A 72,089-nucleotide genomic window follows, 5' to 3' on the forward strand; every position below is an offset into this window, starting at 1 on the left:
AATAAAGCTAAAAGATAATTCTGATGAACAATGATCGAAAAAGTAAGATAGTATATTCTTTGTCGATGCTTGGATAATGTTTACAAATGAATGAGATTCTCTTTATATAGGAGGGGAACCCTAAATAAGGTACGTTTCCATTTACAGTAAAGAAACTTATTGGGATAGCAGTATAACCGCCTAGTATAGATTTGTACTAATTCGTACAAATCAATTTCGGAATTTACGCCATGATCTTGGGACGTGGCAAGAATCTTATCCTTCTATAACAAACTCATAACGACACTATCTCGGAGTTGGTCATACTTGGCTCCGATGCTCCTTGAACACTTAGGTTTTCGTGCCTCTTATTCTGCCTTCGAGCCCGAGCTTGGTCTTTATCGAACTTCTGCCCTCGGTGCGACGTCTCGAGCCTACTAAATCGGGGACACCTAATTTCACTGTACACACGCGAGCGCGCACACACATACACACACACACACACACACACACACACATATATATATATATATATATATATATATATATATATATATATTTGTGTGGGTGTGTGTGTGGGTGTGTGAGATTATGTTACTTTTGTTTTTGTAAATGTGGAAGAACATAATTAATATTCGATGCTTTCTTTTATGTTTTTTTTGGTTTTCCACCTAGTGTACGGTACCCACATTGTGGCTCGACTAGATCCATATTCACACCGAAAAGTCTCACATTGGGGAGTAAAGCGCTCCCTAACAAAGACGACTCCATACCCAGGGGCTCGAACACGAAATCTCTAGTTAAAGATGAAGGAGTACTTATCACTCCACCACAACCGTTGTTGATATGCTTTCTCTTATGTTATTGTACACACAACTAACTTACTATCTTGCATTCTCGCTTTTTTGTCTTTCTACATTGGCTAATTTCTTTTTTTTTTCGATTAATTTATTTGAGGCGAAAATTATTTGCACCCCGAACTTCACTTTAAAAATTAAATGTTTCCCCTTCTCCCTCCTCAACTTTGAACAATAGACATTCTCCTATTTTTTTTTCCAATGCAATGCCTATTTTTCTCTTGGTATTTTTAATCCTCCATCAATGTAATAATATCTTTTATATTATATATCGTATTTTATTTTTAATAGGAGTATTTTACCTATATAAGTAGATAATCTTTAAGGAATTTGTTAATAAAATTTACCTTCAGTTTTGTTAATTGTCTTTTATATTACCTGCATAAAATATGTTTATAAAGTTCTCACTATGTTTATTTAATTACTACTTCTTACTTTTCTTTTATTTTTCGTCTCAAAAATGATATTTATTTATTTTTAAAAAGGAAAACAAGTTATGGTTTTAAAGAAGTGAAAAAGAAAAGACAAAGTTGATAATGTAAGGGTATAATATGTACTTTGAAAAGTCAAATAATGTATGAGGGGGAGAATATTTATTATTCAAAGTTGAAAGGGGAGTTTGATTTTAGAGCAAAGTTGGGAGATATAAGTGATTTTTGCTGAGGTTTTTCATTTTTCATCACTAATCATGTATTTTTCCTCCTCTCTTTTATTGTCTGATATTTTATTTTGCTTAAATCTGTTTAAATTAAAGGTAATTACATTTGACTTAGTTAATTATATAAAAAATGAATTATTAAGTATATTTATTTCACATAATTCTCTTAACCTTTATAATTATAATAGTTTGAAAAAGCAATCTCTTACATCTTTTGAATGGGAATGATAACTTTTTTGAAATATTCACGGTAAGCTTAGAATTATGATCCAAACAATGGCGGATTTGATCTGTCTCTTTTCCCCTTTTCCTACCGTTTCTTTTGCTTTATTCTCTCTTTTATTATTCAAAGTTCACATATATTAAATAACTTGTCTAATATTTAAGATATATGTTTGCTACATATTAACAAAAATGGAGAATCAATTATTTAATATAGACCGATTTTCTTCTATAGTACTATAAATTATGACATGAATATTCAATTATATATTAATTGTTTTTAATAACCGCGCGAACTAATAAACTAGTCCTATTTAATAATTGTTCCCTCCACCGATTGGATAACTACAGAACCCAATAAAAATAATAGAACCAAACCAAACTTATTTTGGCCGAAGTGAATCACACATTTAAAAAGGACCAAAACTAAAAGGATCAAATCGAACCAATAAAAAATAGAATAAATAATTGAATGCGCGTCTTTAATTTTGTGCCAAATTTTATATTTGCAGAACGTATAAATAGTCACGTAAATTTAAGGGCGAATATGCTTAGGATGATAACTTTTCATCTCCATTCACTAATGATAAAAAAGTAATAACTACAACACACAAAGCATAAAAAAATTTGAGATTGAACTTTTTATATCCGATGTTCCAAAGGGACAAATTGAGATTGAATACAATACTACTGAGTTTTTGCAGTCAAAAACCGAAGAGGTGAAAAAGATAAACCTTGTAATAGTAGATAATTTTCTGTGCAAGTTGCATTACAGTATTTAGTATTTAATTAGATGAGAAGACAAGGAGAAGAGCCGTCAGAATCCACACGCCCTTTGTCCTGCTCTTACCTTCCACCTCATTTCTCTTCACCGGAATCACAAAATCTTCACTCGACGCCTCTTTCTCCGGCCAAATCTACTTGTAAGTTTCTCTTTCACCCAGTGAATTACATTCGTTTAGAATACGAATTTTCAATATTTAGTTAGTCAATTTCTGAATATTATGTATTCTGAAGAAGATGAAATGTTTATCAAGGTCATTTAGCAATCTTTTGTAGTGATCCAATCGTACTCATTTCAATTTTGGAATTAATATTGGATTTTGAATTTCTATTTTTTCAAAATTTTATGATCTCAATTTACTTTCTTTCTTTTCAAGTGTGTTTGAATTGAATCTGAAAGTAGAGCTGAAATGAAAGTGATTTAAGTTTGTATATTTGTTCAAGTACGGAGGAATATAGCCTATTTATTTCATTTAGCATGTCAATTGCATCAGCATCTGCTTTTTCTCTCTATTACTAAAAGTTCTTGAATATCTTTAATCAAGTTTTCAGTTCTTGCCGTATTAAGTTTGCTGGATCATAGAGTTTAGTTGCTACCAGATGCTGTATGTGTTATGCTGGTGCACCACTATCTTTAACATAGGCATGCCAATTACTAAGTTTGGCCTTAAACTCTTTGAAAACTTAATGATTATGATAACTTATCAACTTATCAGCAAAGTATAAACATCGATATTATCCAAAATCATTAATTTTGTATCGATATAACAAAAAGCAAAGGCGGAGTCACGATTTGAAGTTTATGGGTTCTGAACTTGTCATCAAACTCATAGCTCGTCTTAGTTGCTGAATTCGCAATTAAATATTTATACATATTTAATGAATTCTCTAATGCCAATACAAAGTCTAAGCAAAAGTTACTGGGTACCTAATGTTCTAGCTCTGCCTCCGAACAAAGTACGTCATTCATACATACATGAATTCAACGTTCTTTCGTATTATGAAAACGGTCAATAATAGCATCATTGGTTACATTTGCAAGTACTTCCTTCTCAAAGTAATAAACTAAACAATTATTTTAAAATGCATCACTAATACTATTATGCAATTCATCTTTGATGTGCTTCATGAACGAGAATACACTTTCTAGCGTTGCAGTCGCGACTGGTAAAGGAAGGGTTTGTATTTTTCTAGTCGTGGAGAGCGAAGACGGGTTAGGGCTTTTGACTTTTGAAGGGGGGATTTGTAAAAGAAAAAAATAAACTAAGTTGACTACTATGAAAAATTATTAAACTAAAGTTGAATCCAGAATAGGTAAAGAATATTAAATGTAGTAGACTATTACTACTAATCTATTGTTGAAAAGAAAAAAAAAATAGTGAAAGAGCAAAGCTCCTGAAGTTGGGCCTCGAACCCAGGTCACAATAAGCAAGGAAAGAACTTGTGCAGACTGCTCAACTGGTGCACCAATCCAGCTTCCTTGATTGAGGGGGCACAAGTAAATTGTACATGGGTTTCTCAATATATATGCAGATATATATACAGGGTTTTTGCCGAGGTTTATGGGGGTTGATGCACCCCTACCCTTAAGGGTAAGTTCGCCTCTGGAATAAGTTGAATCTCATGCTCCATTCTGATTTCGCTCAAGATATTTGGAAGACATTCCTTCTTAAGTCGGCATTCACTGGGTAATGACATTTTCTCTTAAAAAAGTTACCTGCTGCCTGTTATGGACAGTATGGTACTTGGATCTCAAGGAAGCAATGACAACACTAGAAAGTTCTCTACATTGGATTTTCTGGTCTATGTGGAAAGAGAGGAATAAGTTAACAGCTGTTCTGAAGATGATAGGCTTCTGTGCACTTGGTAAATTAGATGTTTGTATACTGCAATCATGGTATAAAAAGGCCTGCATGTGGGGTGGGGGCCAGATAACTTATGGGAGTTTACTAGTACCTAGCATTCTTAGCGCAGTTTTCTTTACAGGTTGAGTTCCTTTCATTTTTCATCTTTTGCTTTCTTGATTCTTCAGTTGTATCTTTTCTCTACATTGTTTCTTGTTTGTGTACGTCATCATTAAGATATGCCTCCTTTAATCAGATACATGGCCAGAAGATTCTGATTTACCCCTTCTAAGTGGTTTTGGCGATAAAAGTTCACTGCTTCCCACTTGTCCGTGGTTGTTTAAATGATATGTTAGTGGTTCTCTTTTTGTGTTTCAGCTAAAAGTAATGGGTATATACCTCAGTTCCCCCAAAACAGAGAAATTCTCAGAAGATGGTGAGAATGCTAGGGTAAGATATGGTTTATCATCAATGCAAGGATGGCGTGCAACAATGGAAGATGCTGTGAGTATCCCCTGTATCCCTGCTACTTACTTTAGTCAGTATGTTTTGTGATATAATTTGTGGAATGGAAATAAGTTGTTTGTTTTTATTCCATACATTTGGGATATTTATGATGCAAGATACAAGACAATAAATGTCAAAGAGGAAAAACACGGGTCTATAATTTCACAGCTTTCCACCTGGTAATTGGTAAAACTGAGGATTTTGGGCTGTCTCAAGCGGTTCCTAGAGGATGAGGTTATGTTTATAGTTGATTGTTCGCTTTCTTACTCAGGAGCAAAGTAACTTGTTTAAACTTTGTTTGATTTTGGTTTCTCTAGCTATTTTATCATTCTGAGGGTCTCGTCACATGTGTGGCATGAAGTTAAACTGGTATTTTTTACCATGGCCGTCTTAAGAGTCTTGACCAACTTCCTTTGCTTTGCCTACAGATTCATTGTAAGACTAATAACATTTCCAAAGTGGTAAGCTTTGGTAGTGGGACTACACAATGTTCTTTATGCTCGTCCTTCCTCTTAATGATCTATCTGCAGCCCATCTCACTTATCGGTTTAGACTCCTTCTGCAAAATAAAAGAAAAGTATTAAGTAAGTCAAAGGAAGCTGACGGAATCTTTCAGTGAAAGGAAATAAGCTAAAGTTATTTAATTAATTCTACTCAAGGTAAAATTGTCTTTAGTATCCTAAAATCACAAAATAATTAAGAATTGGAACTGTTATCAACTGAGATTACAATGTTTGCTTTTTTATCAGTTTAAATGCATCATAAAGGTTCATGTTATTATGGCCTTAAGTATTTAATAAATGCTTTTATTGTCATAGTTACTCTGAAACATGTTCTCAGTGTTTGTCTTATCATAGTGTTTTATTTATGGATAATCCAAAAGTATGTAGGAGTTAACTTCATCTTGAGCTGACCTTTCGTTCTGCTCCTTTGTTTAGCATGCAGCAATACCTGACTTAGATGCTTCAACATCCTTTTTTGGTGTCTATGATGGTCACGGAGGTATATATCTTGTCGTTGCATGGGTTAATATTGAGATGCTATACATTGTTTTTTCCCCGGACAAAGTAATAAATTTCATTAAAAGAAATGAAACATATGCCTGTATAAAGAAGTACACCGGAAAGTAGAAAGACCTACAAAAAATTATGGTTTCTACGTAAGACACCCAATCTCCTATACATTTAGGAATCTCGTGGGTGCACCAAAAGAAAATAAGGGATAAGAGGCTATTCCTCAAGTGTAAGTCCTTCTCTACTCCATCAAAATCTCTCCTTTTACTCTCTCCCTACAGTCATCATAAGTGCTAGAGGAGCAGCATCCCATGCCCTGCATCTTCTCTTCCGTTTTATAACAGAGGCATATAATAAGTTAAAACATGGTCTGGTCAGTTAAGGAATTTTTACCTGGAACACAGGCTTGTATTTCACATTGCGTTCATTGTATTTAACCTCTCCCTTACTCTAAAGGGGGGACCTGTTCTCTCTTTTCGTTTTCTTTTTTGAGAAGGAACTGAGGCATATAGAACTTAACAGTAGCTATGAAATCATGGTTCTGTTGCATCAAACATCAAGTGTGATGCAGTGCCATTTTGTAAAAGAAATCTTTTATGTTCATTCAGGTAGTAAGGCCATGGTCTGAACTTGGTATAAATGCATTATCAATTTTAGCAAACTTGCATTATGTAAGATTGTCACGACCCGGATTTCCCACCCTCGGGAGTCGTGATGGCGCCTACTCATAGAAGCTAGGCAAGCCACGAAATGCGGAAAATTCAACCTCTTTCATTTTAGCCTTTTTAACCAATTAAATTAGCAGGTAATCAACATTTAAATAATGACGAAAGATGAAATTTAAGCGGAAGACTTAGATAAATATTATACCAAAACTGATACGAATAAAAATCCAACATATATCTCTACCCAGAAACTGGTGTCACAACATTCACGGACTGTCTAGGAATGCTACATACAAGTGTCTGAAAAAGGAAATATAGTCTGTCTTGGATACAAAAGAAAACAGAACATCTAAATGGATAGAAGAGACGCCGGGCCTGCGGACGCCTGCAGGGCTACCTCGGTGTCTCGGTGGACTGAAGGCTGGCTCCCCTACCGCTGCTGACCAAGCGCTGCTCCTGTATCTGCACATAAGTGTAGAGTGTAGCATCAGCACAACCAACCCCATGTGCTGGTAAGTGTCTGGCCTAACCCCGGCGAGGTAGTGACGAGGCTAGGACCAGACTCCAAATAAACCTGTGTAGTTATGTATATATATATAGCGGAAAGATAAACGGAAACAAACAATTAAAACTGGGGAGGGGAAACATGCTTCGGGGAATAATAGATAAGGCAGAATCTCAATAAAATTATAAGGAAACCAAAATTTAACTTCTAACAAGGATAAGAAAAATAAAGGCAAATTTCACTTTCATTTTACATCTTGTTGCAGGCGTGCAACCCGATCCCATTTCTCATATCTTGTGGTAGGCGTACCACCCGCTCCCATTTCATCATATCTTGTGATATTCGTACCACGCGCTCCCATTTCATCATATCTTGTGGTAGGCGTACCACCCGCTCCCATTTAATCATATCTTGTGGTAGGCGTACCACCCGCTCCCATTTCATCATATCTTGTGGTAGGCGTACCATCCGCTCCCATTTCATCATATCTTGTGGTAGACGTACCACCCGCTCCCATTTCATTAAATCTCGTGGTAGGCGTACCACCCGCTCCCATTTACAAGCCAACACAAAATCACAAGGAATCCCGACAAGGGAACAAAAGCAATATAATGACTTTCCGGCAAGGGAGCAACAATATCGAAACAATCATCCCGGCAAGGAAGAATCAGCTATAACCAATCCTAACTCAACTTCTACTCAGCTCAATTAATATCAATACTCAATCATAAATAAAATCCACGAGAATAAACTAAATCTTTGCTCAATATCGAGAATCATCAATTAAAGCATCCGTAGTAATATTTAAGAACACAACAACTATCAATTTAAGACTTACGGTCATGCTCGACTCCAATGTATAGATACCCGTCACTATGCCTATTCGTCATACTCAACAAGAAGCAATTAACAAATAGGACTCAACTCCTAATCCCTCAAGCTAAGGTTAGACCGAACACTTATCTTGATGCCTCGAACACAACTCAAGTTTCAATTATAGCTTTACCCCTTGATTCCTCCGTCAATTCGCTCGTATCTAGCCACAAGTTACTTAATTACATCAATAAATGCTAAATGAATCAATTTGAATGCATGAAAATGAGTTTTCCAAAGTTTTACCCAAAAAGTCAAAATCGCCCCCGGGCCCACATGGTCAAAACCCGAGGTTCGAACCAAAACCCGATTACCCATTCCCCCACGAGCTCAAATATGTAATTTGTTTTGAAATCGGACCTCAAATCGAGGTCCAAATCCCCAATTTTTGAAAAACCTAGGTTCTACCCAAAACACCCAATTTCCCCCATGAAAATCATTGATTTGAAGTTGAAATGATGTTAAAAGATGTTAATGATTGAAGAAAACTAGTTAAAAACTACTTACAATTGATTTGGAGAGAAAGGTTGTTTAAAAAACCGCCTCTTATGTTTTTGGGGTCATAAGAAAATGAAAAATAACTGAAAATCCCGTCTAAATATACTGCCCCCTCAGATGCCCTGTGCGGACCGCACAAAATCAACTGCGGCCGCACAGGTTTCCTGTGTTCTGCAGTGACAAGTCTTAGTATTTTGGCCATAACTTTCTCTACAGATGTCCAAATTGTGATTTCTTTACCTTTCTGGAAACTAGACACGAAAGGCTACAACTTTCGTTTTTGAATCATCTCAAAATTCCTTATAGATCAAAAGATATAGGCTTCCGAAGTCGGACCAGTGAATTGTTCTTCACCGCGGACCGCACCAAAACTAGTGCGGCCGCACAGGCCTCTCCGCGGCAGCAGTCCATATCGTGCAGACCGCATTGGCCTGTTCAGAGGTACTCCACCTCTCTGAGCCTGCAACAGCTCAGTTTTTAAGCCTAAGACACCCCGGAACCTACCCGAAACTCACCCGAGCCCTCGGAACTCCAAACCAAGCGCACACAAAACCTCAGAAACATTGTACGGACTTATTCGTGTAATCAAATCATCAAAATAACATCATGAACATCAAATTAAATCTCGAGATTAATGAAATTTTCTCAAAACTTCTTTACACATCAATTTTGCTATTTAAGTCCGAATGACGTCATATGACATCCGTTTTTCACCAAATTCCACAGAAATGTCTTAAATCATATATAAGACCTGTACCGGGCGCCGGAACCAAAATACGGGCCCGATACCACCATGTTCTAAGCAAATTTCATTTCAAATTTCTTTAAACAATTTCAGAAAACAATTTTCTTTAAAAAATTCGTTTCTCGGGTTTGGGACCTCGGAATTCGAATCCAGGCATACGCCCAAGTCCCATATTTTCCTACGGACCTTCCAGGACCGTCAAATCACGGGTCCGGGTCCGTTTACCTAAAACGTTGACCGAAATCAAATTTATTTATTTTACAGTCAAAACTTATCATTTTTCACATATTTTCACATTTAAGCTTTCCGGCTATGCTCCCGGACTGCGCACACAAATCGAGGTGGTGCTAAGGGAGGTTTGTAAGGCCTCGGAACGTAGAATTTCATTGCAACACAAGTGATGACCTTTTGGGTCATCACATTCTCCACCTGTAAAACAACCGTTCGTCCTCGAACGGACAGAAGAAGGAAGTACCTGAGTCAGGGAAAAGATGGGGATAACGGCTCTGCATATCGGACTCGGACTCCCAGATCGATGCCTCAGGAGGCTGACCTCTCCACCGAACACGAACAGAAGGAAAACTCTTCGATCTCAACTGACGAACTTGCCGGTCTAGAATAGCCACCGGCTCCTCCCCATAAGATAAGTCCTTGTCCAACTGGTCAGTGCTGAAATCTAACACGTGAGATGGATCGCCGTGATACTTCCGAAGCATGGACACATGAAACACTGGATGCACGACTGATAAGCTCGGCGGCAAAGCAAGTCTATAAGCCACCTATCCCACTCGATCAAGAATCTCAAACGGGCCAATGAACCTAGGGCTAAGCTTGCCCTTCTTCCCAAATCTCATCACGCCCTTCGTAGGCGACACTTGGAGCAATACCCGCTCACCGACCATAAAAGCCACATCTCGAACCTTGCGGTCTGCATAACTCTTTTGCCTGGACTGAGATGTACGAAGCCTATCCTGAATAATCCTGACCTTGTCCAAGGCCTCCTGAACCAGATCCGTACCCAACAACCGAGCCTCTCCCGGCTCAAACCATCCAACCGGAGATCGACACCGCCTACCATATAATGCCTCATAAGGAGCCATCTGGATACTCGACTGGTAGCTGTTGTTGTAGGCAAACTCTGCTAAAGGCAAGAACCGATCCCATGAACCCCCAAAGTCAATGACACAAGCTCGGAGCATATCCTCCAAAATCTGAATAGTCCGCTCGGACTGCCCGTCCGTCTGAGGATGAAATGCTGTACTCAACTCAACCTGATTGCCAAACTCTCGCTGAACTGCTCTCTAGAAACGCAAGGTAAACTGCGTACCTTGGTCCGAAATGATATGACACCGACACACCATGAAGACGAACAATCTCCCGGATATAGATCTCAGCTAACCTCTCGGATGAATAGGAGACTGCCATAAGAATGAAATGCGCTGACTTGGTCAGCCTATCAACAATGGCCCATACTGCATCGAACTTCCTCCGAGTCTGCGGGAGTCCAACGACAAAGTCCATAGTGATCCGCTCCCACTTCCACTCGGGAAGCTCAATCCTCTGAAATAAACCACCAGGCCTCTGATGCTCATACTTAACCTGCTGACAATTTAAACACCGAGCCACATATGCAACAATATCCTTCTTCATTTTGTTCCACCAATAATGCTGCCGCAAATCCTGATACATCTTCGCGGCGCCCGGATGAATAGAGTACCGGGAGCTATGGGCCTCCTCTAAAATCAACTCCCGAAGCCCATCCACATTTGGCACACACACTCGACCCTGCAATCTCAAAACTCCATCATCATCTAAGGTAACTTGCTTGGCACCTCCGCGCTGCACCGTGTCTCTAAGGACACACAAATGGGGATCATCATATTGCCGATCACGGATACGCTCCAATAAAGAAGAACGAGCGACCGTGCAAGCTAATACCCGACTAGGCTCAGAAATATCCAACCTCACGAACCAATTGGCCAAGGCCTGAACATCCAAAGCAAGCTGCCTCTCACCGACCGGAATATAAGCAAGACTGCCCATACTGGCTAACTTCCTACTCAAGGCATCGGCCACCACATTGGCCTTTCCCGGGTGATATAAGATAGTGATATCATAATCCTTCAACAACTCCAACCACCTCCTCTGCCTCAAATTCAACTCCTTTTGCTTGAACAAATACTGAAGACTCTTGTGATTCGTGAACACCTCACATGCCACGCCATACAGATAATGCCTCCAAATCTTCAATACGTGAACAATGGCTGCCAACTCCAAATCATGAACCGGATAGTTCTTCTCATGAATCTTCAACTGCTGTGAAGCATAGGCAATGACCCTGCCCTCCTGCTTCAACACTACCCCAAGTTCAATACGTGATGCATCACAATAAATTGTATAAGGTCCTGAACCTGTGGGCAAAACCAACACCAGTGCCGTAGTCAGAGCTGTCTTGAGCTTCTGAAAGCTCGCCTCACACTCGTCCGACCATCTGAACTGGGCACCCTTCTGGGTCAAACTGGTCATCGGGGCTGCAATGGATGAAAACCCCTCCACGAACCGACGGTAGTAGCCTGCCAATCCCAAGAAACTCTGAATCTCTGTAGCTGATGCTGGTCTAGGCCAGTTCTTGACCGCCTCAATCTTCTTCGGATCCACCTGAATACCCTCTGCTGATACAACATGACCCAGGAATGCAACTGAACTCAGCCAGAACTCACACTTCGAGAACTTAGCATATAGCTGACTATCCCTCAGAGTCTGAAGAACCACTCTGAGATGCTGCTCGTGCTCCTCCCGGCTGCGGGAATATATCAAAATATCATCAATGAAGACTATCACGAACGAATCCAAATAAGGCTTGAACACTCGGTTCATCAAATCCATAAAAGTTGCCGGGGCATTTGTCAACCCGAATGACATAACCAAGAATTCATAATGCCCGTACCGAGTGCGGAAAGCTGTCTTAGGGACATCGGATGCCCTAATCCTCAACTGTTGGTAGCCAGATCTCAAGTCAATCTTTGAAAATACCTTGGCACCCTGAAGCTGATCAAACAAATCATCAATCCTCGGCAATGGATACTTATTCTTGATTGTAACTTTGTTCAACTGTCGGTAATCAATACACATTCTCATCGACCCATCCTTCTTCTTAACAAACAACACCGACGCACTCCAAGGCGAAACACTGGGTCTAATGAAACCCTTCTCAAGCAAGTCTTGCAACTGTTCCTTCAACTCTTTCAACTCAGGTGGGGCCCTACGATATGGCGGATAGAAATGGGCTGAGTGCCCGGATCCAAATCAATGCAAAAGTCAATATCCCTGTTGGGTGGCATACCCGGCAGGTCTGAAGGGAATACCTCAGGGAACTCACGAACAACGGGCACAGAATCAATTGATGAAACCTCTAACACTGGAATCGCGAACATATGCCAAATAGGCCAAACACCCCTTCTCGATCATACGCCGAGCCTTCACATACGAGATAATACTGCGGGTAGAATGACCAGGAGTCCCTCTCCACTCTAAATGCGGCATACCCGGTAAAGCTAAGGTCATAGTCTTGGCATGGCAATCCAAGATAGCGTGGTAAGGTGATAACCAGTCCATCCCCAATATAACATCGAAATCGACCATATCTAAAAGCAACAAATCTACACGAGTCTCAAGACCCCCAATCACCACAACACAAGAACGATGGACTCGATCGACCACAATAGAATCACCCACCGGTGTAGACACATAAACAGGAACGCTCAATGAATCACTAGGCATAATCAAATACGGTGCAAAATAAGATGACACATACGAGTATGTAGACCCCGGATCAAACAACACTGAAGCATCTCTATCACAAACCAGAACCATACCTGTAATAACTGCATCTAAAGCCTCAGCCTCGGGCTTGGCTGGGAGAGCATAACATCGGGGCTGGGCCCCACCACCCTGAACTACATCTCTGGGACGGCCTGCAGCTGGCTAGCCTCCACCTCTAGCGGCCTGAGCTTCACCTCTAGCATCTCTACCTCCACCTCTAGCACCTCTACCCCCACCTCTAGCTGGCTGGGTGGCCTGTGGGACACCTGGTGCCTGAACCATAGCGCGGGAACCCTGATGCGGAGAACTGCTCGAAGCTCGAGGGCAATACCTAGCAATGTGCCTCGTGTCGCCACAAGTAAAACAAGCCCTCGGCTGCTGGGGCTGACGACCTTGGAAACTTTGAAGCGGTAGTGCACTGATAGGTGTTGGTGGCGCACTGTAGGACTGCTGATCAGAATACTGTATCTGAGGACCACGGCTACCTGACGCACCGTGAGAAACCCGGAGTGCTGACTAGAAAGACCTAGGGGATGGTCTCTACCTCCAGACGAGTTACCACTGAATCTGCCTGTATGACGGGGCCTCTTATCCGACCCATGACCACCTCCCTATGGCAGGACCATCTCCACTCTCCTGGTCACATTGGCCGCCTCCTGGAAAGATATCTCACTCCCAGTCTCCCTAGCCATCTGAAGACGAATCGGCTGAATAAGACCATCAATAAACCTCCTCACCCTCTCTCTCTCAGTTGGTAGTATGACAAGAGCATGGCGAGCTAAGTCGATGAACCTGGTCTCATACTGGGTAACAGTCATGGAACCCTGCTGGGGGCGCTCAAACTGCCTCCGATAGGCCTCTCTCTGAGTAATGGGGAGAAACTTCTCCAGAAATAGCTGTGTGAACTGCTCCCAAGTCAAGGCTGACGATCCGGCTGGTCTAGCTAAACAATAATCCCTCCACCAAGTCTTGGTGGATCCAGACAAGCGAAACGTAGCAAAATCGACCCCATTGGTCTCAACAATACCCATGTTCCTGAGAACCTCGTGGCAGTTGTCTAGGTAATCCTGGGGATCCTCAGTAGATGCACCGCTGAAAGTAGAAGTGAAGAGCTTGGTGAACCCATCCAGCCTCCACAAAGCATCGGTAGACATAGCCGCTCCATCGCCGGTCTGAGCTACCACACCCGGCTAAATTGCTCCAACTGGCTGAACCGCTGGAGTCTGAATCTGGGGAGCTACCTGCCCCGGAGTGCGAGTAGCAGGAGTCTGGGCCCCTTCTCCAGCCTGAGAGACGGCTGGTGCTATAGGAAGCAAGCCTGCCCGGGTGACACTCTCCATGAGGCCCACTAATCGGACCAGAGCATCCTGAAGAACTGGGGTAGCAATAAACCCCTCTGGGACCTGAGCTGGGCCCACCGGAACTGCTGGGGCCGAAACCTCCTCATCAAAATCAACCTGAGGTTTCGTCACTGGTGCTGCTGCTCGGGGCTGAGCTCCGCCCCTACCTCAGCCTCTAGCACGGCCTCGCCCTGTGACCCTCGTGGAAGCTGCTGCTGGGGGCTCGGACTGCTGAGTGGTGGATGAGGAAGCGCGTGTTTTCGCCATCTGCGAAAGAACAGAGTAGAAATTCAATTAGCATTGAGAAACAAACCGCACGACAAAAAAGAACGAATGTGAAGTTTTTCCTAACCCAGTAGCCTCTGGGGGATAAATACAGATGTCTCCGTACCGATCCCTCAGACTCTACTGAGCTTGTCTGTGAATTGTGAGACCTATGTAACCTAGAGCTCTAATACCAACTTGGCACGTCCCGGATTTCCCACCCTTGGGAGTCGTGATGACGCCTACTCATAGAAGCTAGGCAAGCCACGAAATGCGGAAAATTCAACCTCTTTCATTTTAGCCTTTTTAACCAATTAAATTAGCAAGTAATCAGCATTTAAATAATGACGAAAGATGAAATTTAAGCGGAAGACTTAGATAAATATTATACCAAAACCGATACGAATAAAAATCCAACATATATCTCTACCCAGAAACTGGTGTCACAACATTCACGGACTGTCTAGGAATGCTACATACAAGTGTCTGAAAAAGGAAATATAGTCTGTCTTGGATACAAAAGAAAACAGAACATCTAAATGGATAGAAGAGACGCCGGTCCTGCGGACGCCTGCAGGGCTACCTCGGTGTCTCGGTGGACTGAAGGCTGGCTCCCCTACCGCTGCTGACCAAGCGCTGCTCCTATCGCTTCACATAAGTGAAGAGTGTAGCATCAGCACAACCGACCTCATGTGCTGGTAAGTGTCTGGCCTAACCCCGACGAGGTAGTGACGAGGCTAGGACCAGACTCCAAATAAACCTGTGCAGTTATATATATATATACAGCGGAAAGATAAACGGAAACAAACAATTAAAACTGGGGAGGGGAAACATGCTTCGGGGAATAACAGATAAGGCAGAATCTCAATAAAATTATAAGGAAACCAAAATTTAACTTCTAACAAGGATAAGGAAAATAAAGGCAAATTTCACTTTTAGTTTACATCTTGTTGCAGGCGTGCAACCCGATCCCATTTCATCATATCTTGTGGTATGCTTACCACGCGCTCTCATTTCATTATATCTTGTGGTAGGCGTACCACCCGCTCCCATTTCATCATATTTTGTGGTAGGCGTACCACCCGCTCCCATTTCATCATATCTTGTGGGAGGCGTACCATCCGCTCCCATTTCATCATATCTTGTGGTAGGCGTACCACCCGCTCCCATTTCATTAAATCTCGTGGTAGGCGTACCACCCGCTCCCATTTACAAGCCAACACAAAATCACAAGGAATCCCGGCAAGGGAACAAAAGCAATATAATAACTTCCCGGCAAGGGAGCAACAATATCGAAACAAGCATCCCAGCAAGGGAGAATCAGCTATAACCAATCCTAACTCAACTTCTACCCAGCTCAATTAATACCAATACTCAATCATAAATAAAATCCACGAGAATAAACTAAATCTTTGCTCAATATCGAGAATCATCAATTAAAGCATCCGTAGTAACATTTAAGAACACAACAACTATCAATTTAAGACTCACGGTCATGCTCGACTCCAACGTATAGATACCCGTCACCATGCCTATTCGTCGTACTCAACAAGAAGCAATTAACAAATAGGACTCAACTCCTAATCCCTCAAGCTAAGGTTAGACCGAACACTTACCTCGATGCCTCGAACACAACTCAAGTTTCAATTATAGCTTTACCCCTTGATTCCTCCGCCAATTCGCTCGTATCTAGCTACAAGTTACTTAAGTACATCAATAAACGCTAAATGAATCAATTTGAATGCATGAAAATGAGTTTTCCAAAGTTTTACCCAAAAAGTCAAAATCGCCCCCGGGCCCACATGGTCAAAACCCGAGGTTCGAACCAAAACCCGATTACCCATTCCCTCACGAGCTATCATGTTTTAGGACATCACTGTTCTGCGTTTAGGCAAGCCTACAAGGCGATTTTAAATTCTGCAACTCTGAAACTGTTTCTGCAGCTTAAAGTTATTCAGATTTAATAGGTTTAATTAATAGGCAAGTTAAATAGGATCCTCACAAATTGGCTTAATTCGGTACTTTATAACCTCTGGTCACTTAGATATCATGTTCTAGGATTTGTTTGAATGTTGTTTGAAGACATGCACTTATGTGATATGCTTGAGGAGGCAACAGTGAGCCTCTAACTTGCTTTTATATGCAGTCCTAAATTGTTCTTACATGTCGCCTAGAATTTTCTCCTTTTAAGCACCTTAGGGGTTGTCTAGAACTGCCCAACTTTAGAGGTCCTAAAATACCTCCAGGACCACAATGGAGGGGATGGGTAGTGCACGCGTAGGACATTGTCGAGGTTATTAGAACACTTTAGGCTATGACCACGAGGAGGGACTTGGGTAGAACGGGATATGATGACTACGCGCTAATGTCATGTGTAGCCCCTCATTGAGGAGTATTTACTGGGCATTGAGTGGGGTGATCCTGTAGGCTAACTAACCTAGGACCCTTCTTCCCAAATCCCCTTTGCTTAAAACTTTATTTTTATGCACACAACTTGTTCAAATTCTTTTCTCATTACTTGAGTCATACAATACCCAACATGCTTTATTTATTTGTTTTAACTTCTTATCTGTTAAAGGACTAATTCATAAATATAAGTTCGGCCGGGACCCACAATTGTGGACCAAGAGGGGTGCCTAACACCTTCCCCTCGAGGTTATTTCGAGCCCTTACCCTAAATCTTTGGTAATGCAAACCAATCCAAGAGTTAATCACTCCAGGTGCCCTAACGCACCACAATCCCTTAGGTGGCGACTCTTTAAAATACACAATTCCCAAAAAGGAAATGAGTTATTACCCCCATAAATGTCAAAACCCGGACCTTTTCTTCCCTGTAAAAAGGGGAGGGAGAAAAAGGGGAGGGGGCGACATTTCCTGCAAATAAGTTAAATGGTCCTCTGCGCACATGGACTTAACTAACAAATTGTCAATGTAAACTTCCATCGTTTTACCTATCTGTTCCTCGAACATCTTGTTAACTAGGAGTTGATATGTGGCTCCAGCATTTTTTAGACCGAAGGGCATTACATTGTAACAGTACGTTCCAAACTTAGTGATAAACGAGGTCTTCTCTTGGTCCTCCGGGTTCATCTGAATTTGATTATACCTGGAGTAGGCATCGAGAAAGGTTAGAATCTCGTGGCCGGACATGGCATAGATCATGCGATCGATATTAGGCAATGGAAAAGAGTCTTTAGGGCATGCCCTATTTAAATCTTTATAATCTACACACATTCTAAGTTTGTTTCCCTTTTTAGGAACTACGACCACGTTGGCTAACCACTCGGGGTATTTTACTTCCCGAATAGACCCTATTTTAAGAAGTTTAGTTACCTCATCCTTTATGAATGCATGCTTCACCTCGGATTGGGGCCTTCTCTTTTGTTTTACCGGTTTGAACCTAGGGTCGATGCTTAGTCGGTGTGTTGTTATTTCTAGCGGGATTCCTGTCATATCTAGATGGGACCAAGCAAAACAATCAATATTATCGATAAGAAATTGAATTAATTTTTTCCTAAGTTCGGGGGTTAACCCCGTTCCTAGGTATACCTTTTTCTCGGGCATGTGCTTGATCAATATGACCTGTTCCTGTTCCTCGACCATTGATTTGGTTGCGTCTGACTCTTCAGGAACAATGAAGGTTCGAAGAGTAAGGAAATCCTCATATTCCTCTTCGATTACCTGTTCCTCCGGCTCGATCGGGACTGGGATCGGTGATTGCTATTTGGCCGCTTGCTTATCCTTGGCCCCCGATTTTTCCGAGGTCGAAGTCATAAGTATTGGTGTCACTTCATCGACTGCAAACATTTCCTTTGTAGCACTTTGTTCTCCATAGACTATTTTCACACCATCCTCTATAGGGAATTTCATCATCTGGTGAAGGGTCAAAGCAACTGCCCTCATGTTATGAATCTATGGCCTCTCGAGAAGTATATTATACCTTATGTCGCCTTCGATGACATGGAATTTCTTATCTTGAATGGTTCCAGCCACATTCACTAGTAGGATGATCTCCCCCTTTGTTGTTTTGTTTTCTATGTTGTTACTATTTAGGACTCGGGATGCTGGTACAATTTGGTCTTGCGGGCCGAGCTGCTCTACGACCCTCGATCTGATTGTGTTTGCTGAGCTACCTGGATCCACTAGAACACGTTTAACTTGAATTTTATTTAAAAAATAGAAAATACCAGGGTTATAGCTGAGATATGCCTTCTGCTTCCTCGTCATAGAATGATAGGGCATCCTCGGGCACATAGCTCCGAGTCCATTTTTCTCTGGTGATCGACACCTTGGTGCATTTGAATACAGGTCTTTGTGGGACATCAACACTGCCAACGATCATGTGGATTACATGTTGTGGTTCTTCCTGCTCATTTTTTCTACTTGCATCTCTCTCCCTGAAGTGATTCTTAGCTCGATCGCTGAGAAATTCTCGAAGGTGACCCTCGTTGAATAACCGAGCTACCTCCTCCCTCAGCTGCTTGCAGTCTTCATTTCTATGGCCATGTGTGCCATGATACTTACAGATCAATTTTGGATTCCTTTGAGATGGGTTGCTTTGTATAGGACTAGGCCACCCGGTATCTTTGATTCTTTTAATAGCTAACACAATCCCAGATACATCTACACTGAAATTATACTCCGACAATCAAGGTGACTCCACAAGGTCGGTATGTTTATCGAACCCATTCTTACTCATGAGTCCCCGAGAGCATTGACCTCGATCGTTTCTCCGATCATTCTGAGGAGTGTTACGACCCGAGCTGTTGTTTCTCCGATCGACATTTGTCTAATATCGCTCCTTGTTGGATCTTGATTCCCTCTCTGTATCCCTCGGGGGCTTAGCTGCCAACCTGTTAGGATGAACTGAGCCTGAGGGGCTCCCAACTGGTCGTCCTCGACCCTAATCTTCGATTGGTAACGGTTATGCACGTCCGACCATGTCACAACTGTGTACTCGATCAGATTCTGCTTTAATTTTCGAGACGCAATTGAACTCCTCTCATTCAAACCCTGTATAAAAGTTTGTACTGCCCAGTCATCTGAGACTGGTGGTAATTCCATTCGCTCCATCTGGAACCTGGATACGAACTCCCTTAACATTTCGTCGTTCCTTTGTTTTATCTTTAAAACGTCTGATTTTCTTGTAGCCACCTTTATGGCCCCGGCATGTGCTTTCACCAAGGCGTCCATTAACATAGAAAATGAATCAATAGAGTTCAGAGGCAGGTTGTGGTACCAAATCATAGCTCCTTTTGACAAAGTTTTCCCAAATTCTTTCAACAATACTGACTCTATCTCATCATCATTCAGGTCGTTTACTTTAATTCCGCAGATATATGAGGTAACATGCTCATTGGGGTTAGTTGTCCCATTATATTTGGGTATATCGGCATGCGGAACTTCTTGGAGATGAGCATCAGAGCCGCACTCGGAGGGAACAACTTTTGTATGAACTTTTTGGCGTCCAAACCTTTCAAGACCGGGGTGCCCCTGGTATTTGATCAACACGGGAGTTTTAAGTCTCCACTTTTTATCATTATCCTCAGTCCTCTTTTCTTCGGACTCGATCCTCTTGGTGAGTTCCTCGAGCATCCTCATAATTGTGGGGTTAGTCCCCGAGCTGTTCTCGTTTGATCTTTCTGGCACATGCTCAATACGTCGAGTATTTTTTGGTTCGTCTACACTTGGAGTTTTATTGTGACTTTGAAGTTGAGCAATGGCAATATGTTGAGCTTGTAGCATCTCGAATATTACTTGGAGGTTAATTCCTCCATCTCCTACACCATGTGTTCTTTGGCCACCAGATCTGACTTTCATGCGTATACTTGCTCCGGGGTTTGCGCCTAGATCCGCATTCAAAGCAATATGTGAACTAATGTCTACTGGTTCTGCATTTGACACTTCTCCAGGGTTTATCGGTGGTACATCGACCCCTAGAGCAACTATGCTGTCATTTTCTCCATGGAACCCAAGACCGTTATCACCGTGTACGGGTGCATTTTGTGAGTTTGACATGTTTTATCCTAAAATCAAAGAATCTTTGACAAGAACAAGTGTGAAAATAACGTGCATTATCAAAATCAGTATTGAAACAAACACTATTATATTTAGCCCCACGGTGTGCGCCAAACTGTTTACCTTGAAAATACGAGTAACAATTAAATTTTATTTGTGGTTTTAAAGACACGTGATTTAGTTCAATACCAGTTAATAATCAAGAAATATGAAGTATAGATGAAGGAAATAAGTAAGACTAAACCAGTAGATAAGTCAGTCTCGATCGAGCCAAAGTGACCTCGAATTGGTCAAGAACAATAAAGCAAGAATAATAAAGCTAAAAGATAATTCTGATGAACAATGATCGAAAAAGTAAGATAGTATATTCTTTGTCGATGCTTGGATAATGTTTACAAATGAATGAGATTCTCTTTATATAGGAGGGGAACCCTAAATAAGGTACGTTTCCATTTACAGTAAAGAAACTTATTGGGATAGCAGTATAACCGCCTAGTATAGATTTGTACTAATTCGTACAAATCAATTTCGGAATTTACGCCATGATCTTGGGACGTGGCAAGAATCTTATCCTTCTATAACAAACTCATAACGACACTATCTCGGAGTTGGTCATACTTGGCTCCGATGCTCCTTGAACACTTAGGTTTTCGTGCCTCTTATTCTGCCTTCGAGCCCGAGCTTGGTCTTTATCGAACTTCTGCCCTCGGTGCGACGTCTCGAGCCTACTAAATCGGGGACACCTAATTTCACTGTACACACGCGAGCGCGCACACACATACACACACACACACACACACACACACACATATATATATATATATATTTGTGTGGGTGTGTGTGTGGGTGTGTGAGATTATGTTACTTTTGTTTTTGTAAATGTGGAAGAACATAATTAATATTCGATGCTTTCTTTTATGTTTTTTTTGGTTTTCCACCTAGTGTACGGTACCCACATTGTGGCTCGACTAGATCCATATTCACACCGAAAAGTCTCACATTGGGGAGTAAAGCGCTCCCTAACAAAGACGACTCCATACCCAGGGGCTCGAACACGAAATCTCTAGTTAAAGATGAAGGAGTACTTATCACTCCACCACAACCGTTGTTGATATGCTTTCTCTTATGTTATTGTACACACAACTAACTTACTATCTTGCATTCTCGCTTTTTTGTCTTTCTACATTGGCTAATTTCTTTTTTTTTTCGATTAATTTATTTGAGGCGAAAATTATTTGCACCCCGAACTTCACTTTAAAAATTAAATGTTTCCCCTTCTCCCTCCTCAACTTTGAACAATAGACATTCTCCTATTTTTTTTTCCAATGCAATGCCTATTTTTCTCTTGGTATTTTTAATCCTCCATCAATGTAATAATATCTTTTATATTATATATCGTATTTTATTTTTAATAGGAGTATTTTACCTATATAAGTAGATAATCTTTAAGGAATTTGTTAATAAAATTTACCTTCAGTTTTGTTAATTGTCTTTTATATTACCTGCATAAAATATGTTTATAAAGTTCTCACTATGTTTATTTAATTACTACTTCTTACTTTTCTTTTATTTTTCGTCTCAAAAATGATATTTATTTATTTTTAAAAAGGAAAACAAGTTATGGTTTTAAAGAAGTGAAAAAGAAAAGACAAAGTTGATAATGTAAGGGTATAATATGTACTTTGAAAAGTCAAATAATGTATGAGGGGGAGAATATTTATTATTCAAAGTTGAAAGGGGAGTTTGATTTTAGAGCAAAGTTGGGAGATATAAGTGATTTTTGCTGAGGTTTTTCATTTTTCATCACTAATCATGTATTTTTCCTCCTCTCTTTTATTGTCTGATATTTTATTTTGCTTAAATCTGTTTAAATTAAAGGTAATTACATTTGACTTAGTTAATTATATAAAAAATGAATTATTAAGTATATTTATTTCACATAATTCTCTTAACCTTTATAATTATAATAGTTTGAAAAAGCAATCTCTTACATCTTTTGAATGGGAATGATAACTTTTTTGAAATATTCACGGTAAGCTTAGAATTATGATCCAAACAATGGCGGATTTGATCTGTCTCTTTTCCCCTTTTCCTACCGTTTCTTTTGCTTTATTCTCTCTTTTATTATTCAAAGTTCACATATATTAAATAACTTGTCTAATATTTAATATATATGTTTGCTACATATTAACAAAAATGGAGAATCAATTATTTAATATAGACCGATTTTCTTCTATAGTACTATAAATTATGACATGAATATTCAATTATATATTAATTGTTTTTAATAACCGCGCGAACTAATAAACTACTCCTATTTAATAATTGTTCCCTCCACCGATTGGATAACTACAGAACCCAATAAAAATAATAGAACCAAACCAAACTTATTTTGGCCGAAGTGAATCACACATTTAAAAAGGACCAAAACTAAAAGGATCAAATCGAACCAATAAAAAATAGAATAAATAATTGAATGCGCGTCTTTAATTTTGTGCCAAATTTTATATTTGCAGAACGTATAAATAGTCACGTAAATTTAAGGGCGAATATGCTTAGGATGATAACTTTTCATCTCCATTCACTAATGATAAAAAAGTAATAACTACAACACACAAAGCATAAAAAAATTTGAGATTGAACTTTTTATATCCGATGTTCCAAAGGGACAAATTGAGATTGAATACAATACTACTGAGTTTTTGCAGTCAAAAACCGAAGAGGTGAAAAAGATAAACCTTGTAATAGTAGATAATTTTCTGTGCAAGTTGCATTACAGTATTTAGTATTTAATTAGATGAGAAGACAAGGAGAAGAGCCGTCAGAATCCACACGCCCTTTGTCCTGCTCTTACCTTCCACCTCATTTCTCTTCACCGGAATCACAAAATCTTCACTCGACGCCTCTTTCTCCGGCCAAATCTACTTGTAAGTTTCTCTTTCACCCAGTGAATTACATTCGTTTAGAATATGAATTTTCAATATTTAGTTAGTCAATTTCTGAATATTATGTATTCTGAAGAAGATGAAATGTTTATCAAGGTCATTTAGCAATCTTTTGTAGTGATCCAATCGTACTCATTTCAATTTTGGAATTAATATTGGATTTTGAATTTCTATTTTTTCAAAATTTTATGATCTCAATTTACTTTCTTTCTTTTCAAGTGTGTTTGAATTGAATCTGAAAGTAGAGCTGAAATGAAAGTGATTTAAGTTTGTATATTTGTTCAAGTACGGAGGAATATAGCCTATTTATTTCATTTAGCATGTCAATTGCATCAGCATCTGCTTTTTCTCTCTATTACTAAAAGTTCTTGAATATCTTTAATCAAGTTTTCAGTTCTTGCCGTATTAAGTTTGCTGGATCATAGAGTTTAGTTGCTACCAGATGCTGTATGTGTTATGCTGGTGCACCACTATCTTTAACATAGGCATGCCAATTACTAAGTTTGGCCTTAAACTCTTTGAAAACTTAATGATTATGATAACTTATCAACTTATCAGCAAAGTATAAACATCGATATTATCCAAAATCATTAATTTTGTATCGATATAACAAAAAGCAAAGGCGGAGTCACGATTTGAAGTTTATGGGTTCTGAACTTGTCATCAAACTCATAGCTCGTCTTAGTTGCTGAATTCGCAATTAAATATTTATACATATTTAATGAATTCTCTAATGCCAATACAAAGTCTAAGCAAAAGTTACTGGGTACCTAATGTTCTAGCTCTGCCTCCGAACAAAGTACGTCATTCATACATACATGAATTCAACGTTCTTTCGTATTATGAAAACGGTCAATAATAGCATCATTGGTTACATTTGCAAGTACTTCCTTCTCAAAGTAATAAACTAAACAATTATTTTAAAATGCATCACTAATACTATTATGCAATTCATCTTTGATGTGCTTCATGAACGAGAATACACTTTCTAGCGTTGCAGTCGCGACTGGTAAAGGAAGGGTTTGTATTTTTCTAGTCGTGGAGAGCGAAGACGGGTTAGGGCTTTTGACTTTTGAAGGGGGGATTTGTAAAAGAAAAAAATAAACTAAGTTGACTACTATGAAAAATTATTAAACTAAAGTTGAATCCAGAATAGGTAAAGAATATTAAATGTAGTAGACTATTACTACTAATCTATTGTTGAAAAGAAAAAAAAAATAGTGAAAGAGCAAAGCTCCTGAAGTTGGGCCTCGAACCCAGGTCACAATAAGCAAGGAAAGAACTTGTGCAGACTGCTCAACTGGTGCACCAATCCAGCTTCCTTGATTGAGGGGGCACAAGTAAATTGTACATGGGTTTCTCAATATATATGCAGATATATATACAGGGTTTTTGCCGAGGTTTATGGGGGTTGATGCACCCCTACCCTTAAGGGTAAGTTCGCCTCTGGAATAAGTTGAATCTCATGCTCCATTCTGATTTCGCTCAAGATATTTGGAAGACATTCCTTCTTAAGTCGGCATTCACTGGGTAATGACATTTTCTCTTAAAAAAGTTACCTGCTGCCTGTTATGGACAGTATGGTACTTGGATCTCAAGGAAGCAATGACAACACTAGAAAGTTCTCTACATTGGATTTTCTGGTCTATGTGGAAAGAGAGGAATAAGTTAACAGCTGTTCTGAAGATGATAGGCTTCTGTGCACTTGGTAAATTAGATGTTTGTATACTGCAATCATGGTATAAAAAGGCCTGCATGTGGGGTGGGGGCCAGATAACTTATGGGAGTTTACTAGTACCTAGCATTCTTAGCGCAGTTTTCTTTACAGGTTGAGTTCCTTTCATTTTTCATCTTTTGCTTTCTTGATTCTTCAGTTGTATCTTTTCTCTACATTGTTTCTTGTTTGTGTACGTCATCATTAAGATATGCCTCCTTTAATCAGATACATGGCCAGAAGATTCTGATTTACCCCTTCTAAGTGGTTTTGGCGATAAAAGTTCACTGCTTCCCACTTGTCCGTGGTTGTTTAAATGATATGTTAGTGGTTCTCTTTTTGTGTTTCAGCTAAAAGTAATGGGTATATACCTCAGTTCCCCCAAAACAGAGAAATTCTCAGAAGATGGTGAGAATGCTAGGGTAAGATATGGTTTATCATCAATGCAAGGATGGCGTGCAACAATGGAAGATGCTGTGAGTATCCCCTGTATCCCTGCTACTTACTTTAGTCAGTATGTTTTGTGATATAATTTGTGGAATGGAAATAAGTTGTTTGTTTTTATTCCATACATTTGGGATATTTATGATGCAAGATACAAGACAATAAATGTCAAAGAGGAAAAACACGGGTCTATAATTTCACAGCTTTCCACCTGGTAATTGGTAAAACTGAGGATTTTGGGCTGTCTCAAGCGGTTCCTAGAGGATGAGGTTATGTTTATAGTTGATTGTTCGCTTTCTTACTCAGGAGCAAAGTAACTTGTTTAAACTTTGTTTGATTTTGGTTTCTCTAGCTATTTTATCATTCTGAGGGTCTCGTCACATGTGTGGCATGAAGTTAAACTGGTATTTTTTACCATGGCCGTCTTAAGAGTCTTGACCAACTTCCTTTGCTTTGCCTACAGATTCATTGTAAGACTAATAACATTTCCAAAGTGGTAAGCTTTGGTAGTGGGACTACACAATGTTCTTTATGCTCGTCCTTCCTCTTAATGATCTATCTGCAGCCCATCTCACTTATCGGTTTAGACTCCTTCTGCAAAATAAAAGAAAAGTATTAAGTAAGTCAAAGGAAGCTGACGGAATCTTTCAGTGAAAGGAAATAAGCTAAAGTTATTTAATTAATTCTACTCAAGGTAAAATTGTCTTTAGTATCCTAAAATCACAAAATAATTAAGAATTGGAACTGTTATCAACTGAGATTACAATGTTTGCTTTTTTATCAGTTTAAATGCATCATAAAGGTTCATGTTATTATGGCCTTAAGTATTTAATAAATGCTTTTATTGTCATAGTTACTCTGAAACATGTTCTCAGTGTTTGTCTTATCATAGTGTTTTATTTATGGATAATCCAAAAGTATGTAGGAGTTAACTTCATCTTGAGCTGACCTTTCGTTCTGCTCCTTTGTTTAGCATGCAGCAATACCTGACTTAGATGCTTCAACATCCTTTTTTGGTGTCTATGATGGTCACGGAGGTATATATCTTGTCGTTGCATGGGTTAATATTGAGATGCTATACATTGTTTTTTCCCCGGACAAAGTAATAAATTTCATTAAAAGAAATGAAACATATGCCTGTATAAAGAAGTACACCGGAAAGTAGAAAGACCTACAAAAAATTATGGTTTCTACGTAAGACACCCAATCTCCTATACATTTAGGAATCTCGTGGGTGCACCAAAAGAAAATAAGGGATAAGAGGCTATTCCTCAAGTGTAAGTCCTTCTCTACTCCATCAAAATCTCTCCTTTTACTCTCTCCCTACAGTCATCATAAGTGCTAGAGGAGCAGCATCCCATGCCCTGCATCTTCTCTTCCGTTTTATAACAGAGGCATATAATAAGTTAAAACATGGTCTGGTCAGTTAAGGAATTTTTACCTGGAACACAGGCTTGTATTTCACATTGCGTTCATTGTATTTAACCTCTCCCTTACTCTAAAGGGGGGACCTGTTCTCTCTTTTCGTTTTCTTTTTTGAGAAGGAACTGAGGCATATAGAACTTAACAGTAGCTATGAAATCATGGTTCTGTTGCATCAAACATCAAGTGTGATGCAGTGCCATTTTGTAAAAGAAATCTTTTATGTTCATTCAGGTAGTAAGGCCATGGTCTGAACTTGGTATAAATGCATTATCAATTTTAGCAAACTTGCATTATGTAAGATTGTCACGACCCGGATTTCCCACCCTCGGGAGTCGTGATGGCGCCTACTCATAGAAGCTAGGCAAGCCACGAAATGCGGAAAATTCAACCTCTTTCATTTTAGCCTTTTTAACCAATTAAATTAGCAGGTAATCAACATTTAAATAATGACGAAAGATGAAATTTAAGCGGAAGACTTAGATAAATATTATACCAAAACTGATACGAATAAAAATCCAACATATATCTCTACCCAGAAACTGGTGTCACAACATTCACGGACTGTCTAGGAATGCTACATACAAGTGTCTGAAAAAGGAAATATAGTCTGTCTTGGATACAAAAGAAAACAGAACATCTAAATGGATAGAAGAGACGCCGGGCCTGCGGACGCCTGCAGGGCTACCTCGGTGTCTCGGTGGACTGAAGGCTGGCTCCCCTACCGCTGCTGACCAAGCGCTGCTCCTGTATCTGCACATAAGTGTAGAGTGTAGCATCAGCACAACCAACCCCATGTGCTGGTAAGTGTCTGGCCTAACCCCGGCGAGGTAGTGACGAGGCTAGGACCAGACTCCAAATAAACCTGTGTAGTTATGTATATATATATAGCGGAAAGATAAACGGAAACAAACAATTAAAACTGGGGAGGGGAAACATGCTTCGGGGAATAATAGATAAGGCAGAATCTCAATAAAATTATAAGGAAACCAAAATTTAACTTCTAACAAGGATAAGAAAAATAAAGGCAAATTTCACTTTCATTTTACATCTTGTTGCAGGCGTGCAACCCGATCCCATTTCTCATATCTTGTGGTAGGCGTACCACCCGCTCCCATTTCATCATATCTTGTGATATTCGTACCACGCGCTCCCATTTCATCATATCTTGTGGTAGGCGTACCACCCGCTCCCATTTAATCATATCTTGTGGTAGGCGTACCACCCGCTCCCATTTCATCATATCTTGTGGTAGGCGTACCATCCGCTCCCATTTCATCATATCTTGTGGTAGACGTACCACCCGCTCCCATTTCATTAAATCTCGTGGTAGGCGTACCACCCGCTCCCATTTACAAGCCAACACAAAATCACAAGGAATCCCGACAAGGGAACAAAAGCAATATAATGACTTTCCGGCAAGGGAGCAACAATATCGAAACAATCATCCCGGCAAGGAAGAATCAGCTATAACCAATCCTAACTCAACTTCTACTCAGCTCAATTAATATCAATACTCAATCATAAATAAAATCCACGAGAATAAACTAAATCTTTGCTCAATATCGAGAATCATCAATTAAAGCATCCGTAGTAATATTTAAGAACACAACAACTATCAATTTAAGACTTACGGTCATGCTCGACTCCAATGTATAGATACCCGTCACTATGCCTATTCGTCATACTCAACAAGAAGCAATTAACAAATAGGACTCAACTCCTAATCCCTCAAGCTAAGGTTAGACCGAACACTTATCTTGATGCCTCGAACACAACTCAAGTTTCAATTATAGCTTTACCCCTTGATTCCTCCGTCAATTCGCTCGTATCTAGCCACAAGTTACTTAATTACATCAATAAATGCTAAATGAATCAATTTGAATGCATGAAAATGAGTTTTCCAAAGTTTTACCCAAAAAGTCAAAATCGCCCCCGGGCCCACATGGTCAAAACCCGAGGTTCGAACCAAAACCCGATTACCCATTCCCCCACGAGCTCAAATATGTAATTTGTTTTGAAATCGGACCTCAAATCGAGGTCCAAATCCCCAATTTTTGAAAAACCTAGGTTCTACCCAAAACACCCAATTTCCCCCATGAAAATCATTGATTTGAAGTTGAAATGATGTTAAAAGATGTTAATGATTGAAGAAAACTAGTTAAAAACTACTTACAATTGATTTGGAGAGAAAGGTTGTTTAAAAAACCGCCTCTTATGTTTTTGGGGTCATAAGAAAATGAAAAATAACTGAAAATCCCGTCTAAATATACTGCCCCCTCAGATGCCCTGTGCGGACCGCACAAAATCAACTGCGGCCGCACAGGTTTCCTGTGTTCTGCAGTGACAAGTCTTAGTATTTTGGCCATAACTTTCTCTACAGATGTCCAAATTGTGATTTCTTTACCTTTCTGGAAACTAGACACGAAAGGCTACAACTTTCGTTTTTGAATCATCTCAAAATTCCTTATAGATCAAAAGATATAGGCTTCCGAAGTCGGACCAGTGAATTGTTCTTCACCGCGGACCGCACCAAAACTAGTGCGGCCGCACAGGCCTCTCCGCGGCAGCAGTCCATATCGTGCAGACCGCATTGGCCTGTTCAGAGGTACTCCACCTCTCTGAGCCTGCAACAGCTCAGTTTTTAAGCCTAAGACACCCCGGAACCTACCCGAAACTCACCCGAGCCCTCGGAACTCCAAACCAAGCGCACACAAAACCTCAGAAACATTGTACGGACTTATTCGTGTAATCAAATCATCAAAATAACATCATGAACATCAAATTAAATCTCGAGATTAATGAAATTTTCTCAAAACTTCTTTACACATCAATTTTGCTATTTAAGTCCGAATGACGTCATATGACATCCGTTTTTCACCAAATTCCACAGAAATGTCTTAAATCATATATAAGACCTGTACCGGGCGCCGGAACCAAAATACGGGCCCGATACCACCATGTTCTAAGCAAATTTCATTTCAAATTTCTTTAAACAATTTCAGAAAACAATTTTCTTTAAAAAATTCGTTTCTCGGGTTTGGGACCTCGGAATTCGAATCCAGGCATACGCCCAAGTCCCATATTTTCCTACGGACCTTCCAGGACCGTCAAATCACGGGTCCGGGTCCGTTTACCTAAAACGTTGACCGAAATCAAATTTATTTATTTTACAGTCAAAACTTATCATTTTTCACATATTTTCACATTTAAGCTTTCCGGCTATGCTCCCGGACTGCGCACACAAATCGAGGTGGTGCTAAGGGAGGTTTGTAAGGCCTCGGAACGTAGAATTTCATTGCAACACAAGTGATGACCTTTTGGGTCATCACATTCTCCACCTGTAAAACAACCGTTCGTCCTCGAACGGACAGAAGAAGGAAGTACCTGAGTCAGGGAAAAGATGGGGATAACGGCTCTGCATATCGGACTCGGACTCCCAGATCGATGCCTCAGGAGGCTGACCTCTCCACCGAACACGAACAGAAGGAAAACTCTTCGATCTCAACTGACGAACTTGCCGGTCTAGAATAGCCACCGGCTCCTCCCCATAAGATAAGTCCTTGTCCAACTGGTCAGTGCTGAAATCTAACACGTGAGATGGATCGCCGTGATACTTCCGAAGCATGGACACATGAAACACTGGATGCACGACTGATAAGCTCGGCGGCAAAGCAAGTCTATAAGCCACCTATCCCACTCGATCAAGAATCTCAAACGGGCCAATGAACCTAGGGCTAAGCTTGCCCTTCTTCCCAAATCTCATCACGCCCTTCGTAGGCGACACTTGGAGCAATACCCGCTCACCGACCATAAAAGCCACATCTCGAACCTTGCGGTCTGCATAACTCTTTTGCCTGGACTGAGATGTACGAAGCCTATCCTGAATAATCCTGACCTTGTCCAAGGCCTCCTGAACCAGATCCGTACCCAACAACCGAGCCTCTCCCGGCTCAAACCATCCAACCGGAGATCGACACCGCCTACCATATAATGCCTCATAAGGAGCCATCTGGATACTCGACTGGTAGCTGTTGTTGTAGGCAAACTCTGCTAAAGGCAAGAACCGATCCCATGAACCCCCAAAGTCAATGACACAAGCTCGGAGCATATCCTCCAAAATCTGAATAGTCCGCTCGGACTGCCCGTCCGTCTGAGGATGAAATGCTGTACTCAACTCAACCTGATTGCCAAACTCTCGCTGAACTGCTCTCTAGAAACGCAAGGTAAACTGCGTACCTTGGTCCGAAATGATATGACACCGACACACCATGAAGACGAACAATCTCCCGGATATAGATCTCAGCTAACCTCTCGGATGAATAGGAGACTGCCATAAGAATGAAATGCGCTGACTTGGTCAGCCTATCAACAATGGCCCATACTGCATCGAACTTCCTCCGAGTCTGCGGGAGTCCAACGACAAAGTCCATAGTGATCCGCTCCCACTTCCACTCGGGAAGCTCAATCCTCTGAAATAAACCACCAGGCCTCTGATGCTCATACTTAACCTGCTGACAATTTAAACACCGAGCCACATATGCAACAATATCCTTCTTCATTTTGTTCCACCAATAATGCTGCCGCAAATCCTGATACATCTTCGCGGCGCCCGGATGAATAGAGTACCGGGAGCTATGGGCCTCCTCTAAAATCAACTCCCGAAGCCCATCCACATTTGGCACACACACTCGACCCTGCAATCTCAAAACTCCATCATCATCTAAGGTAACTTGCTTGGCACCTCCGCGCTGCACCGTGTCTCTAAGGACACACAAATGGGGATCATCATATTGCCGATCACGGATACGCTCCAATAAAGAAGAACGAGCGACCGTGCAAGCTAATACCCGACTAGGCTCAGAAATATCCAACCTCACGAACCAATTGGCCAAGGCCTGAACATCCAAAGCAAGCTGCCTCTCACCGACCGGAATATAAGCAAGACTGCCCATACTGGCTAACTTCCTACTCAAGGCATCGGCCACCACATTGGCCTTTCCCGGGTGATATAAGATAGTGATATCATAATCCTTCAACAACTCCAACCACCTCCTCTGCCTCAAATTCAACTCCTTTTGCTTGAACAAATACTGAAGACTCTTGTGATTCGTGAACACCTCACATGCCACGCCATACAGATAATGCCTCCAAATCTTCAATACGTGAACAATGGCTGCCAACTCCAAATCATGAACCGGATAGTTCTTCTCATGAATCTTCAACTGCTGTGAAGCATAGGCAATGACCCTGCCCTCCTGCTTCAACACTACCCCAAGTTCAATACGTGATGCATCACAATAAATTGTATAAGGTCCTGAACCTGTGGGCAAAACCAACACCAGTGCCGTAGTCAGAGCTGTCTTGAGCTTCTGAAAGCTCGCCTCACACTCGTCCGACCATCTGAACTGGGCACCCTTCTGGGTCAAACTGGTCATCGGGGCTGCAATGGATGAAAACCCCTCCACGAACCGACGGTAGTAGCCTGCCAATCCCAAGAAACTCTGAATCTCTGTAGCTGATGCTGGTCTAGGCCAGTTCTTGACCGCCTCAATCTTCTTCGGATCCACCTGAATACCCTCTGCTGATACAACATGACCCAGGAATGCAACTGAACTCAGCCAGAACTCACACTTCGAGAACTTAGCATATAGCTGACTATCCCTCAGAGTCTGAAGAACCACTCTGAGATGCTGCTCGTGCTCCTCCCGGCTGCGGGAATATATCAAAATATCATCAATGAAGACTATCACGAACGAATCCAAATAAGGCTTGAACACTCGGTTCATCAAATCCATAAAAGTTGCCGGGGCATTTGTCAACCCGAATGACATAACCAAGAATTCATAATGCCCGTACCGAGTGCGGAAAGCTGTCTTAGGGACATCGGATGCCCTAATCCTCAACTGTTGGTAGCCAGATCTCAAGTCAATCTTTGAAAATACCTTGGCACCCTGAAGCTGATCAAACAAATCATCAATCCTCGGCAATGGATACTTATTCTTGATTGTAACTTTGTTCAACTGTCGGTAATCAATACACATTCTCATCGACCCATCCTTCTTCTTAACAAACAACACCGACGCACTCCAAGGCGAAACACTGGGTCTAATGAAACCCTTCTCAAGCAAGTCTTGCAACTGTTCCTTCAACTCTTTCAACTCAGGTGGGGCCCTACGATATGGCGGATAGAAATGGGCTGAGTGCCCGGATCCAAATCAATGCAAAAGTCAATATCCCTGTTGGGTGGCATACCCGGCAGGTCTGAAGGGAATACCTCAGGGAACTCACGAACAACGGGCACAGAATCAATTGATGAAACCTCTAACACTGGAATCGCGAACATATGCCAAATAGGCCAAACACCCCTTCTCGATCATACGCCGAGCCTTCACATACGAGATAACACTGCGGGTAGAATGACCAGGAGTCCCTCTCCACTCTAAATGCGGCATACCCGGTAAAGCTAAGGTCATAGTCTTGGCATGGCAATCCAAGATAGCGTGGTAAGGTGATAACCAGTCCATCCCCAATATAACATCGAAATCGACCATATCTAAAAGCAACAAATCTACACGAGTCTCAAGACCCCCAATCACCACAACACAAGAACGATGGACTCGATCGACCACAATAGAATCACCCACCGGTGTAGACACATAAACAGGAACGCTCAATGAATCACTAGGCATAATCAAATACGGTGCAAAATAAGATGACACATACGAGTATGTAGACCCCGGATCAAACAACACTGAAGCATCTCTATCACAAACCAGAACCATACCTGTAATAACTGCATCTAAAGCCTCAGCCTCGGGCTTGGCTGGGAGAGCATAACATCGGGGCTGGGCCCCACCACCCTGAACTACATCTCTGGGACGGCCTGCAGCTGGCTAGCCTCCACCTCTAGCGGCCTGAGCTTCACCTCTAGCATCTCTACCTCCACCTCTAGCACCTCTACCCCCACCTCTAGCTGGCTGGGTGGCCTGTGGGACACCTGGTGCCTGAACCATAGCGCGGGAACCCTGATGCGGAGAACTGCTCGAAGCTCGAGGGCAATACCTAGCAATGTGCCTCGTGTCGCCACAAGTAAAACAAGCCCTCGGCTGCTGGGGCTGACGACCTTGGAAACTTTGAAGCGGTAGTGCACTGATAGGTGTTGGTGGCGCACTGTAGGACTGCTGATCAGAATACTGTATCTGAGGACCACGGCTACCTGACGCACCGTGAGAAACCCGGAGTGCTGACTAGAAAGACCTAGGGGATGGTCTCTACCTCCAGACGAGTTACCACTGAATCTGCCTGTATGACGGGGCCTCTTATCCGACCCATGACCACCTCCCTATGGCAGGACCATCTCCACTCTCCTGGTCACATTGGCCGCCTCCTGGAAAGATATCTCACTCCCAGTCTCCCTAGCCATCTGAAGACGAATCGGCTGAATAAGACCATCAATAAACCTCCTCACCCTCTCTCTCTCAGTTGGTAGTATGACAAGAGCATGGCGAGCTAAGTCGATGAACCTGGTCTCATACTGGGTAACAGTCATGGAACCCTGCTGGGGGCGCTCAAACTGCCTCCGATAGGCCTCTCTCTGAGTAATGGGGAGAAACTTCTCCAGAAATAGCTGTGTGAACTGCTCCCAAGTCAAGGCTGACGATCCGGCTGGTCTAGCTAAACAATAATCCCTCCACCAAGTCTTGGTGGATCCAGACAAGCGAAACGTAGCAAAATCGACCCCATTGGTCTCAACAATACCCATGTTCCTGAGAACCTCGTGGCAGTTGTCTAGGTAATCCTGGGGATCCTCAGTAGATGCACCGCTGAAAGTAGAAGTGAAGAGCTTGGTGAACCCATCCAGCCTCCACAAAGCATCGGTAGACATAGCCGCTCCATCGCCGGTCTGAGCTACCACACCCGGCTAAATTGCTCCAACTGGCTGAACCGCTGGAGTCTGAATCTGGGGAGCTACCTGCCCCGGAGTGCGAGTAGCAGGAGTCTGGGCCCCTTCTCCAGCCTGAGAGACGGCTGGTGCTATAGGAAGCAAGCCTGCCCGGGTGACACTCTCCATGAGGCCCACTAATCGGACCAGAGCATCCTGAAGAACTGGGGTAGCAATAAACCCCTCTGGGACCTGAGCTGGGCCCACCGGAACTGCTGGGGCCGAAACCTCCTCATCAAAATCAACCTGAGGTTTCGTCACTGGTGCTGCTGCTCGGGGCTGAGCTCCGCCCCTACCTCAGCCTCTAGCACGGCCTCGCCCTGTGACCCTCGTGGAAGCTGCTGCTGGGGGCTCGGACTGCTGAGTGGTGGATGAGGAAGCGCGTGTTTTCGCCATCTGCGAAAGAACAGAGTAGAAATTCAATTAGCATTGAGAAACAAACCGCACGACAAAAAAGAACGAATGTGAAGTTTTTCCTAACCCAGTAGCCTCTGGGGGATAAATACAGATGTCTCCGTACCGATCCCTCAGACTCTACTGAGCTTGTCTGTGAATTGTGAGACCTATGTAACCTAGAGCTCTAATACCAACTTGGCACGTCCCGGATTTCCCACCCTTGGGAGTCGTGATGACGCCTACTCATAGAAGCTAGGCAAGCCACGAAATGCGGAAAATTCAACCTCTTTCATTTTAGCCTTTTTAACCAATTAAATTAGCAAGTAATCAGCATTTAAATAATGACGAAAGATGAAATTTAAGCGGAAGACTTAGATAAATATTATACCAAAACCGATACGAATAAAAATCCAACATATATCTCTACCCAGAAACTGGTGTCACAACATTCACGGACTGTCTAGGAATGCTACATACAAGTGTCTGAAAAAGGAAATATAGTCTGTCTTGGATACAAAAGAAAACAGAACATCTAAATGGATAGAAGAGACGCCGGTCCTGCGGACGCCTGCAGGGCTACCTCGGTGTCTCGGTGGACTGAAGGCTGGCTCCCCTACCGCTGCTGACCAAGCGCTGCTCCTATCGCTTCACATAAGTGAAGAGTGTAGCATCAGCACAACCGACCTCATGTGCTGGTAAGTGTCTGGCCTAACCCCGACGAGGTAGTGACGAGGCTAGGACCAGACTCCAAATAAACCTGTGCAGTTATATATATATATACAGCGGAAAGATAAACGGAAACAAACAATTAAAACTGGGGAGGGGAAACATGCTTCGGGGAATAACAGATAAGGCAGAATCTCAATAAAATTATAAGGAAACCAAAATTTAACTTCTAACAAGGATAAGGAAAATAAAGGCAAATTTCACTTTTAGTTTACATCTTGTTGCAGGCGTGCAACCCGATCCCATTTCATCATATCTTGTGGTATGCTTACCACGCGCTCTCATTTCATTATATCTTGTGGTAGGCGTACCACCCGCTCCCATTTCATCATATTTTGTGGTAGGCGTACCACCCGCTCCCATTTCATCATATCTTGTGGGAGGCGTACCATCCGCTCCCATTTCATCATATCTTGTGGTAGGCGTACCACCCGCTCCCATTTCATTAAATCTCGTGGTAGGCGTACCACCCGCTCCCATTTACAAGCCAACACAAAATCACAAGGAATCCCGGCAAGGGAACAAAAGCAATATAATAACTTCCCGGCAAGGGAGCAACAATATCGAAACAAGCATCCCAGCAAGGGAGAATCAGCTATAACCAATCCTAACTCAACTTCTACCCAGCTCAATTAATACCAATACTCAATCATAAATAAAATCCACGAGAATAAACTAAATCTTTGCTCAATATCGAGAATCATCAATTAAAGCATCCGTAGTAACATTTAAGAACACAACAACTATCAATTTAAGACTCACGGTCATGCTCGACTCCAACGTATAGATACCCGTCACCATGCCTATTCGTCGTACTCAACAAGAAGCAATTAACAAATAGGACTCAACTCCTAATCCCTCAAGCTAAGGTTAGACCGAACACTTACCTCGATGCCTCGAACACAACTCAAGTTTCAATTATAGCTTTACCCCTTGATTCCTCCGCCAATTCGCTCGTATCTAGCTACAAGTTACTTAAGTACATCAATAAACGCTAAATGAATCAATTTGAATGCATGAAAATGAGTTTTCCAAAGTTTTACCCAAAAAGTCAAAATCGCCCCCGGGCCCACATGGTCAAAACCCGAGGTTCGAACCAAAACCCGATTACCCATTCCCTCACGAGCTCAAATATGTAATTTGTTTTGAAATCGGACCTCAAATCGAGGTCCAAATCCCCAATTTTTGAAAAACCTAGGTTCTACCCAAAACACCCAATTTCCCCCATGAAAATCATTGATTTGAAGTTGAAATCATGTTAAAAGATGTTAATGATTGAAGAAAACTAGTTAAAAACGACTTACAATTGATTTGGAGAAGAAAGGTTGTTTGAAAAATCGCCTCTTATGTTTTTGGGGTCTTAAAAAAATGAAAAATAACTGAAAATCCCGTCTAAATATACTGCCCTCAGATGCCCTGTGCGGACCGCACAAAATCAACTGCGGCCGCACAGGTTTCCTGTGTTCTGCAGTGACAAGTCTTAGTATTTTGGCCATAACTTTCTCTACAGATGTCCAAATTGTGATTTCTTTACCTTTCTGGAAACTAGACACGAAAGGCTACAACTTTCGTTTTTGAATCATCTCAAAATTCCTTGTAGATCAAAAGATATAGGCTTCCGAAGTCGGACCAGTGAATTGTTCTTCACCGCGGACCGCACCAAAACTAGTGCGGCCGCACAGGCCTCTCCGCGGCAGCAGTCCATATCGTGCAGACCGCATTGGCCTGTTCAGAGGTACTCCACCTCTCTGAGCCTGCAACAGCTCAGTTTTTAAGCCTAAGACACCCCGGAACCTACCCGAAACTCACCCGAGCCCTCGGAACTTCAAACCAAGCACACACAAAACCTCAGAAACATTGTACGGACTTATTCGTGTAATCAAATCATCAAAATAACATCATGAACATCAAATTAAATCTCGAGATCAATGAAATTTTCTCAAAACTTCTTTAAACATCAATTTTGCGATTTAAGTCCGAATGACGTCATATGACATCCGTTTTTCACCAAATTCCATAGAAATGTCTTAAATCATATATTAGACCTATACCGGACGCCGGAACCATAATACGGGCCCGATACCACCATGTTCTAAGCAAATTTCATTTCAAATTTCTTTAAACTATTTAAAAAAGTAATTTTCTTTAAAAAATTCATTTCTCGGGTTTGGGACCTCGGAATCTGATTCCGGGCATACGCCCAAGTCCCATATTTTCCTACGGACCCTCCAGGACCATCAAATCACGGGTCCGGGTCTGTTTACCCAAAATGTTGACCGAAGTCAAATTTATTTATTTTACAGTCAAAACTTATCATTTTTCACAGATTTTCACATTTAAGCTTTCCGGCTACGCGTCCGGACTGCGCACGCAAATCAAGGTGGTGCTAAGGGAGGTTTTTAAGGCCTCGAAATGTAGAATTCCATTGCAACACAAGTGATGACCTTTTGGATCATCACAAAGATTGGGTGTGGATATATGTGATTATGGCTCTTTGTTGGTTGATTTTGCAGCTCCCAATTTCCTTGGAGATGATGTTGCTTATTTAGCCAAATTCTTGTGTAGAGACATGATCGTATGATGATTCAACTTATGGAAAGTAATAAAATGTTTTTTGAGGACAACTTTGAGCAATCTGAGATCCTTGCTTGAAATAATGGTGTTTTGCTCAATACCAAGTTGATTAGGACAACAGAAGTCTTATAATCCTATTTTCTGTTGCCCTCTAAGTTGCCTGCCTCCCACTCCCTATTCCTTTGTTTTATATGGTGGTTTAGGAATGTAACAACAATATATTTGATTTGGAATGCTTGAGTTAATTCCTGGGATAGAGGTTACTAAAAAGCTTCAATAGCCCCGAAAGTGTCAATTCTAATCCAAATTCTAATTCATGCTTATTAAACAGCAGACACTTTAATCAAACTTTTCCTGCTCTGGAAAGATAAAGTTGCCACTATAAACATGCATCTTGAAGAATGTTTTAAACAACCACTATGCTACTTCCTGATCTGTTAATATAACTGAACCATTGATAAACTACAGGTAAAGTTGTTGCTAAATTCTGTGCCAAGTATCTACATCAACAAGTGCTCAAGTATGAAGCATATTTACATGGTGACATAGGAACTTCAGTCCAGAAAGCCTTTTTCAGGTTAATTGCTTGAGGTTTTGAGCTCTATAATTGACTATACAACATCCTGAGAACTCTTATAGCTGTCTCTTAGTGTTTAATTATTACTTCTTTTAATGTTTTAATTGTTTAAACAGAGTTCTGATTCTATATGTATTTTCCACGAGCCCTTTCCCAGTAGCCACTAATAGTAGTTAATGTTAGTGGTGTTCCATTGCTTTGTTGTAATTTTCAACTTTGACCGATATACACTGTGTTTGCTCTATGCATTTCATAAATTCTGGTTGAAAACTGAAATCCCTATTATTGAATAATTCACTTCTGTTCGGACTGAATTTCTTGAATTGTTGCTGGCTATGTTAATAACTTAATGTATTGTATTTGATGGATGATATGTTAAGTCCTGTTTCGCGCATTTTATTCCTTATATTTCTTTTCCCACTAGTTGAAAGCTTGTATGACCAGAGGCGGAGCCAGGATTTGAAGTTTATGGGTTCTGAATTTGCCACAGAACCCATAGCTCGTCTTAGTTACTGGGTTCACAATTGAATATTTATACATATGTAATAATTATTTAATATAAATACAATATATAAGCAAAAGTTACTACGTCCGGCCGAACCCGTACCTACTAAGCTCCGTCCCTGTGTATGGGTACTCTGATGGTGCTTATTATTATCGTAACAAATCCTTGACATTTCCAAAAAAAAATTGAAAAGACTGATGTGGCATTATAGTGTCATACTACGGAATTTGGTTAGTACTCGTTCCATCCCATTTTATGTGGCATACTTTAATTTTTAGTATGTCTCAACAAATTGTGACATTTCTATATTTTGGAAACTATTTAATCTTGTCATCTCCATTTACCCTTAATGACACTTGTTGTCACCCACTTCATGTCATACTATATTATAAGCATGAAGATCAAAAGTTGAATGTGAAAGATCAAAAGTTGAATGTGAAAGACCAAAATGATCCTATAATATTATTGAACTTTTATGCCCTTAAAAGTTATATTAATAATATCTTCAGTATTAATAACAGAAGTTAGTTTTGTAACATTAAATTTGACTTGGGATTATCAAAGAATTTATTAAGGTACATGCATCCAAGTTCTTCGCTTTACAAAGTTAAGCTCTTTAACTTCCCATATGTATAATAATTTATTGTAGCTAACATTTACAGTTCTTATATTTTATCTTCTCCTATTTTTCTTAGCTTACGTATTTGGATTGTTATGATTTTTAAGTGCACTCCTTTTCTTATAATGCAATCATGATTCAAAGTGTTTTACTATCTATGTACAAAACGATATAATTTTTTCAATTTTGTACTATTTATATGGGATAGACGTGCAACGCGCATTCCTAAGGACTAGTAAAAGTAAAACGTACTCACATGACTAAAACTTAATCCCAACTAAATGATATCGCCTATGTAGATCTTTTCTTCAATTGTGCCCTAATTTTTTGCTAGGTTTGCATGGATGCCTGTTGCACTATGAAATCACTAGTTGCTTTTTGTGCTTCTGAAGTACGTTGTGAGACTTTGTTTTGTTCTGATCCTGTTGCAGAATGGACGAGATGATGCGTGGTCAGAGAGGATGGAGGGAGCTGGCTGCACTAGGGGATAAATTGAACAAGTTCACGGGTATGATAGAGGGTCTTATTTGGTCTCCAAAAAATGGTGATGGAAACAACCATGTTGATGATTGGGCATTTGAGGAGGTACTTGCTGTGCCTCAGAATATTGAGTTAAAATGAGATAAAATAATATGCCGTTGTCTCTTTTTTGTCTTTTCAGTTGATAAAACCATTTTGAAATGGAAATTGGGGTATTTAATTGAGAATATACAAAGCTTTCCAATCCAACTTTCGCGGGCTTCTGTACTCTTACCAGTGCTTCTTGCTTTTAGAAGGAAAGGAAGTTTCTCAATGAATACTCACGTTAAACTAAGAAGTTGGAACCTTGCATCAAAGTTGATCCTGTTTAATAAGTGAATGCTTGTACTGAATACTTCTGCTTTTTAAAATGGGGCAAAACTGCTGTAGAAAGATTTTTCCCTTCAAAATTATACATACTTATATTGTCCTTTAGTATGACACCTCGCCTCACCTGCACATTACTGTTGTTGTAGACATTGTTTAATTGGATTGTGTCTAAGTGTGTGTTATATTGATATCAGGGGCCTCACTCTGATTTTTCTGGGCCTACTTCTGGATGTACGGCTTGTGTTGCAATCATGAGAGAGAACCAACTCATTGTTTCAAATGCTGGTGACTCTCGCTGTGTAATTTCAAGGAAGGGCCAGGTAATTTGCCATCATTTAGATAATATGGTAGAATGATTCTTCTCCTTGGCAGTGTTTTTTTTTTTTTTTTTTTGTGTCCAAAGTTGTTTTCTTACTAGGGGTCCGGCATGCTATGTCTCTGGACTTGCTATAGCTGGGCCATAGTGTCGTGGCCCCCGATATGCATGCGTATATTATCATGAGGATGTTATGTTAGATTTTTCTGTTTAAACCTTAGCCTGAAATTAAAGAATGGATATCCAATACGTCTTTTTCTTTGCAGGCATACAATTTATCGAGGGATCATAAACCTGATCTTGAGGTTGAGAGAGAGAGAATTTTAAAAGCTGGTGGTTTTATTCATGCAGGACGTGTGAATGGTAGTCTAAACCTTGCAAGAGCTATAGGTATTATTCCCGTTTGCTGTGGACCTTTAATAATCTATTAAAAAGCTAGTAGTCATGCAAATGCATTTAACACTTCACTAGTGGAATATATAGAGATTGCTAGTTTGTTATTAGGACTGAATAATAAGCAATAAGAATTTTTATAAGTAAGCCCCTTGGGCTTTGGTCTAGTGATAAGCTTGTAGAACGTGATGTTGGATTAGCTGCACGCCACGGATTTGAACCCTGCTGTAAGCAAAATCATGGTATATAAATGGAGAAGGGTATAGGGGCTGGCACATTATCCATTTCTCGGTAATAAAAAAAATAAAATTATTGATAACTAATTGATGACTGTAACGGAAGATGAAATATAACTGATACAATTTTCAAAACTAGAAATGTTTTGGTTACTTGGAATAGATGGCAAAGAAGGAACCATCTGTTTTATAAGATAATTAGCAAACTTTGAACTTAATTGCAGGTGACATGGAATTCAAGCAGAACAAGTTTTTGCCTGCTGAGAAGCAAATTGTAACTGCCAATCCAGATATAAACACTGTATGTTCCTTCAGTTCATATATCACGCAATTTGTTTTATGATAACTTTGAGACATGGCTGTTTTTCAAGAAAGCTAGATCCAATTTCTCTTGTTTGGTTTGGCAACATATTTTACTCTTTTTGGGGCCAAGAAGCAACAAGCCACTAAATTTCAGCTTTGTCTTGACATGTGCCTCTAGGCTACCTTCCGTTATCCCTTTAATTATACTCTTGAAAATCATAATGTACATTTTCTGGGATGTTTAAGTGCAGTTTTATGAAGTAAAGTTTCTGTCTCATTTCTGTTCGAATATCCCTAACTTATGGACACAACCGGAAAGATTTAACCGTAATTCATTCTGCACAATTTTTTGCAAGTTTGAAATGACAAGTGACAAAATCACTGGCTGTTTCTAACATACTAACCTCTTGTTTATAAATTCCAGTATCAGATATAGTTTCTTTATTCTTCTATATATCAATTGTTTTCTTTCGGTTCTTGATATCCTGGTTAAGTAATTAGTGTAAATATAAATGGTGTTGTAAGGCTCAAAAGGAGAAAACAAACATTAAGAATGTTTAGATAGTTTGTTAATATGTTGTGCAGCCTACTTCTCCTTGGACCCTCCAACTTATGGGACTCAACAGGGGATAAGGAAATATTATTTGAGAAACTAGAAGGTGGTGGGGATTGTGGGTAAGAGATTTAATGGTCTTCAATTGAGCCTACTGATAACAAATGGTTATGGAGATTTATCATGGAGGGCTAGGCATCTGTCTTGATTATATTGTACAGAATATTCTTAATGATTATATTAGTTTAGAATAATCAAGACTATCGTGTATATATCTACTTCTTGGTATAGTCCTTGTATGCGGGTGTGTTTTGCCCTTCTTTTAATGTCACTGAAGCGGGTCCTGCAGTGGTTTCAGATAGTATCAGGTCTCAAAATCAACCTCGGCAAGTGTGAGATTTTCCCGGTGGGTGAGGTTGCTAACATCCATGCTTTGTCTTATGTTCTCAGATGTAAGGTGGGCTCCCTTCCCACTGCTTGCCTTCGTTTCCCATTAGGCACTTCGCATAAGGATACTACGGTTTGGAATCCAGTGAAAAGGGTTGAAAAAAGATTAGCAGGCTAGCAGTAACGGTACTTGTCAAAAGGCGGAAAGGAAGTGCTCATTAAAAGTGCTTTATCAAGTATGCCCACCTATTACTTGTCCCTGTTGCAAGCTCCTGTGAGCATCACAGAAAAACTGGAGCGACTTCAAAGGAATTTTCTTTGGGATGCAGCGGATGGAACTAGAAAGTATCATCTAGTGAATTGGCAGACAGTTGCTTCCCCAAAGAAGTGGGGTGGACTTGGAGTAAAAAATCTTAGGGTATGTGTTTACCGTGAAAATGGTAACAACAATTAAATTTGTAAATGGGATTCTAAAAATACGTTATCTATTCTTATGCTAGTTGTAGAGCAGTTGATGCTAAGAATATGAAGTTTAACGAGGAGCCAAGACGGGGCAGTAATCAAACCGGGAGACTTGCTGCCCGAGCTTCGGACTGGTCGATGAAGGGCCTCGGGGTCGATATCCGGCTCGAGCTTGAGCTATCGGGGATAGTCGGGAATGGGATAACAATTGAGATATGATCTAACAAGGCTATTTATGACCAATACCAAGCAACAAATGAAGAACAAGTATGTAACTGATAAATGCTAAGAGTGGCCTCGAGCCAGTAAGAACGAGCGAGTTAGAGAGAAGAAAGAGAGATATTATTAATCTTGTGGAGAATAGTTGGAGCAGTGTTTGAAAAGAGCGCGCTTCGTCGCTTAAAGCGCGAAGCGACAGAGCATCGCTTTTCTGTGCCTAAGGTGACGCGAACAGTTGAAGCGCACGCTTCAGAGGAAAGATCGGCGAGGCGACGAGGCGAGTGAAGTGACGAATCGATCGCTTTTGTTCAAAAATCGCAGCTGGGCCTTTTTTAAAAAAAAAAAAGATTAGGTCTGTTTTTAATTTATACAAAACAAACCCCTAATTGCTGCGCGACATAACGGAAGCCAATTGCTGCGATTTTCTCTTCTTCATCGAAAAAATTAAGGTTTTGGGACAGAAAGTTTCTGCTTTCTTTTCTCTTCTTCATCGCAGCAGACCAGCACCAGTCCGCAGCTCCAGTCGACCAGTCCAGGTAAATTTTCTTCTCCTTTTTTCTCATTTTCTTCTTCTTTCTTTCTTCTTCTTGTTCTATTTTCTGCTTCTTTTGCTTCGTCACTGACTCGCTGGAGTTCTGTCTTCTTTCTTCCTTCTTCTTTCTTCTTCTGAGTTTTGTCTTCTCTTTTTTACTTCTTTCTGTCATTATTTATAATTTATATATTTTATATTTTTCAGTTTATTTGATTTTTTAGTGTATATTTCAGTAATTAAAATTAATTATTATATATGTTATATTTTCAGTTTATGTGATTTTTTAAATGTATATTTCAGTTTATATAATTAATTATTATATATATTATATGTATTTTCAGTTTATTGATTATGTTGATTCTAGTAATTTAGTAGCTTTGATTTTGCTTGTCCTATGGTTTGTGGATGATTCGGCTTGGCGATATGGCGAATAAGATGTGGATTCTAATAATTTAGTAGCTTTGATTTTGCTTGTCCTATGGTTTGTGGATGATTTGGTGGTACCTAGTACCTACTTTTAAGTTTTTAAATTGAAGTTTTTAATTATTTATAATTTTACATTATGTTTTTTAAGAATTGCGCTTCACTTTAATAAAGCGTGCGCTTCGCTTTGCACTTCGCTTTTGAAGCGAGGCTAGCCCTTGTCGCTTTTTTGTGCTTCGCGCTCTCAAAAACACTGAGTTGGAGCAATGTCTCTACCTCTCCTTACACCCTTCAAGGCTTTTTTGTGCTTCGCTTTTTGGGCCTATCTCTACCTCTCCTTACACCCTTCAAGGCTAATTTCTCACTCCTCCTTACTGGGGTATCAATGTCTCTCCTCTTTATATGCCCCAACCATCTAAGTCTCGCTTTCCACATCTTGTCCGATCAATTTGTTCTCCTTTCTAACCGATCCATTGTGTGTCACGTCGCCCTATCCATAGAGGAAGAAGGCGTATGCTCAAGTCTAAAGGGGTTACGCCCACATTTTCCTGAATATCTTTATTCCTAATTTTACCCAACACGGTATCTCCGCACATCCATCTCAACTTCCTCATTTCTACTACATTCATCTTTTGGACATGGGAGTTCTTGACTGACCAACACTCAACCCCGTACAACATAGTCGGTCTGACCACCGCTCTGTAGAACTTACCTTTAAGTTTTGGTGGCACATTCTTAATACACAATCATCGGAAGCGAGCCTCCATTTCACCCACCCCGCCCCAATACGATGTGTGACATCCTCGTCAATCTCCACATTCCCTAATGTACTTGAAACTTCCTCTTCTAGGGATGACTTGTGCGTCAAGCCTCGTATCTCCGTCCATTTCCTGAGTCACCCTACTGAACTTGCACTCTAAGTATTCTGTCTTTAATGATTACGTTACTATTAAAACAACAACAACAAACCCAGTGTAACCCCACAAGTGGGGTCTGGAGAGGGTAGTGTGTATGCATGCTTCCCCTACCTTCAAGAAGGCAGAGAGATTGTTTTCGGTAGACCGTCGGCTTAGGAAAGGTAAAAGAAGCGCAACAACAAGCACATCAATCAGATAAACGAAGCAAAAATACAAAATTAACACTAGGTATTGCAATCATAAAGCTGAAACGAAAGCAACAACAAGTAATAACAGAAGTCAAGAAATACAAGAATACCCAAATGACACTAAGTCATGTACTAAAGTTGTTGTTACAGACAAGTACAACGCTCGACTACCTAATCTTTACCTTTATTCTCAACTTTCATACCTTCTTATCCATGGTCATGTCCTCGGTAAGCTGGAGCAACGCCATATCATGCCTAATCACCTCTCCCCCATACTTCTTCGGCCGGCCTCTACCTTTTCTTAGACCCTCCGGGGCCAACCTCTCACACCTCCTCACCGGAGCATCTATGTCTCTCCTCTTCACATGCCCAAACCATCTAAGTCTCGCCTCCTGCATCTTGTCCTCCACATGGGTCACACCCACCTTGTCCCGAATAACTTCATTTCTAATTCTATCTAACCTGATATGCCCGCATATCCATCTCAGCATCCTCATTTCAGCCACCTTCATCTTTTGGGCATGGGAGTTCTTGACTGGCTAACACTCCGCCCCATACAACATAGTCGGTATGACTACCGCTCTATAGAACTTACCTTTAAGTTTTGGTGGCACATTCTTATCACACAAAACATCGGAAACTAGCCTCCATTTCATCCACCCCGCCCCAATACGGTGAGTAACATCCTCGTTGATCTCCCAATTCCCTTGTATAACTGGCCTAAGGTATTTAAAACTTTCTCTCTTAGGGATGACTTGAGAATCAAGCCTCGCGTTTTCGTCCATTACTTGAGTCGCTCCACTGAACTTACACTCCAAGTATTCTGTCTTGGTCCCACTCAACTTGAAACCTTTAGACTCCAGGGTTTGCCTCCAAACCTCTAACCTCTCGTTAACACCGCCTCGCATCTCGTCAATCAGTACAATGTCATATGTAAATAACATACATCACGGCACATTCCCTTGAATGTGGCGCGTCAGTGCGTCAATCACCAAGGCAAATAAAAATGGGCTGAGGGCCGACCCCTGGTGCAACCCCATCATAACTGGGGAAGTGTTCCTACTCCCACTATCCTCACTCGAGTTTTAGCTCCATCATACATGTAGCCTAATGTACGCAACAGGAACACCTCTAGCCTCCAAACATCTCCACAGAACCTCCCTCGGCACTTTATCGTAATTCAAACTTTCTATATATAAGGATCCCTCTTGTACATCAAAATAAAGTAATTCAGCAAAAATTCTCTCTTTTCTCTTTTCATATTCGAAAAATTTGGCTGAATGACTTTCTGTGTTTATTCTCCTTGCATTTGTCCAACTTTTTCCTAATCTTTGGGAAAGCTCACCACTCTGTATATTGTATATTGGTACCTTCTTTTCATCACATGCTTCTTCTTTCTATTAGGCACTAATATGGTCAATGCATGTAAAAAGCCAATCCAGTTAGACTCTTTGGGTAGTGGTGAGAAAAAAGATTGACTCCATATGTTTTGTTGACCTTACCGCTTTCTACAGTGTATCCATTCCCCTCAATTCCCACTAATCCTATCATGTTCTGCTATGATAAAATTAAGCTACTATCAGGGAGGACCTGAAAAGTATCTTCGGATTCATTGAATACGATACAAACTTTTTGGTGATAACGGGTGAAACCTCTCGATGGCAGACTGGAAAATATTATGGAACTTTGGAATATTGCAATTCTATATTTGTTAAAAGAAGGAGGAAGTCGATACTAAAAGTTCAGAGGTCGAGATTGATAATCGAAAAAGCAAATAGACTTTGGCTTTGTGAAACCAATGGTATTACGAGCGATTAAGATAAGAGAGGGAGAATGTCTATAGTCTACATAGATTTATACATATGGCCGACCCCAAATACTTTGGAAGTGACGCTTAATTGATTTCTTTCTTTCTTGAATCTTGCTTGCCTTCAACCCCCACCCATTCCACTCGGCACCTTTCTTTCCTATACTCCTCAGATAACATGTTCTAATATTGCTTTGTTCCCTGTTTAGGTTGAGCTGTGTGATGATGATAATTTTATTGTGCTAGCCTGTGATGGTATATGGTATGCATTCTAGACTCTTTTTAATTTGGAAAGCAGGTCTCAAGACAGAATTTTTAGATGTTCTTATTTTCAGATAATATGTAACAAATATTTCACATATCTGATTTTCATGTGGTTGTTTCCTCTCAGGGACTGTATGTCCAGCCAGCAATTGGTGGATTTTATACACGAGCAGCTGAAGTCGGTTAGTCTGACTACATTTTCTGCATCATTTGCATTGGTGTTAACTTTTGATGAAACTCTTGTCTGTGGAAAGTCAGCTATTAACAGAGGAATAATTGAGTCATATAAAGTTCATTGTCTTTATGATTTCTGTGAGAATGCACGGGAGAAAATATGATTGATATTATTCTCATATGTTAAACATGATACAATGAGCCCTATATATATACATAACATGTCCTACTCCTAATATATATGGGATTAGGGTTACATAACTATTCTAACACTCTCCCTCAAGTTGGTGCATATAAATCATATGTACTGAGCTTGTTACATATGTAGTTAATACGAGGACCAGTGAGAGACTTGGTGAAAATATCTGCTAGCTGATCATTCGACTTCACAAATTTTGTAGCAATCTCCTAAGAGTATCTTTTCTCTGACAAAGTGACAGTCAATCTCAATGTGTTTAGTTCTCTCATGGAACACTGGATTTGACGCAATATGAAGAGCAGCTTGATTATCACACACAAGTCCCATCTGACTAATCTCACCAAATTTCAACTCCTTGAGCAACTGTTTGATCCAAATTAGCTTACATGTCGCCATAGCCATTGCTCGATATTCTACTTCTGCACTAGACCGAGCAACCACATTCTGTTTCTTGCTCTTCCAAGATACCAAATTTCCTCCGACTAAGACACAATATCCAAAAGTAGAACGTCTATCAAAAGGTGATCCTGCCCAATCAGCATCTGAGTATCCAACGATCTGCTCATGGCCTCGATCCTCAAACAATAAACCTTTGCCTGGAGCTGATTTTATATACCGAAGAATGCGAACAATTGCATCCCAATGACTATCACACGGAGAATCCATAAACTGACTCACAACACTCACAGGAAAGGAAATGTTAGGTTTCGTCACTGTAAGATATTTTAATTTACCAACCAACCGCCTATATCTTGCAGGATCGCTAAGAGGCTCCCCGTCCTGGCAGAAGTTTAGAATTCGGATCCATCAGAGTGTCAACAGGTCTACAACCTGTCATTCCTGTCTCCTCAAGAATATCTAAGACATACTTCCGTTGTGAGATCACAATACCTGAGCTAGACTGAGCGACCTCAATACCCAGAAAATACTTTAGTTTGCCCAGATCCTTAGTCTGAAAGTGTTGAAAGAGATGTTGCTTCAATTTAGTAATACCATCCTGGTCATTGCCGGTAATAACAATGTCGTCAACATAGACCACCAGATAAATACAGAGACTCGAAGCAGAATGCCGATAAAATACAGAGTGATCAGCTTCACTCCGAGTCATGCCAAATTCCTGGATACTTGTGCTGAACTTACCAAACCAGGCTCGAGGAAACTGCTTTAGACCATAAAGTAACCGGCGCAAGCGACATACAAGGCCACGAGACTCCCCCTGAGCAACAAACCTAGGTGGTTGCTCCATATAAACTTCATCCTTAAGGTCACCGTGTAAAAAAGCATTCTTAATGTCCAGTTGATAGAGTGGCCAATGGGGAACAGTCGCCATGGATAGGAAAAGGCAGACTGATGCTATCTTAGCCACAGGAGAGAAGGTATCACTGTAATCGAGCTCAAATATCTGAGTATATCCCTTGGCAACAAGACGAGCCTTAAGACGATCAACCTTACCATCCGGACCAACCTTGACTGCATACACCCAACGACAACCAACAGTAGATTTACCTGAAGGAAGAGGGACGAGCCCCCAAGTACCACTCGTATGTAAAGCAGATATCTCATCAATCATAACCTGTCGCCATCCTGGATGAAACAATGCTTCACCTGTAGACTTAGGGATGGAAACAGAGGACAAAGAAGATAGAAAAGCATAATAGGGTGATGACAAACGATGATAACTTAAACCGACATAATGGGGATTAGGATTAAGGGTGGTCTGTATACCTTTCCGAAGTGCAATCGGTGTACTAGGAAGAGACAAGTCCGCAGTAGAAGCAGGGCCAGGTGCAGGACGTGAATCAGTTGGGCCTGATGCTGGGTGCGGACGACGATGATATGTCAAGAGTGGTGTTCCTGTGGCAGGGAGTATAGGAGGAGCCACACTAAACTCCCCAACGGTTGGAATGGGTAAGACTTCTGTGGCGGAAGGTGAAGGAGGAGCTATAGTAGACTCCTTAAAGGTCGGTATAAGTAAAACCTCAGATATATCAAGGTGGTCAGAATGGTCAGAAGAGGTAAAGAAAGGTTTAACTCAAAAAATGTGATGTCGGAGGACATAAAGTACCTCCGAAGATCAGGTGAGTAACAACGATATCCCTTCTGAACACGAGAATAACCAAGGAAGACACACTTGAGAGCACGAGGAGCTAACTTATCTTTCCCAGGGCTTAAGTTATGAACGAAACAAGTGCTCCCAAAAACACGAGGGGGAACAGAATATAAGGGTGACTAGGGAAACAATACTGCATACGGAATCTGATTCTGGATGGGAGATGAAGGCATCCGATTAACCAAATAACAAGCTGTGAGAACTGCATCGCCCCAAAAACGCAACGGAACATGAGATTCAATGAGAAGTGTGCGAGCAGTCTCAATGATGTGCATATTCTTTCTCTCTGCAACCCCATTTTACCGAGGGGTATAAGGACAAGAGGTCTGATGAATAATTCCTTGAGAAGCCATAAACTGGTGAAATTGAGAGGATAAATATTCTAAGGCATTATCACTGCGAAAGGTGCGAATGGAAACACCAAACTAATTTTTAATTTCGGCACAAAAATTCTGGAATATAGAAAACAACTCAGAACGATCTTTCATTAAGAAAATCCAAGTACATCTTGAATGATCATCAATGAAACTAACAAAATAACGAAATCCCAAGGTTGAATTGACTCTACTAGGACCCCATATATCAGAATGAACTAAAGAAAAAACAGACTCTGCATGACTCTCAATACTACGAGGAAAGGAGGCTCGGGTATATTTCCCGAGCTGACATGACTCACATTCTAATGTAGATAAACTAGACAAACTAGGCACATCTTCTGAAGCTTGGATAAACTTGGGTGTCCTAAACGTCTGTGAATTAGGTCCGGAGTATCTGTAACTAGACATGCCTTGGAGGAATTGAGTGAGTTAAGGTAGTAAAGGCCTACTGATTCAAGTCCTGTTCCAATCGTCTGTCCCGTACTGCGGTCCTGCATAATAAAAGAATCATCAATAAAATATATACCACAATGGAGGGCACGAGTCAAACGACTAACAGATGCAAGAGTAAAAGGACAGCCAAGGACAAAGAACGAAATCTAGAGTGACAGAGGGTAGGGGATTCGCTTGTCCAACACCTTTTGCTTTAGTTTGAGACTCATTGGCTAAAGTAACAATGGGAAGAGACTGTGAATACGCAATATTTGACAAAAGTGATCTATTACCAGAGATATGATCAGAAGCGGCTGAGTCCACAACCCATTGTCCAAGAGTACTAGACTGGGAAACACAAGCAAAAGAATTACCAGCAACAGAAGTATCAGTCTGAGCAACAAAGGCTACTTGTGGAGATGTCTGCTTACTTGCTCGATATTGAAGGAACTCATTATACTCCCCTTCAGATAAAGAAAATCCCTGATTACCTGTAGTCTCGGTCTGAGCAACATAAGCATTTTTGGTGGGCGACCATGTAAAGAATAACACACGTCACGAGTGTGTCCATGTTTATGACAATAAGAGCACTTGGGCCTAGATCTTCCAAAACGACCTCCTCCTCGTCTATTCTCCATAGTTTGAGATGCCCGATTGTCCACTGACTGGGATACAAGGACAGATGAGTCAAGTGTCTGTGATGAGCTCACTGGGTGACTTGGTGCTGCAGCAAGGCGAAGTAATTGAGAGAATAATTCATCTACTATGGGGACAGTCGGACTAGCCAAAATCTGGTCACGTACTGAATCAAGGTCATTAGGGAGTCCAGCGAGTGTAAGAACTAGAAACATCTTCTGTCGTTGCTCTTGTTGCTTTTCAATAAGCAGAAACTGGCATCAACGTCTCAAATTCTTCCATGACTGCCTGTACTTGTCCCAAGTAAGTAGACATGTCCAATTCCTGTTTCTTCAAGTTTGTCATTTGCGATATTACATCATAGAAACGAGATATGTCATTAGTGTATAAATTACGAGTCTTTTCCCAAACTAAATAACATGTCTAGAATGGACGGAACAAAGGCATCAACTTGGAATCAATAGATCGCCACAGGATACTACATAACTGAGCATCGACCTTCTCCTAAAGTGTTTTGGCCTTTTAATCACCTTCGCTAGCCTTTTTTGTTAAATGATCTTGAACTCCTTGACCTTTACACCACAACTCGACAGACGAAGCCCAAGCTAAGTAGTTTGAACCTCCATTAAAGGTTCTGAGGTAATCATAACACCGAAACTGCCAGAACCCGGGTTTTTAGACCCGAAAGCATTGACTCCCAAAGACATCGTTGGATTATCACCAAATAACAGAAAGAATCAACTGACAACTCGCTGCAACAGATGAAGGAAACACTGTTTTGCCAGAAAAGCTGCCGGAAAAAGTCAGTGTAGTCGCCGGAAAAACTCAAAGTGGTCGGAATCAAACGAAAAAGGTATGGATAGACTCGGAATTACTAGGCGATCCGACTGACCTACTGGAAGTTTTTCAAAAAATGCTCGGAACAGTGCTAACGCGCCGACGCATGGGGCGCGTGGGTCAGATCTCGTCGGGAAGTTTCTGGCGCGTGAGGGCGCGTGTACGTGAGTTTTCCGGTGGGGTTTACTGGGGTTTGGTCGCCGGAGCCTGAGGAGTCTTGTGGTGGTGTTGGTTTTTTGCACACACCAATAGAAATTGATGTGATTACGGGCAGCCTTCTAAGTCGCCGGAAAATTGCACGGCGACGAGGTCTTTCTTCCCGGAAGTCGCTGGAATGATGCACAACGATAGGTTTCTCACTAAAGCTCTGATACCTGTGAGAATGCACGGGAGAAAATATGATTGATATTATTCTCATATGTTAAACATGATACAATGAGCCCTATATATATACATAACATGTCCTACTCCTAATACATATGGGATTAGGGTTACATAACTATTCTAACAAATTGTAAGGTATCAATGGCCAAAGACTAACAAATTGCTAAAAGAAAACTGTCTGAAGGTACCTATTTCCGGAAGGTTCTTTGTGTACATAAGAATGGCATTGTTACCAGTGAAGCCTGAAAAAGGAATAGTTTTGTTTTCCATGCATGCTAGCTGAGTTCAAAATGAGCAACTTTAACAGAGAGAAAGTTATTTGCATTTTACATGATAAAGTTTCTGCTATAAAAAGTGGCAAAAGGCTGCGACTAGTCGAACTATGTGTATAATGGGAAAAAGTCATTTGCAAGTAATCCCTTAATGAAGGGACCTGTAGATGTCCCGGTGAGGAGGAGCGAGAGGTTGGCCATGGTGGGGCTGAGGAGAGATAGAGGTATGCCTAGGAAGTATTGGGGAGAGTGATTAGGCATGACATGGCGCTCCTTCGGCTTACTGAGGACATGACCGTTGACAGGAGAGTGTAAAATGGGAATTAAGATAGAAGGTTAGTAGTTAGGCGGGAGTGTCTCAATTTCATGTTCAGTAGCATTAGTATTAATCTTTTATTTTCATACCTTCATATCCGTAGGTTTCTTTTACCTTATCTTGATCCTTTCGCTTCGATTATTCTATCACCCTTCTCCCTATCACCTTATCTTGTTGATATTACTACGTGTTGGGTAAGGTCTGCGTACACTTTACCTCTTCCTCCCCACCCAGACCTTACTTTGTGGGATTACACTGGTTTTTTTTGTTGTTGTTATAGTGATCAAAGAACAAAAGCTTCTGATTTAATGTGCTTATATACTTATTCTTATGTTTATGTTTATGTACAGGTCCATGTAGCAGAACTTTTTGTGTGTTGATGTACTATAATTTGTTTGAGACCTATGGCAAATAAAAACAACAAAATAAAACATGCATGCACTTCTTCGAAATGGTATTTTCAGTAGGAGTGAATTAATTGCTTTTTTGAGATGCATTCTGGTATATTTTATCGCCCAACTGATGGAGCTCAGTGGTTGCAATTGCTTTCAAGTGATTACCTGGTAATAAGCAAAACTGAATCATCAATATTCTTGGAATGGATAAGGAACATTAATTTCGTTGTTAGTAGACATTTCTGGTATTTGGTTACTCGTCTGCTTCAATGGGCTATTATAAATTACTATAGTGTCTGTTCTGGATTACTGGATGCAGCAAAGACCAAGACCTGCTAAATAGTCCCTAGTCCATTTGGATCATGTGGCATCTTCATTTCAGATACATGAGCAGACATCTCATCGTCTATGATAATTTTTTCAATCAGTGTGCTGTTTCTCTCCGTTTGAGACTTTTGTCCATTTTGCACTTGGCGGGTGGTGGGGTGGGGTGGGGGTTTTGGGGGGGGGGGGGATATTATTGTTTGATCTGGCTTTCTCGTGGCATAGTCTGGGGCTTTAATTATACGTGAAGACTTCTTCTGTATACACTAAAATACAGACTGACCGAGGAGGTTTGATTTGTAGGAAAACAAGCTTTCTGCAGTTTGTGAAAGAGTTCTCGATAGGTGTTTGGCACCTTCTACTGCTGGAGGTGAAGGATGTGACAACATGACCATGATTTTGGTGCAATTCAAGAAACCTTTTCAGTCTGGGGCTTCTGCAGTTGAAAAACTCCCAGCTTCTAGCGAGACACTCCCTGCTTCCGGCGAGGCTAACACTGAAACAAAACCAGCAGAGTGCGAATCGAGTTCGTAGTCCTGAGCTCTCCGGTTTTGATCTGATACTTCTGAGTATGCAATTGTACATGATTATTTTGTGCCGAGTGGATCTCTACTGCACATATATATTTTGTTTTCCTTGCTACTGGTATTGTATTATAACCAGTGGGATGGCTTGTATAGGTAACTTGACCACAGGTTTGATCCTTTCATGTAACTGTTTATTCAAGTTACTTAAAGGGGTTTCCTTTTCCCGCCTCTGAAACAAAGGAAACAAATTGTATCAAAGAGACCTTTCCTCAAGGTCCTCTCTGGGGTTGCATTGGTTGGGGCGAGGGAGCACTTCTACAGCAGAACTTATCCTACATTCTTACTATGAGCTTCAATTTGATATACTACCTCCTCTCACCCTCTCCCTCCACTAAAAAATAAATAACAAAACAAAAGGGCCATCTTAGAGGTTTTAGTTTGGATACATAAGTTTTTAAGGCTGAATAAACTTGTCAAAAATTTTATAACTGAGTCCGTTTATCGGCCACTGGATGCTGACAAATGTGATAAACATATTTGACAGCTCCAAACAAACTAAAGCGTGTGGATATTAATCCATTTTCATCTTCTTGAACACATGCTTGGGAATGGTCCTCAATGGTCTCTGACACTGTCAATGTAACTGACATCAATAACTATGAACGCCACTGTTATAGCTGGGAAGATTTCCAAGTGGTCTATTTTGTTGAATGGTAACAAGGTAATGGAGATGGCAAGTATGGCTATAAAGCCATCAATGGCGGTTTTGAGCTTTGTAGATGCGTTTATTGCTTCTGTGAAAGACGAGTGTGCCAAAGTTTTGATGGATGTCCCCTGACCACTATTCTCGTGCATGTTTCTTCTATTCTTTTATTGAATTTGGGCGCCTGGACATAACGTATGGATGGCGTTTGGATTTGATGAGCTAAAAAAGAAAAAGTGGCTAAAAACAATAGTCACTATAAATGGTTGGTTCAATTTCTTCTGCGAAACTGCATGCATTCGGCAATACTAACTCAATTTTTGCTGGTGGGAGACACAGTAAACGTGTCTAATAGGCACAATTTGCATAGACATTCACTGGCTGATAAGTCATGGCCTGATTAAAGTATTTAAATGAAATTTTTGGCGAGTTAAGATCCCCCCTTTCATATTCATTAGTATTATTTTTTGGCCGATGTATACATAATTATTCATATATACCTGGATTATTTATATGATATATATCTATCGGCTATTTTAAGTTTAAGTAGTTGGGTGAGCGGCTATTTAGGTTAACTTACCGTTTAAAGATATTTTTACACAAATAGCCTCCCAGATTTACCGACGGATGTACAATATGTATAATCCTTGTTTAATATGTGGATAACCGTATATAAATTAGTGTATAATTTATATATAGCGGCTAGGAAAAGTAAACAGTAAATTTGGGAAGCTATTTCTGTAAAGATCCCATTGTTCAATGTGTGCTGTTTTCTTCCAGTCTGTGGGCTAAATGAATTGATATTTCATCGAATCTTGACGACTGCGTATTTATCCAATTAGTCTCTGAAGATATCTGTTTTGCGTTGTAGCCTTGCAGTGGCTCTCTCACCAACAACTCTCCTCGCTACCCCAAGCGAAAATATTCGCTTCGCCATTTTTCCTACGAGCGCCTCTCTCTCTCTCTCTCTCTCTTACACACTCATAGAGGAACTAATTTAGTTGTTTTTGTGGTGTCTGATATTGGTGGCAATTCGGATCTTATGTTGTTTAGCCAAGCTCATTTTTGAAGTTATTTGAGTGTGAGATACGGTTATTCACAATTCTGAAAGCTAAAGCTGAGGTGATGCACAGGTATTTAAAATTATAAAACATAGAGGACATTATTAACGAAAATTCAATATTAGTGAACTAGCTTTGATGGAAACGGATTGCTCACGGACAATTCTCTTTAGATATGACTATATTAGTTGACAGCTTGTATGTGCATCTATATTCTTGTGCAAATCTTCTCCAATTTGTTATATTATACTATGGAATATCTTGTTCTGCAATCGGTGTCGCTATCATATAATTATTCATTTTCATAGGTAGAAAAGAAGGTTTTTCTCGCAACTTTACATAGTAATCCTTATAATCAACACAGAAGTATAGATATTTGTGATAGACTCAGAAAGGTTGCTTAAAATCTACTTTATAACAGCTTTTACTAAACATATAAGTTATTATACAATATGATACAATTAAAAAAAAAAAAAAACCAAGTAATCTATCTAAACATTATATTCACAAAATAATATAATACAAGCATGATGCGTTACAAAAGGATGAAAAACAACAATCGGAGCAAATTGTCAGTCATCTACCCCTTGAAAAAAATTAAAAGACCAGCTAAAAAAGCGAAAAAGAGAGGCAAAAGACAACAATAGATACAAAATTTAGTCGAAATCAGTTTTTAAATCACCATTTATATTTGGGAAAAAGGTTAAAATTGCCCCTCTACTATTGTCAATTGGTTGTTTGTGCCGCCCGTTATACTTTTCGGCCATTCTCGTCCCTACCGTTAATGAACTTTGAATAAATACCCCTAATCCTAACGTCTATACACTGTGGCAGCTGACCACATGAATTTTATCCAAGTCAGCTTCCATGTCAGTGGGCCCACCAATTTAAAACCCCACAACACCCATTTACTATCCGTCTCCCACCAAGAATTAGGGCTCAGACGACCCCAATCCTTTTCCTTCATCTTCAATGTCTCAAGGAAGTTGTTATTCCCAAATTAGGTGTCGTTGTAGCATCTTTGCAAACCACTTCACTTCAACGACTCCATTAAACCCTGGAAGGCGATTTTTTAAATGTCCGAAGCCTAATGTTAGTGATTGTGTAACAAAAGATCTAAATTAGTAACTGTTTGCTCTAAATTATAGTCTAATATTAACGATCTTAGTTTCTTCTCTGATTTTTTTGTTTTCGACAGAATCGTTCTTGTGGTTAGTTTGAATGGAAAGGTAGAAATCTCGTTGAACAGTGATTTAGTTACAACTAAAGATGTAACATCATCTTGGGAAGCTATTAAAAATGTTAGAGATAAATTTAAAGAAGAATTAATTGCCCTGAAGGCTCTACACAAAGCTGAAGCTGCAAAAGTAATGAAATTGGAAGAGAAGATTTTGAAGACGAGGATGATGCTTATGATCTCATGGGCACTTTTTGTTGGATTTGTTGCGGCGTCGATGATGAAGTGAAAGTTGATGAATCTTGTTGATGATGCTAATGAATATGTTTTGTTGTCAATTTTATTGTCGTTTGAAATTGGATGAGAAGGTGTTATGTATGTTGTTTTGAACCTTTTACATTAGACCTTGTAATCTTAGTTAATGTAATCCCAATATATTAGTTGTCAAGAATTAGTTAATGTAATTCCAAGTTATGAGCTTGTAACCGTTTACATTAGAGCTTATATTAGTTAATGTAATCTTAGAAGTTGTCAGTTCTTTTGTGATGAATTTCCTGTATTATTAGTTGATGTTATGGGTTGATGAACATAGCAGTTATGTCAAAAAGTATGGACAATTTCATAACTCCATTTTGGTCCAAAATCTGGACAGTTTCACAAAGGCCTTTTTGTGCCAAAATCTGGACAGTTTGACAACATTTTAGTCCAAAATCTGGACATTTTCACTACACCTGTTATGCCAAAATCTGGACAGTTTCACAAAACAACTTGTTAATAAAACCTTGATAACATCTATAACTCATAAATTAACACTTAAACAATTCATAAACTCTAGTTTCATTCATCACAAGGGGATGTCACATTATCACCCCTAAAACCTACATAAACAAGTGACAACATGACATCAAGTTTCTCAACCTAAACATTCAAACTACATTAAACCATAAACAAGGGGATGTCACATTATCACCCCAAAAACTTTCACAATTAGGTGATAACATGACATCCGAGTGAACATGTCACTAACTAAACAACCACACAAGTTTAACAAGTTTACTTGGCTAATAGTAATTACATCACAACCAAAATATACAACCATAATAGAGTTTAGTTGATCTACATTCTAGAACACCAGAACAACTGGTCTTTAAGTATGCTTCTTCCCATTACCCTTCTTTGCTTTCAACTTGGCCAATTTTTGTTTGTTAAGCTGGTTACTAGTATTTGCAGCTTCTTTGGTGAGAATGGTAGGTTTGATGGCTCACTCACACCACTAGCATCTCCAACAAATCTGATTGTCCTTGTTCCAATTGCTGTACTTTGTAGTTGCCTCAATTGTAGCCTAGTCTTTTCCTCAGAGATATTTCTTGGCCTTATAGCTATTTCAGGCTCAGGCTCAGGGTCAAAGTCTGGAAAAGCACTGCAGCTTGGTTCTTTCCTCTTCACTGAAGGGGTTGGCATGAACACCATATTGCTAGATTGACTTGTTTGAGTAGGCTGACTTGGCTGAGGGGCGGACAAAGGAATTTCCTTATCATTGGCTTCTTGTGGCACTGGTGCAACAGAGGGAGATCTGGGATGTTCATCATTAGCTTCATCAAGTAAAGTTCTCTTCCTCTTTGTCTGCTTTCCCTTCTTCTTTCCTCCAATGGACTGCTTTCCTTAAGAATGTTGTTAGTAAGACAGAGAGTTTTGGTTAGTTGTTGAAACAGAAAGAATGATAGAAAAAGTTATGGTTTTGATTACCTTTGCACACCCTCTAGCATTGTGTCCAGGTTCACCACAATTGTTACATGTCATTACCCTCCCTTTCCTTGATTGAGCCCATTGTCCTTGCCTATTAAGTTCCTCATTTTTTTCTCTTGTTCTCTTAACCTTTGATCTCCCAGTCATCTTTACCAAAGGTGGTGGAGCCATGTACTGTGAAGGTTCAATTTTCTAGAACTTTTCTCCTCTTACTGGTTGTAACTTATGTGAATAAATTTAGAGATAAATCTCTTTGGTAAGGTACCAATGAATCTGACTTAGAGGGTCCACTTTCTTGTGCAATAATGCACATATTGCATGAGGACATGGAATTCCACAAAGATCCCATGCCTTACAGGTACATTTCTTTAATCTCAAATTCACAATGTGCTTGTCACTACTTTCAGTCACCTCATATCCATGGTCTGCACTGCCATTAACATGACACTTCAATGCAATCTTCGTGAATTGGTTGTACAACTTCATGATTTTAGGAATGTATTCATTTCCCCAAGACATCACCTCAGCTTAATGTTCAGTAATCATATTCATCACCTTGATTCTAATATCCTCAAGCATCTTAATGGTTGGCTTTTGCCTTGCTTGCAAGATCCAAGCATTGAATGACTCAGTCAAGTTGTTATCTACAGACTGGTTCTTGCAAACAGTATTAAAGAATGCCCTACTCCAACATTTTGGTGGATACTTCAACAAATCCTCCACAACTTCCTTTCCATCATCATCTACTTGACCCATATTCTTTATCTGATCTTTGAAGTCCTCTTCATAAGTTGTGATGACCCAAAGGGTCATCACTTGCTTTTAATTGAATTTTGTGTATCCAATGCCTTGAAAACCTCATTTAGAGTTGCCTCGATTTGCGTGCACAGTCCGAGCGCGTAGCCGGAAAGCTTAAATATTGTTGTGAAAAATGCTAAGTTTTGATGTTAAAATGAATAAGTTTGACTTTGGTCAACATTTTGGGCAAACGAACCCGAACCCATGATTTGACGGTCCCGGAGGGTCCGTAGAAAAATATGGGACGTGGGCGTCCAGAATCGAATTCCGAGGTCTCAAGCCCGAGAAATGAATTTTTAAGTAAAATTATTTTCTGAAAATGTTTAAGGAAATTAGAAATGAAATCTGATTAGAAAGCGATGGTATCGGGCCCGTATTTTTGTTTCGGTATCCGGTACAGGTCTTATATATGTTTTAAGTTCTTCCTGTAAAATTTGATTGAAATCGGACATCGTTTGATGTGTTTCGGACTTAAATTTCTAAATTGGAAACTTGATGAAGTTTGAGGAAACATTCTTGATTTTGAGGTTATTTAGGCGATTTGATCGCACAGATAAGTTCATATGATATTGTTGAGTTAGTGCTTGTGTTTGGTTAGGAGCCCCGAGGGCTCGGGAGTGTTTCAGAGGTGTTTCAGAATGGTTTTTGGTTTTAGAAGTGTTGCAGATTTTCTGCTGTTGTGCCCAGGGATTTGTTCTTCGCGTTCGCGTGGTCTCACTCGTGAACACGTAAGGCAAAGATCCCAGGTGCCCAGTTTCTTCTTCGTGAACGCAGAGGTTGAGACGCGAACGCGAAGCTCAGGGGGGAGACCCTTCACGAACGCGTTCTTCCACTCACGAACGCATAGGGTTCAGGGGAGGGACCACCAGTTTGTTCTACGCGAGGGCTCGAGGTGCTAAAGCATCGCGAACGCGAGCCCAGTGTTGCGAACGCGAAGGTCTTCAGACCTGACTCATCGCGAACGCGAAGAAGGATTTTGCCCAGTTATTTTAAAGTCTCAAAACAGAACACTTACGGGATTCTCAAAATTTTACAAAACTTCTTCGTCTCCAAAGCTCCTAGGCGATCCTTGAAGCACTTTTTCACCAAAACTTTTTGGGTAAGTAATTTTTAACTCGTTTTATTTCATTTTCATCAACATCTATTGAATTTCTAGACCTAAAGCATATGATTAAGGGTAGAAATTAGGGAATTGGGTAGAGTTAGGGCTTTTTGATTTTTCTTGATTTAGACCTCGTTTTGGGGTCGAATTTGAAAACAAATTATACATTCGGGCTCGTGGGTGAATGGGTGATTTGATTTTGGTCCGAACCTCGTGTTTTGACCAAGCGGGCCCCGGGTCGATTTTTGGGATTTTGGGAAAAATGCTTGGAAAGCTATAATTAAGCATTGAAATTGGATTGTTTAGCATTTATTGATGTTATTAAGTCAATTGTGTATAGATTCGATTGGGTTGGAGCCAAATTTGAAAGTAAAAGCGGTGTTTGAGGCTTGAGTTGGCCGTGGAAGTTCGAGGTAAGTGTTTGGTCTAACCTTAGCTTGAGGGATTAGGAGTTGAGTCCTATTTGCTATGTGATAATTGTTGAATACGACGTATAGGCATAGTAATGAGTATCTATACGTTGGTGTCTAGCATGACCGTGAGTCTTTAAATTGTGAATATCTTGATTTCGTTGTATCTTTCATGCCTTGGTGATGATTTCTAATTGTTGTGGAAAGTTTGTGAAAGGAATTGTGACCTTTAAACATCTTGGAGCATTGGCTCAAGTTATATTACGAATTGTGAAATTATAAGAGATAATTGAACCCTTTGGAGCATTGGCTCAAGTGGTAAAGGGAGTTATGAAATAAAAGTGAAAGAAAGAGAAAGAATTATAAATTGTTCCCTTGCTGGGATATTGTTGCTTTATTGGTTAACTCCCTTGACGGGATGTTGATATTATTGATGTTGTTCCCTTGTCGGGATTTAATTGTTTAATTGTTGTTCCCTTATTGGGATTCCTATATGATCTTGTTTATTTCCCTTGCCCCTTTGTTTGTGATTGTTGTTTGGGTGAGGAAGAGTGTTAAAGCACAAAGGGTGATGTCATGCATTGTTTGTTTTGAGGAAAAAGTGTAAAGCACAAATGGTGATGTCGTACTGCACGATATACCATTCTGTGCCTATTATATTGATTTCATGGTGAGGATGAGAGTAAAAGCACGAAGGGTGATGCCGTGCAATTTATATTGATTCTTATGGTGAGGACGAGAGTAAAAGCACGAAGGGTGATGCCGTGCACTTGTCTTTGATTTTCCTGCTTCTTGTTGATAATTGAGTTATGTTGTCCTTTATGTTTATTTATTGATTCTCTATTGTTACTTGATTTTATTTCGAGGTTATAGGTTCCCTTACTCTATTTGCCTTGTGATTGTTGTTTGGGTGAGGAAGAGCGTAAAGCACGAAGGGTGATGCCGTGTATTGTTTTGGTGAGAGAGAGTGAAAGCACGAAGGGTGATGCCGTGCATTTGTCTTTGTATTCCTAACTATTTTAGTAAAATATGTTACAGTTTCTCTACACTAAATTGTTGGCTTCCTGTTGATACTTGTTGTACCCCGCAACATGATTTACCCTTCCTATTTTCAATTGAACTATAGTGATCCTCATATTTATTTGTTGCTTGTCTGTTACTATTCGATGCTTCCCCGCAACATGTTTCCCCCTCTCATACTTGACTGTATATGACTGTTTCTTTCCGTACTTCTTTTCTGTTGTATATAATTAAATTGCACAGGTTTATTTGGTAGTCCGGTCATAGACTCGTCACTACTTCGCCGAGGTTAGGCTAGGCACTTACCAGTACATGGGGTCGGTTGTGCTGATACTACATTCTACACTCTTTTGTGTAGACCCCAGTGTTGTAGACTTCGGACTGCGGTGAGATTGCTGATTCTTTCTCATCAGGCGAACCGAGGTAGTCCTGCAAGCGTCCGCATGCCTTGGCGTCTTCTTCTATCTACTATTCTTGTTTCTTTCATGCATTTCCAGAGACAGTGTTGTATTTATTTCTTTCAGACCTTTATTTGTAGTATTCTTAGACCGTCTGTGAAACTGTGACACCAGATTTTGGGTGGTTAAGACTTAAGTAATTGTAATAGACGTAGAATTCAGATGTTTAATGGTTATCTTCCGCTTAATTATTTAAAGTTCCGTTATTTTCATGTTATCGCTTTATAATTGTTAAAAAGAAGTAATTTGATAATGAAGTAAGCAGTTAAGGATTGGCTTGCCTAGCTCTCATTAGTAGGTGCCATCATGACTCCTGAGGGTGGAAAATCCGGGTCGTGACACAAGTACTCCATGCAGCCCACCAAAGCAATTTTTTGAATTCACCAGAACCTCATCTCTAACACCAATTTTCTTCTATATGTCTTACACAAAATCCAAAGTGTGACTCTAGAAGAACAGTTTGGATTGAGTCAATCAACCCCTACAAAAAATAGTAGATAACATCACATAACATTACAAAGTAACCAACAAAATAATTGAAAATAACAATACAAATAAACAGTACATACCTTCTGCATATCTGATATAAATGTGATCCCTTCACCCATTTTGAGGTCTAGTGAAGTCTGTAAGTGACCTAAGAACCACTTCCAAGTAAGTTTTGTTTCTTTTTCAACAATAGCCCAAGCCAATGAATAGAAATGATTGGCAGAATCTTGACCAACAACTGACCTTTAGCCTTCCCTTTAAAAAATGTTCCATCCAATCCAATGAAAGGCCTCAAACCACTCTTAAACCCAGACTTCATTGCTTGAAAACAAATATACATCCTTAAAATCCTCCTTTTCCCTTCTTCAAAAGCATCTTTTGATAAGTTAATTATCACATCACTCCCAGGATTGCTAAGTTTCAATTCATTGGCATAGGCAACAAGCTTATTATATTCATCTGTAAAACTACTTTAAGTTTCTCCAAAATAATTCTCTTTGCTCTTTTGCACTTAGATTCACTAACATTTACATTAAATGCAGCTTTCAAGCTTGCCCTCATCTCTCTAACCTTAATTTTGGGGTTATCTTGCAAGCCTTTTTAAAAGTAATCAGCTACTGTGTTTGCATCAACTCTTTGATTTTCAAATGCAGGTTCACATGTGTGCTCAGGTTCTAAAGTCTTGAATTTAATCCCACCCACTGAAGAATCCTTAGATATATGGCAAACAAAAGGGCAGTCACCAACACAGATGTACCTAAGCCTTGTAGGGTCACTTTTAACTTGCTGCAAGTCATACCCATTTGCAAGAGAATACATGTTGATCATTTTCCTAGCTTCAGGTATATCTTTAAATGTCATTGACCTATCTAACTCTTTATAGTCAGTTAACTTATCATTGATGACCCTCCTATTTTGTAAAAAAAAGTTGTTCCAAATCATCAGAACTTAATTCAGGAGAATCAGAATCAGTAGTAGAATCATTTTCCTCACTATCATTATCAGTACAATCAGTAGGGCTTCAACTTCTACTATGTGTGACTCACTGTGAGTGACTATATTAGGTACATTAAGTGCAGGTTCACACTCTTCTGCATCAAACAAATTAATAATATTACACTATTCATTAACAAGGTCCAATAGTGTCCTAATCCCAACCTCCCCATCTATTTCATAATATCTACCACCAGGACCCTTCACTATTAATTGTTGCACCCCTATATACCCAAACTTTGTATCAAATTCATCAACTAAATCAGCATAAGAGAGCAAGTTACAGTCAAAACCTTTATTGATGTGCACATACTTCTCTTTATACAGCGGGTGTGGCTTACTACTTCATTCCCCAACATGATGAAAAACTAACTCAACAAGCACCATCTATAAAAGGCTGGATAGTAACCATGAATAAAGTTAATACAGCCTACCATAGTAAATGCATAAAGAAGTAAAAAAGGACAAGATGTACAGAAATAATAAATAAACATGTAAGGGAAAGCTTGAATAAACAAAACAGTTTGATAAAGGGAATAAAAAAATGTACAGAGGTAGATGAATAAAGAAACAAAATTGAATGAGGTACTATGATAAAGAAACGGACACAAACATGCATATGGGGGACCACATAATAAACTATCAAACTTAGAGTCCCACCACAATAAAATAAGGACAAAACATATATGTAAGAGACCCACATAAGCATCTTCTTCAAAGTAAATACAGGTGAAACATGGGACCAAATAACAACAAGTCAGCTATTAACAAATAGCTCCAATCCTTTTCAGTTAAAAAACTCTAACCGACCCTTCTTTAAAAAACAAAAGGGACCACACATACTCAAAATCCTAAACAAGAGAAATATCTTCTAAAATAAGTACCAAATATCATCAATTCCACCAATATACCCTAACCGACCAGTAGATTTAGACAAATAATTAGGGTATAAAGGTAAAAGTCACATGCAAACACAAACAACGACAAAAATCCAGTCAATATCTGAGACAAGGAAACACCCTAAACAACAAATCACATATCTGAGACAAGAAAAACCCTAAACCACGAAACATAGTCTAAAAACCCTAACTTTAACATAAAAGAAATACGAACCCTAAGACAAAAATACTTCATTTATAAACAACAACCATATGAAACTAGAAGAAAAGTTCAGCTTTTGGGGGGAAATCCTACCTTGGACAGCATTCAACACTAAAAAAATCGGATTTTCTTTTGAACCTTCCACACTCTTCTCTCTCGTTTCTATCGAAGTGATGCAGACCAAATGGCACTCTTTGCTAATTTGGACGGGTCTATCTTATTTATTTAGTGGGCAAACGGGTCATGGGTCACGGGTAAGAGACGGATAGCAAATGGGTGTTGTGAGGTTTTAAATTGGTGGGCCCGGGCCCGCTGACATGGCAGCTGACTTGGATAAAATTTATGTGGTCAGCTGCCACAGTGTATAGATGTTAGGGTTAGGGGTATTTATTCAAAGTTCATTAACGGTAGGGACGAGAATGACCTAAAAGTATAACGGGTGGCACAAGCAACCAATTGACAATAGTAGAGTGGCAATTTTAACCTTTTTCCCTTTATATTTTGTTCTCTTTTTTAATATTTTTGCAAATTATAATCTCCCATATCACAAGTAAAAGCTTTCACGCAAGTTCATAGGTAGCTTTAGACCCGATGATCCAAAGTTGTAGAAGAGCTATAAATTATGACAAACTTTAAACCAATTGTCTGAGAGCGTTAGCGTAAATATCGCATTCGTCTGATGGCATTTGAATTATATTTGTCAAATTATTTAAAACACGAATAAAATATAAATAGCACCCTCAAAAGGGGCTATTCGTGCACTTCGGTCGCAGGAGATTTGCAGTCGTACCCTATATTTGTGTCACCTTTTAACCTGTACTCTATTTTTAAAAATTATTGATTTGGTAGCCAGCTGATAAAAATATGTAATAACATGACAATTATACCCCTGACAAAAGATATAAAACCTGCATCATGCATTAATCGCGTGATCTGCAACCTCATTCGTGAAAAAAGATCTCCTCATCTCCTCTCAGCAGCTTTATCAAAAAATCAGAAACTTGTCCAGATTCATCTTCAGAATCACACTTGCATGAAGTTGTTTCATGATGATAGGCTATAATTACATATTTTAGTCGCTTATTACACTCTAATTTACTGCACTTTAATTAAATTTGAGCTTTAATCGCTAGTGTTTTGCACTAATGGTGTGTTTTATGCTTTGTAGGAGTGATTTCGAGCTATGTAGACATTATGGAATGAATTCAAGTGATTTGAAGCTTTAAAGTCTGAGTAAAAGCTAAAGGAATTAAGCCGGGATCGTGTTCGGGGGTCAACGGATCATAGTTAGAGTGAATGAAGAATCGAGTAAGCATATTGTGCACTGTCTAGTAAAATGCATGATCACGCCCAACTATGCCTTATAAAAAGGACAAAGCAGTCGTTGCAAATATAATCCGGTTTACAAGTCCGGAGTCGAATCCCACAGAGAACTAAGCCTTAGCTACAGTTGTTCACTATCACCAAGAACACAAGCTTGAACAATTCCTAACTTATAGATATTAAGATTCTTGTGTTTAACTAATTAAATAACAAATTAAAATAATAAATTAACACTAAAGATACTACAGGTTGGAGAAAAGATTAAGGAGGTCTAGAGTTATGATTTTCCCAATTGTCGAAATTCTTTCCGCTATGTCTACTATAATTGCGCCTAAGTATTCTCTACCGATCATGAGCGCTCTGCATGTTGTAATTCTCTCCCGAGTAATTATGACAATTTACTAGACATACTCTCCCGAGTTACGCTAGCTGGCTTTAATTACAGCTCACTTGGATCGCACCCAAGGTTTCGTCATCCCTAATCCCACCTTTAAACCCTTGGTTATTGATTCCTCACATACATCAGGAGTGATGTTGTTCAATAGCTACCTAAATATGCACTCTCTTCCGAGTAATACATACTAAATAGGCACAACTAATTTAGGGCCCTTAAATCAACCACAAGAATAATATAGTTGAACAAATAGAGAAAATACTACGGCTCAATTATATAAAAACATAACAAGAATTTATCCTACAAAAGGTTCCATCAAAACCCTAGATAACAAATTAGCTATTCATAATAGTATGTAAAACTACAATACTAAAAGTCATAACCAACAATGAAAAATAGGAAGAGGAAGGAAAAACTCGTAGAAGAATTCTCCGTCTTGCTCCTATTGTGTCTCTGCCTCCTTAGGTCGAATCTGTGTCAAAAATTGGTCTCCTACCCTCAAAATACCGTTTTACATGTATATATATCAAGTAGGGTCGAGCCCAAACAATTATACCTTCTCCTACGCAAAAAAGGACAAGTTTCCAAGCCTGGACGCCCGCGACCGCGGTCCGGGCGCTATACTTTCCCAGTGTACTGCCTTAGTCCGTGTCAGGTCCGCAGTTGCCGTTTCGACCGCATTTTTCACCTTGTTTAGTTTGGAATTTAGAAAAATGTAAAACATGAACAATGTAGACATTGAGTTAGCTTTCCAACCATATATTGTGGATCCCAAATGGAGTTCTAAAAGAAATGTTATGTGCATTTTACTAGACAGTGCACAATATACCTACTCGATTCTTTGTTTTGTTGCTCTATCATCCGTTGATCCCCGAATACGATCCCGAATTAATTCCTTAGGCTTTTACTCAGACTTCAAAGATCCAAATCACTTGAATTCATTTCGTAACTTCTACATAGCTTGAAATCACTCCTACAAGGCATAAAACACACAATTAGTGCAAGACACTAGCGATTAAAACTCAAACTCAATTAAAGTGCAGTAAATTTGAGTGTAATAAGCGACTAAAATACGTAATTATAGCCTATCATCAGAAATATGAGGTTTCTAAAGTCATGCTGTAGTTATTTATCCTGCTTTCTACATTTTTGTCAAGAGTTTTATCTGAAACTTCAGTCTAAATATGCTGAAATTATTTAGTTCATTTGCTAAAACTTCAAACTAAACATGCTTAAGTTTTTTAGTTCATTTGCTAAAAATTCAGACTAAACATGCTTAAGTTTTTGTCTTGCAATATGTAATTTTCTAATGAGTTTTTGCTAATGCATACTGAAGTTATTTAGTTCATTTGCTAAAACTTCAGGCTAAACATGCTTAGGTTTTTTAGTTCATTTGCTAAAACTTCAGACTAAACATGCTTAAGTTTTTGTCTTGCAGTATGTAATTTTCTAAAGAGTTTTTGCGAATGCATGCTGAAATTATTTAGTTCATTTTCTAAAACTTCATATCAAAACATGTTGAAGTTTTGAAATGCAGTCTACAGTTTGTCATGAGTTTTATCCGAAACTTCAGTGTAAACAAGCTAAAGTTTTTTTGTTCATTTTCTAAAACTTCAGCCTAAACATGCTTAAGTTTTGTCCCGCTGTTTGTCCATAATCTTTTATTAAAAAGGGGCAAAATCGTCTTTTTAAAATGCTTTTAACAAAAAATGGGTACGAATGCAAACATAAAAACAAAACGGGTATAAATTAATAAGGGACAATCAAATAGTGTGCCAATGCAAATTTTACTAGCATTTGTATCTATACCCGCTTTTTGGGTCACGTTTTAACTTGTGCTCGCTTTGCAAAAAAAATTACAAGCGTACCCACTTTTTCGCGTAACTTTAGCATACGGGGCTGAAGTAGCAAAGGCAATCACGCAAAACTTCAGCATTCTAGTAGACAGGCCTGAAATAGCAAGTGTGCTGAAATTTTGTTTGTAATTGTTGAACTTAAGCATAGTAGTTGAAGTTTTGTTCTCTATTTGCTGAAGTTTTTATTTGTAATTGCTGAACTTAAGCATAGTAGCTGAAGTTTTGTTCTCTATTTGCTGAAGTTTTTGTTTGTAATTGTAATAAATAAGCTGAAGTTTTTTTTGTTGTGGATTCATTAGTTTTGTCATTAAGCTTTTTCAAAAACTTCAGCAAAAGATGCTGAAGTTATTTAATTTATTTATAAAAACTTCAGCACTAAATAAGCTGAAATTTTTTGTCCTGGATAAACTTTTTCAAAAACCTCAACAGAAGATGCTAAAGCTATTTAGTTCATTTATAAAAACTTCAGCACTAAAAGCTGAAGTTTTTTTGTCCTGGATTCATTAGTTTTGTCATAAAGCTTTTTCAAAAATTTCAGCAGAAGATGCTGAAGTTATTTAGTTCATTTGTAAAAATTTCAGCACTATATAAGCTGAAATTTTTGGAAAAGCTTTCTAACATACTAGATAAATAATCAGATTGCCAACAATATCTAAATCATAAATTTTGGAACCAATAAACGTGAAAAGAACAGAATTATCATTGTCTACTAACTTACATACGTGGAAATATTCACAAATTACTGTCTACTAACTTACGTAATTATTTATAATTTATTTTTAAATAATCTGATAAACATATTTATGGCAATTATCCCATGAACTGAAGTTTCGTAGCAGCACCAACAGCAGCAGAAGAAAGAAGAAGAAGAAAACGAAGGAGGAGAAGGAGGAGGAGAAAGGGGGCTGAAGTTGTTTAAAAAATGGGTATAAATTAAAACTTTAAAAAAATGGATATAGATTAAATGGGGGCGACCAAATAGGGCGCTCTGACCAATTTTTACATTTTTACTTCGTTGGCAAGAGAAATGCCGAGACGTAAGCGTAAAAATTAGGGCGCCCCTTTTAACCTGTAGTTGCTTTGTCTTTCTGTTTGCACTTGTACCCGTTTTTTTGTTAAAAGCCATTTGAAAAGACTATTTTGCCCTTCTTTATTAAAAGACTACTTTCTCTCCAAGTATACGCTAGTCCTCTACTGTCTCTATCTCTCTCTCCCGTTATTCGCATTTTTTGATTTGTTCTTCTCTGAAATCAAACGGTTTTCATTGTTGTTTTGATTTTCAACTGCTAGTCGTCGTTGTTCCCACATTATGATTTAATCACAGGTACATTGCATTAACTTTCTGGGTTTTATTTTACAATTTAATTTCTGATTTTGATTTTGATAGTCATGTATTTATGATAAAATATTTTCTTAGGATTTAATTTGATAAGTGCATTAGTTTTACTTTTACGATTGTGTTTTTAGGTTTTTTGAACGAGTGTTTATGTTATTGATGAAAATTCTATAAATTTTTCTGTGATTAGACGTCCAAATTTTTAAAAATTTTGAGAGTTAAATAGATGATACTATTTAGGAGCTGAACTATTATTTGTTTTATAATAGTTCAATGATACCTTAGATAGGAGCTGAAGTTTTTTTTCATGTTTTGGCATTATTTTTAGATTTGAATTTGTGTATTATTTTTTGTAAAAACTACAACATATTTTTTTGCTGAATGTTTTTGTGTTTGTAACTGGTGAAGTTTAGCTTTAGGAGTTGAAGTTTTTGTGTTTGTAACTGGTGAAGTCCAACTTAAGGAGCTGAAGTTTTTATGTTTGTTACTGGTGAACTTCAGCTATAGAGCTGAAGTTCTTGTTTTATAACTGTCAAAGTTTTTTTTTATAACTGTCGAACTTCAGCTCTATGGCTGAAGTTTTTGTCTTTGTAATTGTCGAACTTCAGCCTTCTTAGGTATTGAAGTTTTAACTGATCTTTTTGATAATGTCATGATGTTATTTTTTGTATCTTTTACTTTTTTTGAACAGATGCTCCTAAAGCACCTAAAGATCTTAATGCAGCTAAAGTAGGCAAAGCACCTAAAGCACCTAGACAACTTATAATACCCCCAGGTCCTTATGTCTCTGCTCCTCCACCTACAAAACCAGGGCAAAGATATTTTGAGTT

At 39.7% G+C, this 72,089-nt stretch overlaps 1 protein-coding gene and 1 long non-coding RNA gene across 5 annotated transcripts; both read left to right on the forward strand.

Annotated features, from left to right (window-relative positions):
* Positions 1-1,964: 1,964 nt before the first annotated feature.
* LOC107803665 (putative protein phosphatase 2C 60) lies at positions 1,965-55,565 on the forward strand. Of its 4 annotated transcripts, XM_075253566.1 has the most exons (13): positions 4,716-4,847; positions 5,789-5,852; positions 23,391-23,520; positions 25,603-25,728; positions 26,670-26,733; positions 39,228-39,336; positions 40,892-41,045; positions 41,504-41,629; positions 41,892-42,015; positions 42,479-42,555; positions 48,255-48,307; positions 48,437-48,491; positions 55,069-55,565. In XM_075253566.1, the coding sequence occupies exons 4-13, from the start codon at positions 25,612-25,614 to the stop codon at positions 55,297-55,299; spliced, it is 1,110 nt and encodes a 369-aa protein (XP_075109667.1). In that variant the 5' UTR covers positions 4,716-4,847; positions 5,789-5,852; positions 23,391-23,520; positions 25,603-25,611; the 3' UTR covers positions 55,300-55,565. The 4 variants fall into 4 exon arrangements, with proteins under 4 accessions (XP_075109657.1, XP_075109667.1, XP_075109665.1 ...); XM_075253556.1 differs by lacking the exons at positions 5,789-5,852; positions 23,391-23,520 and adding an exon at positions 1,965-2,639 and having other exon boundaries at positions 4,722-4,847; XM_075253564.1 differs by lacking the exon at positions 23,391-23,520.
* A 1,283-nt stretch (positions 55,566-56,848) lies between these two features.
* On the forward strand, positions 56,849-58,760 carry LOC142182215 (uncharacterized). Its single transcript, XR_012711100.1, has 2 exons — positions 56,849-57,128; positions 58,255-58,760. It is a non-coding gene; the product is annotated as an uncharacterized LOC142182215 (long non-coding RNA).
* The last annotated feature ends 13,329 nt before the right edge of the window (positions 58,761-72,089 follow it).

This window comes from Nicotiana tabacum, chromosome 1 (assembly GCF_000715075.1).
Source record: "Nicotiana tabacum cultivar K326 chromosome 1, ASM71507v2, whole genome shotgun sequence".
NCBI classification, from domain to species: Eukaryota; Viridiplantae; Streptophyta; class Magnoliopsida; order Solanales; family Solanaceae; genus Nicotiana; species Nicotiana tabacum.

What these genes read in the sequence shown, in the direction of transcription:
- LOC107803665 (XM_075253556.1), top strand. Translation starts at nt 4,731, where the DNA reads ATGGGTATATACCTCAGTTCCCCCAAAACAGAGAAATTCTCAGAAGAT. An exon ending in TAATTTCAAGGAAGGGCCAG is followed by an intron (nt 41,630 to 41,891) that starts GTAATTTGCCAT and finishes TTTTCTTTGCAG; the next exon opens with GCATACAATTTATCGAGGGA. An exon ending in CTAGCCTGTGATGGTATATG is followed by an intron (nt 48,308 to 48,436) that starts GTATGCATTCTA and finishes GTTTCCTCTCAG; the next exon opens with GGACTGTATGTCCAGCCAGC.